Below are 59,212 nucleotides of genomic sequence, written 5' to 3'. Positions count from 1 at the left end.
AAGATAGAGACCGTAGAAGCAAAGCAAGATTTGTGATCCAAAGCCTAGATTCCATGTTTATGGCCACTGAAGACTCAGATCTAGGATATCTCGATCCTTAGGGTAGAATTAAGGGATGTCTAAGCAGGCATCACTTATGTGAGACCAGTGTTGAGGTTTGACTTTTTGGTGGTTGAAGGCATTAGCTACTATTATCAGGTAGATATAGGGCTAGACGGCATTGGCAAGGGCTCATCCACTTTTACATGACATCTAAAGGATCTCGAGAGATTTTGTCTCCTTGGACACTAGGCACATCTATTAGTTAAGAGGCGAACATTGCATGCATTAGGTGGCCTCTTATGTGGCAAAGTGTTCATAATAGTTTTTATGGGCTAACTTTGGTTGTGCTCCAAGGGCCTCGTGGGATATTTTGTTTTCTGATTTTATTGGATGCATCCGTATGTACCTGACAGATATGATCCCTCCACTGTATCACAGATAAACAAAAAAAAAAAAAGGCTCAATCTTGCATCACTATTTGTGTCTTCCGCCTGTGTGCAAAATAAAGTTCCTGGATGATACCCCAGCTTGGTTTTTTTGGAAGTTGCGGTGGAAATTATATGAACTTGAGCAAATACTTTATGCTGAAGTTTGTTAAAGCAAAAGAAAATGCTGAAGCATAGCCAGAGAAAGATAGACATTGTTACCAGAAATCGGGTGTGTTTCACCTACAAATTTCCCTTCTCGACCAGTATCAGTAATCTTGTCCATAATTCAAATTGGCTGAGTTTGATTGGATTAGTTGAAGACCTGTCCATAATTTAGCATGTGATCTTATTCTATAGCGATCAGTCCACTCCAATTCCAAATTAGACTAATTTTCGATAAATTTACAAATAATATGTGAGATCTATTCTTTTAATTTATAATTAGCAAACCTACTTTGGAAACAGAAACTAATAGTTGTAAGGATATTGTTTTCATTGTAGTCATGTTCTGTTGTACCCTCTTAAGAAATTATTTGCTTTTTGTTTAGCTTCTATTGGGATTTTGTTTTTGGATTGTTTATATGACCTTCATATCATGAAACTCACATGAAGATCTTCTAAGACTATATTATCTTCGAAGAGTGTATTCTATAGTTCAGGTTAGACTAAAATGAAGTTATTGAGAATTTTGAAGACTTGAAAGAAGCATAAGTGGATCCTCTGGAAGTAAATCATTGTAAAATGGTTGCTATTTATATATTCAACTACATGCACTTCATTTCGCTGGCCAGTTTTGATACCAACTTGGGATTATCCGTCCAAAAGTGTATTTTTCTTGCTTACAAGCTCAATAGTGTTGTTTTGAGGTTTTGATATGCTAAAGATATTATGCTGTTCTACATTCAAGAAAAGAGTGGAAAATGTTTATAGATGCTCAGAATTTATACATGAAAAGTTTATCGAACTTACGACCACTGATCTGGCAACTTCATGACAAACCAATGCATCATGTTTGGCAACAAATTTATAAGTTGCACTAATTTTTTTTTTTTTTTTTTTTGCCACCTAGCAAGAGGTGTGTAATTCACAAAAGCCACATAGCACTGGTTGCTAAAGAATGGTAAGAATCACATATTGCACCTATCAAGAACTGAAAATCATCCACAATGCAGAGCAAATTATTACGAACGGTATTTTTGATTTAACTAGATAATAGAAATAGTATATTACTTATTTGTTGCATGACGACAATAATAATTATAAAACCTCCTCTTTACTTGCATGACTGAGTTGACAAAATTTAATCCAAAGTTTCTAAGACTTGCATCGGTTAACTATTTTATGGTATTTTCCCTCGATCTCGAGTGAAAAACAAAAGTAAGTCTGCCAACTATTTTAGTACCTAATAATTGTGACACCAATAGCTCTTATCTATATATGTCTTTGCATATAAATTCTAGTGCGGTCAGTGTAATTTTTAATGCTTGGTACTCTCTTTGACTAACGTTTGACAATTAACACATTCACAGAAATGGATGTCTATTCCAACTCGTGCTCAAGTATTAGTCCGACCTTAATTAGGACTTTATTAATTAGCCCATGTGGATGCTACAAATGTATTGGACCAAGATCAGGCTCAGCCAGAAAAGTAAGATTAACTTATCGCTAGAAAAGGATCCAATCATAATTCTGTAATTTTATGATGAAAACATGTAAGATTATGATATGAGTTCAGTCGAAGAAGACTTCTTAACTAACTCCAGAACAGTTATAACAGCTTTACTAACTACCATTGAAGATTGATTGGCTGACGAGCTAACTGAGCTGAAGCTGTAGTTAATTAGTTATTCTTCTGTTATGGGAGTATAAATAATCTGTAATTGAAAGATTCATCGAGGAATAATACTGAAACTTCTGAGTTGATTCTCCGTAATTCTTTGGTTTTCTGAATTGCTTGTATCATTAGCATCAGAGCTTCGATCTTGGCAACCATGGCGGAAGGAACATGGGGCCAAGAGTGGAGAAGGGAGATGATGTCCATGATGAAGGATTTTGAAGATCGATGGGAGCAGAGGCAAGGAAGGAGATGGAATTGAGCACCAGTCAGACAATCCAAGAACTCAAGAGTTTGCTGACAAGTATCAGTCTTGAACACAATGAAAATGCATCTAATAGGAATCAAGTAGGGACCTCACAGGTAAGAGATTGATGGGGAAAAGATTCTGGCCAATCTTGGATGCAATATCCCAAAATTGGATTTCCCAATTTTCAAAAGGGAAGAATTGGAAGCTTGGATGGTTAAAGTGGATTACTACTTTGAAGTCACTTGCACACCTGTTGCAAATAGGGTAAAATTAGCGGCAATGCATTTGGAAGGAAAAGCCCTTCAGAGGCATCAGGGTTACATTAGAATCAAGGGGGAAGAAGCTTATAATAGTTGGGAGGTTTATGTACAGGCTCTAAGATCCAAATTTGGGATTCAAGCTTTTGATTATCCTTTAGCAGATCTAAAGAACCTGAAACAAGTAGGTTCTCTGCAAGAATACTTAGACACCTTTGATCTGTTGTATCCCAAGGCTGAAATAAGAGAAGATTAGGCTCTGAGTTTCTTCTTGACAGGTTTAGTGGATAAATTACAAATGCATGTTCGGTTGTTCAAACCCCCAAGCCCTTTCTGAGGATTATTCATTGGCTAGGCTTCAGGAAATCACAGTAGCAGCCCTGTAGAACAAACCTAAACCCTTAGCCAAACCAGTATCATATTCTACCTTTACTTCCCCTTACAAATCTACACCTACAACTACAAATTCTCAGTTTCAACCCTCTACTTCGCTCAAACCAAACAACCAAACTACTAGCCTTGCATTTGTATCCAACACTTCCAAACAACCAACCACAAATGCTACCAAAACCAGCAAAGAACTTAATGAAAAAAAAGAAAAGGGCCTTTGTTTTTGGTGTGATGGAAAATTCGTACCAGGGCATAAATGCAAGAAAAGACAAGTACTCATGATGCAGTTACAAATTGATGAAGGGGAGGATGATAGCGATGGTGCTATAGAAGAGATGCCTGTATAGGAGCTGCAGTTATCTCTTAATGCTTTAAGAGGGACTCAAGGGGTTCAAACCATGTGTATTAAAGATATTTGTGGAAAGCTGCAAATCCATGTTCTTGTTGATACTGGCAGTACTCATAATTTTTTGAGTCTGCAGGTTGCAAAGAAACTTAATTGTGAATTGGAGGGAGTTAAAGGAGTCTTAGTGGAAGTGGCTAATGGTGAGAATTTGCAATGTCACTCTAGATGCAAAAATTTCTCTTGGCAAATGCAAAATAACACTTTTATGGCTGAAATCTGTGTCTTGCCCTTGGACAATTATGATCTTATCCTGGGAACTCAATGGCTAGCAACATTGGGTGAAATTTTGTGGAATTTCCAAACTTTACAGATGAGGTTTAAATGGAATTTCAAGGAATATGTATTACAAGATCTGCAATCTAATATAGTAGAGATGGTGAATGGCAAATAATTAAATAAAATATTTCAGAAATCCCATCAGTTAGCAGCTATGCAGTTGTTGCTGCAAAAAGGAGGTCGTCAGATACTTTTCCTTTGTTCTGTCAATATGACTTCTACTGAAGGATGGCCAGAACTTCAGGACCTTCTACAACAGTATGGAGATATTTTTTCAGAACCAAAAGGCCTACCTCCTAAAAGGATCTATGATCATAAGATTCCTTTGCAAGAGGGAGCTCAACCTCTGAATGCAAGGCCATATAAATATGCTGCTGCTCAAAAAGATGCCATTGAGAAGATGGTTCAGGAGATGTTGGAAGCAGGAGTAATTCAACATAGTACCAATCCATATTCAAGTCTTGTGGTTCTAGTCAAAAAGAAAAATGGGACTTGGCGTATGTGTATAGACTATAGGTTTTTTAATGCATTGACTGTGAAGGACAAATTTTCTATTCCTGTTATTGAGGAACTTCTGGATGAATTGGGAAATGCAGTAGTGTTTTCTAAGATAGATTTGAGAAGTTGATTTTGGCAGATAAGAATGGATGTTGAAGATATCCATAAGACTGCTTTCAAGACCCATGAGGGCCACTATGAGTTTTTAGTTATGCCATTTGGCTTAGCCAATGCTCCATCAACATTTCAGACCTTGATGAATGCTGTTTTTAGGCCATTTCTAAGGAAATTTATCTTAGTTTTTTTTCGATGACATATTGATATACAGCAGAAGTCCTTGTGAGCACATTCAGCATTTACAGTTGGTTTTGGAAGAGATGAGGAAGCACCAACTTCTGGCTAAGCAAAGTAAGTGTTCCTTTGGATGCTCTAAAATTGAGTATCTAGGATACTTAATTTCTTCAAAAGGTGTGCAAACTGATCCTACAAAGATTGAAGCTGTTAAACAGTAGCATATTTCAAAGAATGTTAAACAGTTGAGGGGATTTCTTGGGCTTACAAGTTACTATAGGAAGTTTGTTAGGAATTATGGTCAAATTGCTAGACCTCTAACTGACCTCCTTGAAAAAGAAGTCCTTTGTTTGGTCTGAGAAGGCTCAATTGGCTTTTGATGCATTGAAAGAGACTATGACTTCAGCACCTGTACTCTCTCTACCTGATTGCAGTAAGCAATTTATCATTGAGACTGATGCATCTGATGGTGGAATTGGAGCAGTCTTAATTTAGGAAGGGCATCCTTTGGCATTTATTAGAAAAGCTCTTTCCCTCAAGCATCAGCACATGTCAGTCTATGATAGAGAAATGTTGGCCATCTTATTTGCAATTAAGAAGTGGGAATATTATTTGTTACCCAAGAAATTTATTATCAAGACTGACCATCAACCCTTAAAGTATTTGGTAGAGCAGAGATTAACCACACCAACATAGTAGATTTGGTTAGCCAAATTGCTGCAATTTAATTTTGAGATCAAGTATAAGAAGGGCAAAGAAAATGTGGTTGCCGATGCATTGTCCAGGTGTGCCTCTAGTTCAGTTTATGCACTCAATACCTTCTTTCTGTCTTCAGATTTGCTGAGCGAAATTCAGCAGAGTTGGAATGATAGATTGACAAAGTATGCTCATTTCTTTGCATTATCCCATCCCTATATAGCTCATACGGTGGCTCAGACATTTATGCAAGGGGTTTGTTTATAAATTGCATGGTATGCCTCGGACAATTACTTCTGTCTGTGTTTCTGTCGACGCGGCCGCCCCCACCGCCCCGCATCTCGTCCACCACATCCAGCACCTGCTCCCGCGCCTCGTGAAGCTCCTCCGGAGCAACGCCTTCAAGGCCAAGCCCGCCCCGATCTCCCTCCTCGACAGTGTCGCTGGCGCTGGTGGGGCCTGCGTCCTAATCTCCCTCCTCGGCAATGTCGCCGGCGGTTTGGAAAGTGGGATTTAGTCGTCTTTGTCTTCTACTTCTTCTTTTTTTCATGAGGATAATTTTATCTAAATATTTTATTATCAAATTATTAAATATTTTTAATAATCTAAATAACCATCTTTCTATAAAGTAATCTGCATTATCTTGAAAGATAATCTGGATTGCCAAGGCAATCCATATTGCCATCCAAAAGGCATACTAAATGCAATAATCTGATGGGATTTCTTTAAATTGTCAGCAATCTGAATAGATTGTTAGCTGCCAAACACAATCTAAAAAGATAGAAAGCATCTTGCGTCTGTTAAAAAAATGATAGATATGCATGCCATGTACCTGTAAACATCTTATATATTATCAAATATTATTATATGGGCACATGTAAATAAATAAGTGGAAAAAAGATTTTGGGACTTATCTGCAATAAAATTGATATAGTGTGATAAGTTGTAAATGAGATAAGATTAATTAAATGTAGTCTAAGATAGGTAGTTAAGCAAGTAGGTGATTTTTTAAATATTTATGAATAAAAAATTAGGATAGTATGCATGCTAGAATAATAAAATTTTTATACAGACAGCGGAAGCATATTTATCTAACATGTATCTTCTAGATCTCATCTTATGAGATCATCTCTATCATGTTCTTAAGATCTATATGCAGCAAATAAAATTTTATTAAAGCAAAATTATGAAGATCTCATCTTCATCTTTGTGCAGTAGTTATTCACTGTAATTGATGATCATGAATATCTCTTCAATTTTTTGTTGAGCCATACAAACATCCGGCCTTTACAGATGTCCACGGGACAAATCTAGGAAGGCCTCTCTTTGTTTCTTCACCCAGAAACCAGTAAGCAAGATGAAGGAAGATGGAAGAAGATGAAGAGAGAACACTTTCTCTCTAGACTAGGCACCAACCCTTGGCGCGTGGAGAAGAGGAGACGCCCAACCCTTGGACGTGGAGACCAATGACGCCCTACCTGTGGGCGTGGAGGTGTGAGAAAGAGAGGAGAGGGACAGGGCATAGAAACTAAAGAGAGAAAGGAGGCGTGGAGGCTCTTCGCTTAAGTTTTAGAGATTACATCTCAAGGCCTTTTTATAGGCCAAAAAGAGAGCTACCTGGTTTAAGAGTTTGATCAAATCAGATCCTTATCTCATAAGGAATCCAAAATTAACTATTATTAGGACTTTTGGGTGCCTCCCACTTGCTCTGTTTGACACCAAAACTAGATGGAGCATGCGCCCCATCATTCTCTCCTTTTCCTTGTCGCGATAGGTCAAGGGGGCACCAACAGTTGGCGCCCCATGGATCCAATCCATTTGGGCTCAAGCCCAATTTCTTTCAACTTCATTTATAAGGTAAAAACAACCCTTGGCCATCCATAATACTTACAATTGACTTAGTCTAATCCCCATCTCATAAGAATTCAAGTCTAAAGAGAATTTGGGTTTAACCATGTGCTAGCATAGTATTTCTAAACCCGATAGGATTTCTCAAATCCTTAACCCAATTGGACCATGTGAGTCCAATTGATCAATCCTAGATCAAATCTCTTATTGTATGATCTCATAGATTCAATTATCTCTGGTAGTAGGATATATTATGATCTCCATCAATAATATCATTGAAACTTCTTTCAATGGATTAGAATCCTTTCCAATTCAGTCAATTTGAGAATTATTAATCATCAGAATAATTCTTAATTAATTGGTTCTACGATCTATCAGTCACACTTAGTAGTATGTAGTGGCAACCCAGCAGAACTGAATAGATAAACCTCTAGATACAGTTGTCGTATGATCTGATTTTTCTATCGTTAGTCCTGACAAGAGTAAGGTTATGGATAACTCGTCAACCTGATCTCGTCATATGTAAGATTCAATCAATCTGAGTTCTTAGTGAATCATCATAAAAAAAAATTTCATCATTCACATTTGTCATGGCTATAAACTTCCAAACTCTGTTTCATGATCATCATATAACTTCTCCCTTACTACCAGAATCGATAGATCTCATATAGGTGTACACCCTATTCCTATAATGAACCTACTACAACCAAATACACCTTAAGGCTCCATATGACTAAGAGACCGAGTTATGGTATAGTCAAACTACAGCAATCTCATTGTGAATAGCCAAGACACTGCAGATCGAAGAACTATTCACACTACTGCAGCATCGAGTATGTCACGACGAGAAAGTAGATATCCAAGTGACTACTCGTGTTAGTCATACTCAGCACTTTTGTTCTCTAACAAGTATCTGCACTCTCGCTCAGTGTTCCCACACTATAGATTCGAGACTCATCTATCTATAAAGAAGCGATCCGTGCACCAACCTATCTGGATCGACCACTGTCTCCGTGATGATCTTATGGTCAGAAGCAGTTTATGAATTAACCATCAACGACATATGTCTCAAATTTTCAACTCTTGAGAATATGTGTCATTATCTTGTTAATTCATTGGACAATTCATAGACACATTTCATAACATGAAGAGATAAATAATTCAAATTTTATTTTATTAATAAGTCAATATTACAAACTGTCCTTTAAATAATTAAATGTGTCGGTCTAATTGACTTTTAAGATATATATTTAATAATTTATACTATCAAATTATTGAAGATTTTATTTTTAAATTAATAAAATTTTTTGAAGGAAGTCAGAAATTAACATTCTCATATAGAAAAATAGATATATCCATGCATCCGATTCACTCTTTTAGTTTTGTACATATACTTCTAAATGTATGTGTGAGAGAGAGGGAGAGAGGGACACCAACCAACATTGTAATTACGATATCCAGATTTTTGAGAAGCACGTCATCCAAGAATCAAACTTGTTGGTAAGCAAAAAGATGTGACCATTAGGATAAGATTCGGTTCGCTACGTCTGTAATAATTTTTAGCTTGCTGATGTAGAGTTGCTTTTGTGGTTATGCCAAGCCAGGACTGAGACCCTTCAATAAAATATTAAAAAAAAATATTTGACCCGATCTACAATTAATGGATTGGATTAATTGAGTTGTAGCTAACAAAATATAAATATAAAATAGAAATGTAGCGCATGTAAATTCAAAAATTAGAGTATAAAAGAGATAATATATGTGGATTAGATGCAATATATTTGCTTTTTTTAAAAAAGAGTCCACTTGGTTGAAGATGTGGATACTAGATAAATAGTATCTTTTATAAAAATAGAGTCCAATTAATTTAGGATTTTCAAGAGAAATCAGGTAGATGAGAATAAAAAAGAATGGATAAATAGAGATGCATGTAGATATTTTATCTAAATTTTTGATCATATTTTTATGTAGATATCTACAAAGAGAAGAAGTAAGGATATTCTAGTCATAAAATTTACCTGATGCAATCTAAAACAGTATTCTTCTCTTATTTGTTAATATAGTATAGATTATTTCTTTTTTAGAGAAAGGGGACTCCAAGTGCCACCATCGTTGTAGGAGCAAGAAATTCTGACCTATAAGCTGAGATGAAAATAATATAGAACTTTGCAAGACTTTAGCTCCAATATTTTTATATTAAATTTTCAGAAACAGGATGAGAATTTAGTGTATCATTTTTCTAGGAGAACATAATTAATGCTAAATGCTAAATTTTAATGTAAATAATGGACCCTCTTCAAAATGTTTAGCTTAGATTTTTTTAATATCATGATTACTCATTTCGCTGCGTTAGTTTTTACGTCATGGTAACAAGGTTACTCATTTCACTAGCTTTATCTCATGCGTTCCTTTTGACTAGTTATATCTATTTCTTTGAAAACATTGTCAAATACTTTAACGTTATCTCGATTTTTTTTTTTCAGCAATAGATTCCATATCCAATTTCCCATGGTTCCCCATCCGCTTAGATCTTAATCTAAAGATATTCTCGATGGTGATGTCAATTTATGGGTGATTGAGACATCTATGGGGTCCATACAGAAATCATGTCACAACCGTCAGTCTATGAAAAAGGCATGTGATGTAACACACAATGGGTGTTTGATGCAATATTATCCATAAAACTGGAAAAATTTTTTGCCTCTATTACGCTTGAAAATTATAGACATATTTTTTTTTAATGAAAAAATTATAGCAATATTCTTCATTTCTTGTCAGTTATAAGCCACTTTTTACAAATTTAATGCCAAGTAATTCATTTATATTATATTAAACAATTATTTGCACACTTCTACATAATTAATAATATAGTAGTTTTATAATATTAGGTAATATTATAAAATTTAATATTATTTACAAAATCTGTGAAAATTTATTTCAAAAAAAAGGATTTGCAGATGCAAGTCACAGCCTCAATAATAATGATAATTATTTCACATGGGGAGAGGAGCAAATCTATTAACGCTAAAGTTTAAAAAATATAAATACTATAAATTAAAAAAAATAAATTAATTAAAATATTTATTTAAATAAGATATTTCATACTTTCAATGACATATTTATTATTTATACTTACAAGTTTTTACATGTGCTTTTTTTAAAAAAAAAAAGCCTGAAAAGATCAGGCAACCAAAGAGAGTGGAAGGGAAGTCTTTATCATTTCATTGCCCAGGAAGATTAGACAACCAAAAAATATTGTGGGGCAGATATCTTTGTGCCTTGGGCTTTAACACTATAGGAAAGAAATATGGTGTTGACCCTCACGTTTGAGTTGCCCCTTACTTTCCTCTTCTTTAACATAAAGCTAAAGAAATGTACCAATCAATATACAACAGTACCAAGTGATTGTCAGTGTTTGTTATATAATATAAACCATTACTGAAGCAAGCAGCATCATTAGCTGGAGATTTATCCTTAAACTAGTACCATTTGCTTTGGGGCCCAACCATAATTTAATGCCACTTGGTTGCTTGACAGATAATGCAGAGAGCTTGCTGCCCAATTTTTTTTCATTTCCTTTTTCCTGGTTCACTTGGCCTGGTTGATGCATGGTGATGCAATTTGTCTGATGGAATCAAGGGTTTCAACTCTAAGAAACAAATGTGGGAAATGATGCATGGATTGCATGTTTTGGCTCTATCTCTGTGGCAACTGATGCAAGTGAATAGAATAGATGACATATAGTATATTATTTTAAGGGCACAAGTGGGTTTTAATAAACTTGGATCCTACACATACAGTAGTGTTACTTTAAAACCAAACCTCGTATAAATTTTAATTTATGAATTATTTATGGGTTAAAAAATTGAGAGTCCAGTAAAGGATTAAACCCAGTATGATGAAATCTGAATGAACTTGATCAGATCTAACACAAATAGTTTCATTAAAATATATAGCAAATCACAAAATATGAGTGAATGCGTTAGATTTGGTTCTAAATCTTGGACCCCATAAATCACTCAAAGTGAATCTATCATCAAGTTGGATATGATCCATTAGATGCCTAATATTGACACAGACAATATAAGCAACATTAATGTGCAGGATAACAAAAGGCAAGTCATTTTCTAAGAGAGGAGTTGATAGCAATGGTGCAATTTGATGATTGAGATGGGTGCAATTTGAGTCATAGATAGCTACATCCCTAGCCTATAGCAGTACATGCCAGTTGTGCATGGATGAGACATACAACTATGAAAGATGTTGCTCTCATGCCATATGGCATCCATCCTAGATAGCATGGCCACTTGCAACCTACCTCATCCAATCACGATAAATGTGCAGCAACAACATTGGATCCAGTCTACCATTTTAATTAATTAAGACATTGGCCCTCATAATATATATAGAACTAGGAACCATTCAAGAAAAGATATAATCGAGAGCTCTGATCATCATGGCCGTCCGATAGACATTTTATGGTTGATGATGGAGCTACTTTCGAACCTAATGTTCTGACCAAAATGCCCCTACCTTCAGCCCCAGGCAATCGACTTCGAGAAGATTCTGTCCCCCACCTCACCTGGGACACGTAGCGGTGGCGCCCTCAGATTCCGGTCACCTGACCGGCACGTGGACACCCGGAGGCCGGGGAGGTGGTCCGGCCGTGGGGTGTGCACGACGGGAACGTCGCTTTCCGTTCGCCCACGTCAGCGGCTGTCCGAAGAAGATCTCGTGGCGACAAACGCGGGTGACGTCACGGCCCGTCCTTCCGGCTCGAGAGCGCGACACGTACGCTTATGGCGGGCAAGTTGGCCAAAGCTTGTGGGACGCGAGGGTACCGGAAATACACGTGTCGCGCGGCGGACCGTCTATATACGTGGCAGCAGATGCGGCGCCCTCCCGTCCCTCAAAAGGCCCCATGCGGGCCCCGCTTGGTGTCAGAAAAGTTAAAGTAGTACGTGTCCACCCCACGACGGACGTTGGACCGCTCCTTCTAAATCCTTTCCGATCTCCCCCGTCCACATGGCATAGCGGTCAAAACTCGGCGACTAAAACGAGTAAATCTTTTCCTAGTGAGTCCATCACACCTGATACCCATGTACAATCTCCAACTCGGCACCAGATGGTTCGGAATGAAGGCCGTTAAGGAAACCAGTCCTTTCATTAAGTAATTTATTCAAAATATAATAATTTTTTCTTTTAGATAGTTCGTAATGACTTAATAATAGTTTCTATTTTTAATATTGAACGTCGAATGTTGACGGCGTTATTGATACGTTAACATAACCGGGTTTTGGTGGAGGGCACTAGCTTCCGTCCGTAAGAGAGATGCTTTACCACACGTGTCGGATGAATAGAGGCGCCAGCATAGAGATTTTTGTACGGTAGTACCCGTACCGTCCGCGTTACTCGATGGATTAATTGGAAAAAATCCGACGGTGGATCATTCCACCCGCATAGGATATATTGTGGGTTGCATAAAGGCAAAATGTGGGGATTATTAGTTCGGGGTGGGAATGGAAGACAGCTAGAGGGAGAGCAACGCATCGGCCGATCGGATAAAAGAGCGACACGTGTGAGAGGGTGCGGGACCTCTGCCTTTATGCCACGTGTCCCAGGACAAGCGCGAGGACCACGATTGCCGCTCGCGAGCCGAAGCGTTGCGCCGCTCGTTCGGCGACGACTCCGGCTACGGGCTACACCACGTGTCCCCTCTACCGCCCTCCAACGGAGACACGTGGCGCAAGGAAAGCTATTGCGGGACACGGGGAGGGGCATTTCCGGAATCCCACAAAAACTTCCAGGGGCACTAAGGGAGGCGCTCCCTCGCTCCCTCTTCTATTTTTTCTCTAATTCTGATCTCCCAAAAATCTCTCTTCGTTTGTTCCTCCCGCTTTCCTTTTCTGGTTTTCTTCGTTCTATAGGAGAACGCTTAGATCTCTTCTCTGTTTCACTCTTTGTTTTCTTTTTTTTTTTCTTTTTTGTTTGTTGATCTCGTATCATGGCTTGTGTGCTTTATTTCGCGGTATTTTCTGCTTATTTCTGCAAGTTTCTCGTAAAAACCTGAATCAGAGCCGAATCTGCAGTCATAGGTTCTTGTATCTCGATAAAAAGATCAAACCTGTGAAAAAAGATGAAATTTTGGTAGAAATACTGTAGCTTTTCGCTTTTTCTCTCCGTTTTTTCTTCCTGTTCGTTAGTTTTTTAGTTCTTCGTATGCTTGTTCTGGTTCGATGGAAGAAGAGACGAGTTCGCGGAATGCGAGCTATTCGAGGGATTTGCTGAAGCGATTTGCGGGCAATAGCTTCGCCTACAAGCACCCGGAGGCAACCGGCGGGGACTCCGACGAGATCGAGCTCAGCCTCGGGCTCTCCCTTGGCGGGTGCTTCGGCGCCGACCCCAAGGGGAAGAAGCTGTTCCGCTCGTCCTCGATCGCCTCATTCTCGTCGTTGCCGACGGAGCCCGAGTTCCCGGTGGCCACCGTCCTCAGCAGGACGAGCTCTCTTCCGACCGAGACCGAGGAGGAGCGAAGGAAGAGAAAGGAACTCCAGAGCTTAAAGAGGTTAGAAGCTAAGAGGAAGAGGTCGGAGAAGAGGAATTCTTTGAAACGGGGGACGAGAGTGGATGAGGATGGGGAGGGAGGGCAGAGCTCGGCGGCGTCGCCGTTGACGAAGGTGGGGAGCTTTGAGGTTGGGCTCGATGGGGGCCATGGATTACCTGGCGGTGGTCAGTTCGGAGGGGTGTTGAACGGGGCCAGTCCTCCGGGGATGCCCGGGTGGGCGGCGAGCTCCGGCCAGGTGGCTTCTTGGCCGATGTCGCAGGGATCGATTGGATCGCAAGGAAGCAGCTCCTCCTGCATATCCGAGCACGATAGCCGGCCAAAGCAAGGTATAAGATCTTGTCTTGCTTTGAATTTATGTCCACCATTATCGCCCAATTGCTTCACAAAAATTGGTTCTTTTTATCTTGAAATTTTGTTTGATGGTGAATGTTTTATTTTTGTAGTAGTACTGTTGATTAATGGTTGGAATTGGAGGTTGGTGTCTCTCCTGTTCAATTAAGCAGTGAGGTTGGGGAGAAAATTATGTTATCATTGCTTTACTTCCCACAACATGGGGAGTTATTTAGAGGGTGGTTGGGTCCTGTCATAATGGTTACTGTGGGTGGGTGGGTGGGTATTTTTTTTGTGCTTTTTGTTAAATTGATTCTGTTCTTTAGTTGAAAAATGAGTAATTGATGATCTTTAGGATGTTTTTACCACTTCCCTCTTCCACTGTGCTTTTCAAGATTTCTTTTTTATTTTTTATTTTTTTTTATAGATTGTAGTTTCTTCAGTGTACGATGTGCTAGTTGCTGAACTTTTTTAGGAAAGTAATTGTTGATGGAGGTGGGGATGGGTCTCCTTTCACTGATTCAGGAGGTGGATCCTTTTATCTTGCTTTCTGATTGCTAATATGCCTTTGGTTTCTTGGTAAATTTTTACTGGCTGATTTGTTTTGATTCTTATTGAGTCCAGTGTCATTTTGTGAATCTCTTGACTTCACAAAAGATTGGAAGGAAATGTTGAAGGTTATTTAACTGATCTGATACCCCAGTGGGAATCATTAGGAGCTTCAAGTAATAACCTGTTGTCTTGCTGAGAACTATGCTCAATTTGATTAAAAAATTAAGGATTTATATGTTTTTTCTGATGGCTGATTCCTTCCCGTAACCACAAGGCCTTGCTTTTTTTATCCATTTAATGGAAATTATAATGTCGTGTTCGTAAACGACAGATATCCGACTCTGCGAAACCATTGGGTGAGGATCCAAACCAGATTGAGAGGGGTGGACTGGAGAATTAAGCAAGCCTGGGTGTGCAATTTCAATGCCTCATGTCGAATTATACCTGTAATCTAATTTTAGATTCTATTATTCGAATGTGTTTGATAATTAGCAGAGTTTCTCTCCATTTCAAGTCCATATTGGTACTGAAGTAGTAGCCACAAATTGCAATGCATCTGTTATCCATTTCTAACTTACTATTTATCTGATAATAGAAACTACTTGGGATGGGGAACATACTTTATGATATGCTAAGAAGTATCTCCATGACAACGAGGATGTTGAAGTGGGCTTGTAAGTACGTATGGTATGAGCATAGCTATTACTATATTTGGCAATTTGATCCCCTTTCGGATATGAATTGTTAAAATTTGTGCTAGAGTTGGCAATTACGCTTGTCTTGTATAAAACATGCAACGTCAAATCCTTATCGGCATGGAGCAGTCACCTACCTGACTTGAGAACAAATGTTGGCTGAAGTTTTATCAGGATGTGTTGCCATCGCCATACCATTCAGTAGCTGGTTGGTTTTGTTTTTCTAATGTTTCACCAAGTTTACGTATGGGAAAATAAGGGAAACAAGAATCAAAATGAGAACATAAAGGGGTTTGTTCATATTGATGTCGTTTATATTTCAACTGCCAACTTACTCTTCCATTTTTGTGTGTTTCCTAGGGTTCGACGCATCCGGGTTCACCAGTTGTGCCGATGTGAGGAGCCCTTCAACCTTCCAGTCATTGCCGGAACATGCCATCCATCAAATGGCGGCCAACGCTCCAACGTCCGTCGTCGGAAAGCTATTGGGACCGTCGGAGGAGGGGAAGAGGATCCTGCAAAGAAGAATGCAGGGAGAGCCAATGGATGAAAGAGATGGAGAGAAACATGATAGAAGAGATGCCTTGTGTGTCTACCAAGGGAGATGGTCCTAATGGGAGAAGAATTGAAGGCTTCCTCTACAAATATAGGAAGGGAGAAGAGGTGAGAATAGTTTGTGTGTGCCATGGCAGCTTCCTCACCCCCGCCGAGTTCGTGAGGCATGCAGGAGGTGGTGATGTCGCTCACCCTCTCAGGCATATTGTTGTCAACACCTCCCCCTTTGCCTTCTTCTGATCATGGTCCCTTAATATTTCAACCTCCCAAAAAGGAAGGTTTTTGTTTTTCCTCCTCTTTTTTTTTCTTTTTTTTTTTTTTTTTTTCTTCCTTTGACATTGAAGAGTTTGAGGTTTCTCCTTATGGTTGAAGGGTGCTTTTATTCAAGGTGAGAAAGAAAGGTAGAAATGAAGAAATTCTGACATCAACTTCTCACTTCTGAATTATGGTTCTATGTCTATCTCCTTCTTACTGGATATTTTAATGGGTTATAGGATGAGTTAATCAAGGATATGTCCATGAATAGTGTTCTTGGTATGGGGTAGTTTGTTCCTTTTGGGAGCTGGTCACCTGGCCTGTTATACCCACTGAAAGGGTATAATTGCTCCACCAAGAGTTCCTAGACGAGGGCCAGGTGGTCTGCCACCTATAAGGTTGGTGGGGGGTCGTTTGGCTGGCTGTTGTTGTCTTCATAATTTAATGGTTTGCAAGATAGACGTCCGACCTGGAGGCTATTGAAATGGTTGCAAGCACGGCAGGTTGTACAAGACTTTCTGATGAGACGAATTATTTCTCCAGCTACCTTAATGAATTGGATGAGGACTGGGGAGCACCACTCGGTGGATGGTGTGGTTTTGACTTTGGTTTCCAAGTATAGTTGAGGAAAACTATGTCCAAAATAGTAGTGAAAGGTATCTAATTACAAATTATAATTATCTATCTAATTTTTGACTGAATTATATATATATATATATATATATATATATATATATATATATATATATATATATATATATATATATATATATATATATGCATGCGTGTGTGTGATTATTATTTGAGAAGTAAATTATATATATATATACACACACATACATACATACACATGCGTGTGTGTGATTATTATTTAAGAAGTAATATATATATATACACACACACATACATATATACATACACGTGCATGTGATTATTATTTAAAAGTAAATTGAATTTATTTTTTTTATACTAATTGAATCGAATTATATGTATGTATCCAAAATATTTATGGATAAAAATTTAGTAAAATATAAATTTATTTTATTTTTGGATATTTTTAATTTTATTATTAAAAAGCAAAATATAATGTAGATTCATGTGATTTAAAGAACAATGATTAAAATAAAAATTTATTTAGAGATATTTATATTCTTTCTCTTTCATAAAATAAAAAGTAAATATGATTCATTTTATTTTGTAGATACTTACAAAATTTTAGTACATGAAAAGGGAGACGATATTGGTTTTATTAAAAAAATTTAAATTTTTTTAATAATCAATTTTGAAATATTCAAAAGAAAAATGAAATATATTTATTTTTAAATCACATGGATTTATATACACTATTTTTTTTGTAGGAAGATGAATGTAAAATAATCATAAGTTGTGTAATTTTTAAATTAAAAAAATTAATATATGAATAAAAAGTATAATATTTTTTGGTAGAAATAACAAATACAAAAAATATAATATTAATGGAACTTAATTAGTGTCTTTTAATTGTTTTAAATAGTAATGTTTTTGGAATATCCAAGAAAAATAAGGTATGCAATAGAAATATTTCAATTCAATCAATATAAAAAAACAATAATCATCTTGAGACATTATTATCTTAGTGGTTAAAAAGTTATTTTATTTGATGGTTGAAGGCCATCCTAATTTAATTTTAATTTTTAGATCTGGTTTTGTAAGGTAGATTTTTTTTTTTGAAAATTTAATTCTTTAATGACTTTTTAAAGAGTGATCGGAGAGGTATACATGTCAAAAACCTCAATGGAGAGATAAATATGTAAATTATCATTTTGCAAATATAAATATCTGATTGGGTATTTTTATAAGAGAATATATGTAAAAATTTTATAAGATATTTTTTTCATTGACCATTCCGACGGACAGAGAAAATAGAAATAAATATGTAAAAGAACTTTTGAATTTAGAGAAAGATATATAAATTATAAGTTTGTAGAGGTAAATATGTAGCCAAATAATTTAATGAGAGATTGCGTCCAAAAAATTTAAAGAATTATATAAAAAGTTTAAAGAATTATATCTCTTTTCATTGACCAATCCAAATTAATAAATTATGATTATAAATATATAATTAATTGCATAGACTAACATCCATGGAATGGCATGCTATACATAGTAGATCGATCGTGTCGGTTCAAAATTTAAAAAAAATATCAAATAAAAAAAATAATTTATTTAAAAAATACGTATCGAAACTTTACAAGGATGCTTCACAAAGAAGTCTTCATATACACAAATAAATTTTTTTTTTCACACAGTTTTTTATGATTTTTCATACAGTTTCACATCCAAAAGGAAAATCACCGTATGTTTGATTAGGACTAAGGATATGCATTCGATTTTTTCGTTTAAATCGAATCAAAATTTTAAAAAATCGAACTTTCGAACTTGCATTTTGTAGAACCAAAATTAAATCGAAATACTTAAAACCAATCCGAAATAATTTCGGTTCGGCAATTCAGTTTTGGGCTTCTTTATGTTGGCCTTTTGGTTTTGATTTAGACTTATTAAATTCTTTAATAGCTTCATTATTTGAATTGTAGAATGCACTTGGGCTTAGTTTAGATGAACCATGATTTAAAAGAACATGATAAGTAAGTCTGTTTTAAAATTAGACTAAATAAATCATGAAAGATGATCTTTTTTTTTAAAAAAAAATCTATTTGAGATTTTGTCACACGTTCTTCTAAACATGAATATCATCCAAAGAAATAACATCAATCTGATTCACCTAAACGAGTCTCAAAAAATTAAAAGAAACATAAAATTTATACAAATATATTCTCAAAATATTAATATTTAAAAATAAACTATTCTAAACTTAAAGTTGGAACCTCCTCTCACGGAGTAAATGCACGATGGATGGCATGCAATCGAAAATTGGTCAAATACAAAGATAACATAGCATGTTATCTACTGAGGGATTTGGCATGGTCTAACTAGATTTTCTGGTTCAAATAATATTTAGTCCAAACATAAATATTAAATCAAAAGAATCAGATAATTTTAATTTTTAATTAATCAAAATTATCAAATTAAATACCAAAGATCGAATCAATTAAAAAATTTCAGTTCGATTTTAAACCAAAATCAAAATTTTCAGCAAAAAACGAATCAAACACCGAAATAACTAATAGTTTGATTCGATTTTTTTTAATCGAACCATTTGCACACCCCTAATTAGGACTATTTTCTGTGTGTTCTATTTAAAATAGGACTTTATCTTTAGTATTACTCTATTTAATTATTTTCTTCTAAAAGCTATTAGTATTTATGTCCTAGTAGGTCTTTGATTTGTGAGTCAAGATAGAAGTCAAACTCCTATCATATAGTGGTCTATTTAAAGAGACCTTTAGTACCTCCTTTGGATGTAGAACCATATGAAAATCGTAGAGAACGATGTGTGAAAGAAAAAGAGAAGAGATGATTCCTGTTGTGTCTTGATATCAGTTGATTTGAAATTACTCCAAAGTTTGAGTTGTCGGAAGACTTTATGATTTTGAAGTTACTCCAAAGTTTGAGTTGTTAGAAGATTTTATGCATGAGGAGTTAACTCCATATTCAGAAGAAGTCAATTGTATACAAATACTTGAAGCAACCCAAGTAGGGGCATGTAAATAAAAGAGATTGTAATTGAAGAATGTTTTGATTCTAAACTTGCTCAGGAAGAATCAAAGGATACTACAGTGATCCATCCACTTATGAAGATCTGTATTGAGAATAAAATCAAATGAAAGAGTTCTATATTAAAGTTATCCAAAATCTGGATGTTTTTTATTAAGTTTTGGTCAGCTATAAAGATGAAAAGCTAGTTGATCTTAAAATAGCTTCAGAGAGATCAAGAAATAAAAAGATATATTTAGTGGAGATACTAAATGCTTTCACCCACCACCATTCCATCTTTCTCTCTCTATTTCTCGTTCATGACGGCGATCAAGTCCATCAAGGCTCATTAGATCCCGACAATCGTGGGAATCCCAAATTGGAGGTGGATTGTTTTCTTAGTGATGGAACTTTCTGCAGGGCTATAGTTCCCAATGGAGCATCGACGAATATATATGAAGCTTTGGAGTTGAGGGATAGAGGATCGGATTACCTTGGGAAAAGTGTCCTCAACGCAGTTGAGAATATGAACAGTATCAATGGACCAGCGTTGGTTGGGAAGGATCCTAGTGAGCAAGCTCAGATGGATACTTTTATGGTTCAGCAATTTGATGGGACCTCTAATGAATGGGGTTGGTGCAAACAAAAGGTTGATGCAGATGCAATATTGGCAGCATCATCTGTTGTATGCAAAGTAAGAGCTAGGTTGAAGAAGATTCCTCTTTATCAGCATATCGCCAATTTTGCTGGAAACAAGAACTTAGTTTTGTCTGTGCCTGCATTCAATGTCATTAATGGAGGATCTCATATAGAACATCATCGTCTTCCGTATATGTTTTGAAGAGGATGAGCCAATAAAAGATTATTATTCGAACTAATAAAAAAATTTTATTATTTAATTATTAATTCGATAAATTATTATATATTATTATTATTATGCGATGATAACATGGCTATAATAGTACTTTATAACAACGGCAACTTTAGCATTGTCAGTATGGACTTCGTAATGAGAAGTATTAAAAATAAAACTTTAAATATATTCTTATGATGGCTTACAGTATTGACTATGATGGCTTACAGTATTGAAAATAATATTTTTATGTCCTGTTTAAAATAAATTTTATCTTTCATATTATTCTATTTAATTATTTTCTTCTAAATATTGTTAGTATTTATATTCTAGTAGATCTTTGGTTTGTGAGTCAAGATAGATGTTAAACTCTTATTTATATAGTGATTTTTTTTTTTTTGTAATACATATGGTGGTCTATTTAAAGGATCTTTAGTATCTCCTTTAGATATGAAACCATGTGGAAAACCGTAAAGAACCGTGTGTGAAAAAAAGAGGAGAGATTATTTGTGTGTACGAAGACTCCTTGAGGCACCCCGTGAGATTTTAGTATTTATTTTTTTGAATAAATTATTTTTTTCACTCGATTTTTTTGTTCTTTCATAATTATTTTTTCTCACGATTCTCCATAATATTTTTTTATTTATATTTATTGTGGATCTTGTGGCCAGTACGATCGATCTACTGTATGTAGCATGCCGTTCTACAATAAAACTTTCACAATTGAGATAACCAAGTTTGTTGGCAGCACTTAACAAGATTTTGGAGAATATTGTTATCAGAGTAATAAATAGCAAAATGAGGAAGCACGTGGTACTCCATCTTTCATGCAAAATGATTTGTATATCTGAGGTGTTTAAGCATGATTTAAGGCCAATTTGACAACATAATATATAATGCTATGTGACAACATATACTATTGAATGAGATGAAATTTATGAGCAGTTTGATAGCCATGGATTCAAGTTCCTTGATGTCATTGGAGACTTCAAATACACATTTGAATTATGTGATTTGTTGAACAGAAAGGAGCATTTTATGGACTGTCGTGATTATTTGTAGTAGCTTCAATACGTGTAGAATATTATTTCAGGAGGTGCAATAGGTTTGCTTGTTCCAAGTGCATGTAGCACCCAATGGATGTTTGACACATTTTTTTTTCCAAGCCAATAGGTGTATGATCCGCTTTCAGGCCGTCAATTTTAAATGAATGGTTCATGAAGGCCGGTAACAAGCAGGTGTGTACACGCTGTGTGCCACCTTTGTACCGTTAAAAATGGAACCAAATCCTAACAGAGATGGGATAGAAGAGATGATAAAGAAAAGAAACGAGTTTGATTTGATCTAGAAGCCTAAAACTACGATGCTACTTTGGCATCATGGAATATTCCACCGTTAGAATTCATATGAAAGGCCACAAACGAGTGAGGCAATAATCCATAGCTTCAAGAGGAGAGAGATCAAAGCAATAGAGAATGGCTTCTCTTTGTAAGCCAAAACTCTCCCAAACTCTTCTTTAAATCCTTCTCTTTCCAATGTTCCTTCTTTGGTGTGTTGGTTTATGGTTGTGCCATGACTAACAAGACGTACTTAGGCTTGTGTTCTTGCAATTCCATTTGCTAGGTCACATATCGCTAATGGTTGTTGCTTGATATATTGCAGGCTTTGTCACTGTCTTCATAGTATCGATTGTTAGTGGTGGTGTTGGAAGGTCTTTGCATGACTACCCGAGTCAAAAGCCGAAGCAACCTCTACAAACATTTCGCCCTTTTAACATTGCACATCGTGGATCCAATGGCGAACTCCCTGAAGAAACTGCTGCTGCTTATATGGTGAGATCAATGCAAATTATACTTCGCTTGCTTTCGATCGCTATATCCAATTTTGAGCAGTTTTACTTGCATATGATAACACATTTGCTGCCCCTATAGTCATAAGTTTGATAATGTATGTATCGATGACAATTCGATGATTGTGGAATCCTAAAATCTTGTATGTTAGTATGGATCAAGGAGATCAACCTCTAAAGAACTTTTTTGGTTCTTATAGAGAGCAATTGAAGAAAGTGCAGACTTCATAGAATCTGATATACTAGCCACTGAGGATGGTGAACTCATTTGCATGCATGATGTTACCCTTGATGCCACAACTGATGTAGCCAAGCGTGAAGAGTTTGCAGATTGTAAAAGGACCTATGAGGTCCAGTGAATGAATGTCACCGGATGGTTTACAGGTATGTGAACATTGATTTGGATAATTGTAGAGTGCTAGCTCTTGTTGATGCTCTTGTATGCATCTCAATCTTTTCATCACTAGCACTTTCTGCTGTCATCAGTGCATTTTCTGTATCTCAATCTATTTAACATGAATCATGATAAGTGTATGGATCTCATAGCCTGTGGGTCTATGCTAAATGTTGGATGGCAATTTGATGGGTTTTGAGATAAATGACAAATTTTTTATTTGTTATTTACAGTCGACTTCACATTGGAAGAGATAAAAACACTCCGTACAAAGCAGAGATTCCCTTTCCGTGATCAACGATCAATGGTTAGGTTTTTCTTGTTCTCATAGCAGAACAATGAGAGTATGCACATTGAAAAGATTTTGTACTTCTATCAATGTCACCTATATGTAATTCTGGTAGCTCTATTCTTACAAACTTTATAGGTCGGCCGTCAAGAGGCTAATTCTCCTTTCTAATGTATTCAAATCAGGGAAGTTTCAGATCATTACCTTTGATGAATTCATCTCGATCGCATTAAATCACCAAGAGTTGTAGAAATATATCCAGAGATTAAAAATCCAGTTTTCATCACAAACATGTGAGTAAATGTTCTGCTGAACCTTGGAAGTAATGTTGATTGCTAAGATCTTCAAATCGTTGACTTCAAGTTGGATTTCAGTTCTAATTTTAAACTAAACTCTAATCTAATGATCATTCTTGGATGTTTTAATCAAAAAACAGGTTAAGTGGGCAGATGGAAAGAAATTGGAGGACAAATTTGTTCAGACACTTAAAAAATATGGATACAAGGGTGAGTACATGTCCAAAGATTGGCTGGAGAAGCCGATATTCATTCAGTCATTCACTCCGACCTCGCTTGTGTACATCTCAAAGCTAATCGATTCACCTAAAGTCTTCTTGATTGATGACTTTAGCATACTAACTGAAGATACAAAGCAGGTATTCTTCTTTTCTCCAGTGGCGATAATTTCTTTAAGCTTAGTTTCATCTTTTGAATGAAATGCTACTTAATATTATTGCCTGTCTTCAACTCACTTGTAATTTTCTGGTCGATATGTAGACCTATGATGAGATCACTTCAGACAAATACTTGGACTATATTAAAGAGTATGTGGTTGGTATTGGGCCATGGAAGGATACCATAGTGCCCCCTGTCCACAGACGCTTAACAACTCCAACCGATCTCATTGCAAAAGCTCATGCTCGGAAATTGCAGGTTTTTTTCTCACATAAAGTGAAAACAATAAATTTTATCCAGATCCAATTAGCACATTATGTTGATGGTTGATATGGCACTTGTCTGTATTTCATTTTAAAGCAAAATACTTCACATACTACAGATTCAGAATTTGATATACATTTTATCTTTTGTAAAAAGAGTATCTTTTGGTGCTATCAGAACCATGGCTAGAAGATATTAGTTCAAGTTCTCAGTGCATGTATCTATCCTCATGAGATCAATAATTCTGTTCATTTTCATCAACAAATTTGACCAGTTTGTAGAAAATTATATCAAGAAGATGAGTATTGATACTGCTACAATTATCATGATCTATCATCACATTGCTACAAACAGCAAACACACAATAATGCTTGAGTATCAATTGTTCTTCGATACTCTGATTAGTATCATTATATCAACTTTCTTTGCATTCATGACTTGTCTATATCTGAAGATAGGTCCTTCATACTTTGGTTCTTTCACAGGTTCACCCTTACACATATAGGAATGAGAATTCGTTCTTAAATTTCGATTTCCATAAAGATCCGTACGATGAGTATGACTCTTGGATAAACAAGATGGGTGTCGATGCATTGTTTTCAGATTTTCCAGGAAGCCTCCATCGCTTCCAACAGTTGCCTGCAGCCAGTTCTCATTTCCTTGGACATGATTGAGAAGGTGATCAATACCTTCAGATACCACTGAAGAGAGCTTATATTTATTAGAAGTTAATTTTTATGTGGTAGCCCGGTCCAGTAGGTTTTGAGGAATTTTAGTTCTATAGGGAACTTGGTGTCCATTTCAAATTATTTTGGTTCCTTGTACTTTTAGCATCAGTTGTGACCTTGGCAGAATTTGGAGAGTTGCGGATAAGCCTAGAGACAAGAGAATCTCAAATGAAAATTCTCTTTGGATACTTCATGTTGGTCCAGTATCAGTTATAACTGGCACTTACCTTTCTTTTTTTGACAAGAGGCAATTACATTTCATATAGCAGTTTATTTGAAAAGTTTGAGCTTTTTCTTTAGTTTGTGGGAAAAAAAGCACTACTTACTAGTGGAGTTGCTAGCTGTAGCAACACATTTTAAGTCAGCGAAGAAACCATTATAACAATTGGTGGAAGCTAATATGATCGCATTGGACAATTTAACTATTGATATCCAAGTTTACGACATATAATAATTTTTATTTTCTTTCAATCCTTTAGCTGAAAATTGTGGATCTTGATTTGAAGTTGCACTGCTTTGTTGATACTTCATAACAATCTACATAGATAAGGTGTGGTCAGTTCAGGAGAAACAAGACCTTTTTTGTCAAATTATAAGACTTCTATTTTCATATGTTAAGTGTACTTGGCAAAGAATTGGTAAATTGAAGCCAGCATCATGCTCGATTTTTTTTTTCCATCACAAGAGACATGCTTTTCTCTAAAAGTAAATCCAGGTGGTTTTTAGTAACAAATTCACTGGTGGCATAGGATTTGCTGTTTATGTTATATCTATTACATATGACTACATGGTTTATTGTCATGCAAGACAAACCTATGCTAATAGGAATTTTATGAGAAGTACTCACAAGAGGCCACAAGGTACAGTGCAATCATCCTTCAACATATTTCTCTAGAAGAATTACTAAGATATTGCTTGTATTATAATGTAGAAAATTTGCTTCTATTTAAAAGTTCAACACATGTTGCTACATTCCCCATTCCCCAATTTCATTTAACACATAAAGCTAATGCAGCGGCATCCTCCAACTGAGAATAGATAATGTATTCTAAATTAACATATTATCTTCCTTGTTGGATGTAGTAATAAAATAACGGTCATCTCTGTTCATCAAGTATAAAAGAACCCTGGCACTAGCAAGTTGGTTGTTGGGAGTGGAAGATTCAAGCAGGAGAAAAATGAAAAACCACTAGAAAACCAAAACTGCTGCCGGTATATTGCCAACACTGTAAAATTGGTATATTGAGTTATCTGATATAGATTAATATTTTGTTTGATGCTGATATTAAATAATTCAAGGCTTGATTTGGATATAAATGCATGAGAAATACTAAGATGGAAATGATGTATCCACAGACATAAGCAGGGTATCATTGCAGCATGTGAGGTCATTTGTAGGCATTCTTGAGACAAATTGTAACCAATCTCCAAGCTAAGGATAAATTCTGGAGCTTAGCTTATTGGTTAAGAGTTAAGAGCATTCAGGAAGATTTGATGATGAGAGGGAGCTTCTGTTTAGACTTAATTTTCTAGACTGTGGACCACTAGGCCATAGGATTAAAAGAGGAACATAATTGTGATTTGTGTGGATCAAGAGAGGCTTATAGAAGTTTTGAAAGAAACCAATGTCATAGGTTGAAAGCTGTCTTTCAAATAATTATACGTACCAATGGGTTGTTGACCTTCAGTCCTCAAATCTATAATATTCCGTGCTCCCTGCAAGTGTAACGGACAATAGTATCACAATATCCCCTTATGTAATTTGGCAAACAAAGATGATAAATAGATTTGTTCTGTTTTATTGTTATACTGCAACACCAAGACCATTTATCACAAATGATAGATCTAAACTTACTCTGTTATAATGTAGAACGAGCCAGACTTCCTGCTTGTTCATTACAGATCCTAAATCCTGTTACATAATGCTCTCATTTATTTTTTAACCCATGATCCACTATAATAGTGCTTGATATCTCTCTATGGGTAGCTTAGACAATTCAGGGCAACAGCTAAAGCACATTAATTATAATAAGACCTCGATAATTTTGTTTTGTACACCAGTTAAACAAATGATATCAGAAACTTTAGCCAAAATAGGAACAACAATATTAAGTACATATATTGATCCAAGGCCTCGCCACTTCAGACAGAATGATTAAGAAAAACAGTGATCCCAAAACATCAGGAAGGATTAGCTTCTGAAAAAACATATGATACATGAATAGCAAAAACTAGTGAGTTTTCCATGTCTGAGCTTCACAACCAAAAATAAGATCTAGAAGTCAGCAGCTTCCATATATTAAAGAGATTGTTAATCAAAAAAAAACATGCCCGTAAAGCCTAGTTGGAAGAAGAGATTGACATCTTGGATATTTCTTCTAACAGATATCTCGACTCAGCAGAGAAATCTACTGTTGCTTGAGACCGGATGGTTATCCTCTGCCTCTTCTCATTCATGTACTCAGACTGTGTCACACTGACTCGGAGAAGATGTTGAACCCAAGTTGCTTCCTTCAGTTTGAGTTGATATTTCTCATCACCCTCCTGATGTATAATAGTCAAAAGTAGATATAAGACTAAACAATCCAGTGCTTATAAAGCATTAGACAACAATATACAAGATCAAACCATGTGTTTATAAAGCATAGATAACCATGTGCAGGAAAACATACACAGAAACAATCACTCATTTTAGCATTCCCATGAGCATGCTTTCTAATTAATTAATATAGAACTCATGATAGCACCCATGGCTTAAAAGAAGAGCGGAAATATAAAGCGGCTACTGAGTTACTTCCAGAAGCATGCAATTATGAAACAGTTTAATCATTAGGATACCTCTGTTTTAATCCTATCCAGCTCATCAGCAGTGCATCCAATTATTTTCTCTGCTTGTTCATTGAAAACCGAGAGCCAAGCTTCCCCGAATGATCTGAAACCTTCACTACCATTATGTACCTGCAAGGTAGCACAACCAAACTTTAGCAGTGTTCAACTTTTTTCCATGACAAAATTACTTGTTACTTCTCATTCACTCCATCTTTTACCTTAAAGAGCACTGATCATCATTTCTCTGGCACCCTTCACACCAATAGCCAGAACCAACAGCTTCAGTCACTTTCTTGTTGCAGGTTTTGCATGCCCGATACCACATTGTTTGATCAGGCTTGATGTAAGTTGCATACACTTTTATGCTGAAATACACAGGCTGGCCAATATAAACTGGTTTAGATAACTTGCAATAATATAAGAACATGAGTAACAAGTTCAAGGAACTACAATGACATTTTCATAATGAAAAATATGAATTAATTCTGTTGATCTGACTTCATACCTTATCCTGACCCATGGTTGGGTCATTCGTAATATGAGAGAGTAAAACTCTATCAGAGTACATAGACCTAAGTCCTGTCTTTGATGAAGAGTTCATGGTTGAGCCAACAGATGCCATTTGAGTACCTTTTCCTTCAGAATCGTACCTGTTATGCAAAATAAAAATGGGCAAAGAAAAATGAGAGAGGAGCAATAGCATGCTTCTCGGGAAAGGCAAGAATCAAAGTTTGGAATCTTACCAGGTTCTAAGCTTCTCTGATTCAGGTAAATCTGGATTTATTAGAACTGTGCTTCTGCTTAAAGTTGAAAGAGAGACACCTACAAACTCCACACAGTTAATCAAACACACTAACTTTGAATTGAAAGAAGAAGACTGTGATGACAATTTATAATTGAGTGTACCTTGAAATTCTCCTACTTTGAGGCATTTGATAGCTACAACAGGGGTAGTGTCAGCCATGTCCAGCAACTCCTGGCCTACATTTGTAGCAAGTTCATTCCATAGGGAGACGGTGACAGTTTTGCTCCTGCAATTGGAATCAGTGTAGAGCTTATCATATGCCAAATACCAACAATGATGATGATGATGACAATGACAACTACTACAATGGCAACAACAACCATGACTAAAAACTTACGAATCATCTGCCACAGTAATATCACGCTTTGGGATAGTTTCATTGTTGCTCTTCCTTCGAACACTTAAAGTTGGTGAAACATTCTGAACAATACCAATTATATCTGCATGTAAGAGAAGAAAAAGTTCAATAGAAGAAGAGATGTAAGAAAAGGCTTTAAGAATAAAAAGATGTCAGTCAAGGCAAAATATGGAATGGAAATCTTACCTACAATCTCCCTGCCATTAACATATGACCCCAGTTGATCGATTTTGACAAAGTTATATTTTGTCTCTGGTATGAAAGCTTCTCCATCTGCCTCTTCAACTATAGAGTTTTCGTTTAAGTTCATCTCATAGTCATTTTGCACAGTTCTAAACTGTCTGTTTGCAACCCTAAGAGATCCCTTTGAAATGTAGTAGACCTTTCCCAATTCAAATTTAGGATAAAACTTGCTTGCTGCTTCATTGAACATGGTGGCCTGTATCTGAGTACCCTGCAGAAGAATCCAAAATAAATTAACTTCAATGGCTAGACCAATAAACCACTCATATAAATAAAGTTTTTAAGGTAAATAGAGCACATACATCCTCATCTGTCAACTCTATATTGAAAACATAACCCTCTCCTCTAGCATTCTTATAAGACCTCAAACTTCCTTTGTTTGTGACTCGAACCTTTATGGTCCAGTTGCCTTGATAAGGATTCAAGGAAACAAGAGGCTGAACTCTTCTTGTCATTGCCAATCTTGCAGCAGGAGCAGAACTGATGGAGGGGATAACATTAAAGAGAATATTAGCTAAGACATCTTAAAAGCATGCCCGGAACGTGCAGAGCATTGCATAAATGCAAACATCTTAAACGCATGACAAATATATAATTATGTTCTTCTGAAAAGGTTTTTTTTCTTTCCTTTTTTTAGAGTTCCTAGCACTATAGGTACACAAACGAACACTCACGTCAATCAATCCAATAGGTCGGTTATGCTAGGGATAAAATCACATACTTCCTGCATTGCTCGTGCATAATCTGAGCTGCTGACTTGGACACCGCTTCCTGCTTAGGCTTCAACAAAATCCTAGATTCATCCTTCTTAGGTTTCAACAAAATCCCAGATTCAACTTTTTCCACATCACTTTTGATCTCCATTTCAAGAGAAGGTGAAACCACCTCACATTTTGTCACGATTAAAGCCCTGATACAGTGTACAGTTTAAGATCATCATCATGAATACAGTTCTAGGTAAAAGGACAAATCAAGAATCTGAATGAGTCCTTACTTCTCGGTTTGGTTGGGAATGGCATTGCATGTGTAATCAAGAATCTGAATGAGTCCAAGGTTCTGAAGATTTCCTGAATGGATTTCTGAAGAAAAATGACTCGGAAGCATCGCCTTGAGCTTTGCCTTCCCATCACTAGCCATAAATCTGTAACAAAGGATTGTTATGAATAAACCCTTTTTTTTTAGGGAAGTTATGAATAAACCATTGACCCCAGTTATATGTTAATAGAGGAATAATGATTACACTTTTTGAGGGAAGTAAAAACATAACACTAGAGAAAAACTCCAGTACTATGTCAAGAAATCGCATGTTATTGCACAAGATCACCAAAGCAAAACATCACTAGATGGTATCCAGGAATACCGGTATCATAAACTCTCATTCACCTCGATTTCTCTGATCAGGTCAAGATTGTTGGTGTGGCATCATGGATTTTATTGAGAAATTAGACAAACAGGTGACATGCTTCTTTCCTATTCTATGTATCCTTCTAACTAATAGAATATGTAGCGAATTTTCTGACACTATAACCAGAATTACAGACGCGTCATAAAATTTTCATTTTTTTTTAAAGATAAGAGCAACCAATAAAAACTGTATGATCGTTGTTTTCTGGGAAAGGAGAAGCCCGATCTCTGAAAAGAGTCTCTTTCTCGGAAAAAGTCCCACGAAAACCAAAAAAACCAAGCTTATCAAGAAAGAATCAGTGGAAAAAAAAAAAAAAAATAGAAGAAGCTGAGAGACGAGAAAACTAACGTGAATCGGGTAGAACTGCTGCCGATGGGCTTGAGATCCACGACTTGCACGATGATCTCTGGAATCTCGGAAGAAGAATCGGGAGAAGGGTTGGAAAGGAGAACGGAGATAGCTCCAGTCGTCACAGATTTCCCCATTCTTCTCAATCTGAAGCCTTCTAAAATCCCTGCTGTAGAGAAACGAAATCGCAGCGATCGCTCAGAAGAAGCACGGAGAAGGGAGGAGAGGAACAAGGAATATGAGAGCTATGGGAGAGCTTGGGATTTGAGGGAACGAAGAGCTCCTTTTAATCTCCTCTTCTATGTGATTCGGCGGGAAGAAGGTTTCGACGTCTTTGCCGCGGTTTTTTCCGCCGAAGAGTCCCGTTGTTTTCGAATTTTTTTAGCCTCAACTCGGAGTAATTTCGCGGGAGATTTTACGTTGCGGGCGCTTTTGAATGCGGTTTCGCGGGTTTTGGCACCCGACGTTTTATTGACTACGGGTTTATACGGTGAGTGGGGTTTGGGCCAGCCGTCTCGTAGCCGTTACTATATAGGAAAATTATTTATGCACCTTATGCGGTGTAAAAAATCCGACATCAAGTATACTATTTTATATGATTAATTTAGATAATTATTATTTTTAATATATATTTAATATTTATAATTTTATTTTTTTATTTAAAAATTTTATATAATAAAAATATTTTTATTTTTTTAAAAAAATTATAAAATTCTGTGACATAACATCCTGTGACATATTATGACTTCCTACATTTAGAATGTCATCATATGACCTAGGAAATTATAACATCCTATGGCATATTATGATATCCTACAAGAAATTATGACTTCCTACATGTAGGATGTCATAATATAGAAGGAGTATTTTTGTTCAATCACTTTTCAACGTAAATTTAATATCTGCAGTTCCATTTTTTCGTTTGAAAATTTTGAATACCGAAAATATCCTTACTTTTTGAAAAAAAATTATAATATTTTATGCAATATTATGATATCCTGCGTCAAAATCATAACTTTCTGCACATAAGATGTCATAATATAAATATAAAATATCATAATTTTTTTCAAAGAGTAAGGATATTTTTGTCATTCAAAATTTTAAAACGAAAAAATAGAATGCAGGTATTAAATATGCATTAAAAAGCGATGGCTATGTGAATCAATTATATAAAGTGATGGGCTCTATGTCGAATTTTCTACACCACCTATGATGCACAAAAAAATTTCTCTTACTGTATATATAATGAGAAAGTCTTTGTGCACCGCGTGCGATGCAATAAAAGTGACATGGAGCACACCATCCAACCGCCTTGGAGTGCGTAACCATCACTTTTTAATGCGTATTTAATACCTATGGTTCTACTTTTTTATTTAAAATTTTGAATAACAAAAAATCTCTCCTATTTTGAAAAAATTATAACATCTTGTGGTCATATTATGACATCCTGCTGTCAACTTATGACTTTCTGTACATAAAAAATAATAATTTTTTTTAAAAATCATAAAAAAAGAAAGATATTTTCATCATTGAAAATTTATAAAATTTTTAAATGATAAAAATATTCTTCTCTTCCTTATGACATCCTCTGACAAATTATGAATAGAAAATCATAATTTGATCATAAGATGTCATAATATGGCCACAGGATATTATAATTTTTTTAAAAAAAGATGAATATTTTCGTCATTCAAAATTTTAAACAAAAAAATAAAACTGTGGGTATTAAATGCATATTAAAAAGTAACGGTTACGTAGCCCAATAAGGTGAGACGGTGTATTTTTTCTATACCGCATGCGATGTATAAAGAATTGCTCATATATAATAGGGTTTATGGTTTAAAATACTTAGTGCAAATCTAGGCCAACTAATTTCATATGGACCATCAATCCATTTATAGCTTTGCTAAGGAAATAAAATGAAAATAGAACAAGAGATGTATAACTCGTTTGATTCACGGGAAATAGACAGGAAAAGACAATTCTAAGAAAGTAGAAAGAAGTCCTCTTATTTGGTTGAAGTTTTAAAAGAAAGAAGATAGAAAAAGCTCTTTTCATCAAAAAATACTTCCTATATTTCATAAAAAATAGAAATCCATAGAGAACGTTTGGTAACCCTACTAAGATTACCACGATAATCTAAGACTGGTGATCCAAATCTTGAGGCGATATGATCTCTAGTAATCTAAGATCACTATTTTGGTTGGCCACATATGGTTATTAAAGATCACCGAGTATGTACAAGTATTTTATTTGATATGTTACAAAATCTAAGATCACTGATCATATAATATCAAAAATACACTTGACATATCTCAGATGGAAAGAAGAAAAATGACAAAGAAGAGACGGAAAAGAGAAAAGTCTTAGATTACCATAATTGTGTTGAGAAAATGAAATCACCACTTTGAGTCAGCCTTTCAACAAAGCTTTGAGAGTTGAAATTGAGGATTGATGCAGAAAAAATTTTAAAAAAATATCTAATAGATTTTTTTTAATTATCATGATGAGAAAAGAAAGAATTTATTTCTCTTCCGTAGAGATCTACCCCAACTACCCACCTAGCGCTCGTAGAATATTGCGTACGCATGCAAAAAAATATTACGGCAAAAAAAAGATGGTTTTCTCTTTTAGGAAGTCTCTCGATTATCAAGATATATTGATTAATATATTATTTTAATATAAAATCATCTTGATGGAGTAATGTTGGATATCCATCCTCAAGAGCAGTTTTCTATCATCATATTAGACGGTGATTTGAGGAGTTTGGATGATTTGAAATCACTGTCACATAGGATCATCATGATACAATCAAACACGGTGATCTCATTACCTCTACCTACATCATCCTTGACTTGGATGGATCACCTTATACCAAATGCCCTATGGGGGAGGTAGATTTTGAAACTTTTAATGAAATAAAAATTGATAGTCTTTTTTTCTTTTCAAAAATATTTTTTTTAGGATTTATAATTAAAATTATACAAGATATCGACGGATGGTTAAGATGAAATTTTAAATAATGATATATTCCTGATACTTATATTAATATAATAAAATATTTATAATATTTTAATATTGTTTTAATATTTATACAATATTTTTTATCACTATTAATATAATTTTTATATTAAAATGCTAATATTTGTATTAATATAGTATTGTGTTGAATATTATATTATATCTATATTAATAAATTTATTATTTTAAAATATTAATATATATTAATATAAATATAATATTATTATTTATATAAAGTTTGTGAGCAAAAAAAAAATCTTATATCTATTAAGGATATAATAGATATTTTATATAGTTTTCTCAAAAAAATAAATGCTCGATCAAATATAAATTATTATATAATAAGATATTTTTTTATGATCAATCAAATATACCAAAATTATACTTCTAAAAAATAACTTTTATAAGTTACTTTCTGAATTACTTTTTGAGAAGAAAACTTTTTCAAACGAACTAAACGGACCGTATGATTGGATTAAATTGAAGATAAAAAGGTAAGAAAGAGAAATTAAAATGGTAAATGTCGGACACTATTTTTCTTTTTTTGGTAAGTAAATGATGGACACATGTACCAATGTTGGGGAAAAATTCCATCCGAACAATAATGTAAAGAGGCCCAAGGCCCAAAAAATCTAGGCTTAGCAAATTAAGGCCCCTTCTCGTCGGCGATCCTTCATCAGCTACTCTTGTGATCGATTGACTCTCAACTCCCGAACAATCGATCGATCCCCACTGCCCGAGCGACCGAGACTCCACTGACTAGCTTCTAGCGAGCTCTCCCCTTGGCAACCGATCGCCACAGGCTGACTAGGTGGCAGCACTGAACAGATTCATTCAGTTGACTTATGGATTCTCTCCCTCTGACCTACGTTGAGCCCGATCTCGACTCCAGGTTTTCATCCTTCTGCCGACCACGGTTCCCGCTTGTGGGCCAAAATCCTAAGGCATGGGCATCGATCGAGCGGCTAAACGTCAAGCATGGCCACCACGCAATCCCGTTGGGTCACGTCAAGTTACGTCACCTCGGAGCCATATCCTGAGTGGCCAGCTATGCGTCATGATAAGAAGCCACACTAAATCAAGCCATCCCGGAGTCATTAATTACACCACATATGTGGTAAGGCCCGCCGCCATGGCTCCTGACAAGATGCGATTGATTGAGGTGGCCGGAAGGGCCAGGAATGGCCCCCCTCTACCTCCCATTTATGGCTCTTTCCTCGGAGGTCAACCAAAAGACGACCGATCCATGGTCAGCTGGCCCTCCTTCGGACATTCTCTCAGTCCCATCGAAGCCTCTGTGGGTCTACTGACAGCTGTCCAGCGACAGTTGGCCATGACACATGAGGCGATGATGGCACACTGTCCTTCGGAAGTTTCCACCTCCACCTATAAGAGGAGGCCTAAAAGGAATCCTAAAAAGATACGCAAAAACTCTGTCTCTCATGCTCCTCTTTCCGTTGGATTAAATTTTTAACTTGAGCATCGGAGGGTCTTCATCGGAGCAACTTCTGACCAAAATTTTTTTTACAAATCTCACCCCCGATGGCTCGGCTCACTACCAACTCTAGCCACTTCGGCGTCAGGCATAAATCAGCACCAACACCAGCTTAATTTAGATGCTTTGCTTATATTGTTGTCATCCAATAAAATGCCACCAATATTTAATTCAGAGGTGGGTTATCTTTTGTGATCATGAAAACCTCGAGATTGGTGATCACTTTGCTTTCTATCCCGATCTAACTGATCCGTTCCACATCATTGCTGTTTGGCACAAGCTTTTGCACGTGTAGGTATGATGATGGATGGTTGTGATCTAATTTTCTTTTTTTTTTTGGGGGGGGGGGGGAGAAGATTTGCAGCAAAACACTGTATAACGAGAACCTCGAGGCCTCCTTTGATCTGTGAAAAGAATTTTTTTCTTTATAATATTATTTTTAAAAAACTAATTCTTAAAATATGATATCTTAAAAAGTGATTTCGATATGTTTAATTGTCTATAAAAAAATAACTTATGTTTGGTTGAACATCTACATTCATAATAAAATTATATAAAATATTAATTATATTTATAATATAAAAAAAATATTTTATTTCATATATTATTATTATTTATAAATAAAAAATTATGATGATTAAAGATATTGTTAGCTATAGATTATAGTAGAGGGAGGTTTGAGACATTGTGATATGAAAAATATTCATTTTAGATATAGATATTTTGATGATTTTAAAAAATATTTATAAAAAAAATTAATTTTTATTTTATAAAAAAGTTAAAAAATAGATATCTTATATGAATTTTTTTTTCATGAAATATAAAATTTGTATTCCTATAAAGACATCTTTTTCTAACCTCTCCCTCTCATTTGAAAATTCCCATCAAATAAGATGAGTTTTTCTACTACGCTTTTCCCTCTCCACTTCCCAGAAAAAAACAAAAGGGAAAGTACGGCCAGTGAAAAAATGAATAAACCTTCCATCAAAAAAAAAAAAACCCTTACTGCTTTGGTAGTGTTTTAGGAGATATCGGGAAATATAATTCATATATAAATAAAATTTTCATATTTTATGGAAGATAAAAATTCATATAGGATATAGATTTTTTACTTTTTCACAAGCTGAAAATGATTTTTTTTCTAAAAATATCCATAAAGCCATCGAGGAATGAACAAAATAAGATAAGATTATTTTTTTATTAAAAATATAATAGATATTGTATATAATTTTTTATAAAATAATCACTTAATTAAACATAAATTATTTTAAAATATGCTACTCTCCTATGATCAATAAAATATATATAAAAATTAATTTTTTAAATATTATATTTTTAATATTTAATTTTTAAAAAATATTTAATAAAAATAATTCTTTCTATAAATCAAACGAGCCCTTAAGGCTGAGGTACTAGCCATAATTGCTTATAATTTTTGGTACAACCTATTCTTTATTGTAGTTTGGTTCTTTTATATTTCCCACGCGTTTTTCGCGGTCCACGGAACTATTCCGTGGATCGGAGCGCGATCCGACGGTTCAGATGGCTTCCGGTCTTGATCCGACGGTCTAGAACGTGATTTGGGTTGATTAAAGAGTCCTAATCATCATCTAAGTCGTGATTAAGGTGTATAAAAGCCCTGATCGTGAAACACAGAGGTGAAGGTTCGGTTTTTCGCATCGTACGGAGCCGTACGAACCCGATTGGAGAGAGAGAGGCGAGAGTGCTGTGAGAGAAGGAGCAGGAGGCTCCTGGACAGCGGTCGCCAGGCTCTTCAGGGGTTCAGGGGGGTCTCCAAGAGAGAGAGAGCTTTTGTGAGGAAAACTTCTAGTGAGAGAGAATTGGGTGTACAAGGATTGAGGGTGAGGTCTCCTCTTGTAAAATTTTCTTTTCATAGTGAAGTTTGCATGCCCCGTGGAGGCGAGCCCTTTTGTGGCTGATCCACGTATTTTGATTGTTTTTCTTTTATTTTGTTTCTTCTTTCTTCCTGCTGCATCGCGTGGTACTGAAGGATCTTGGGAGGTGGTGTCCTGGCCAGACATCCACCCAACATATAACTATCAAAATTAGAGTACCTCGATCTCATTCTTTTTGACGATGAGATCGTGATCATCTTTCTGCACATATGGTGTGATGCAATCAATATAAATTTTTGCCTAAAAAGAGAAGAAATCGAAGTATTTTTTTAAAAAAAATTACCAAAACATGGTTGATAATCTTCTTGTAGGAGTCAACTCCGAACAAAGCTCATACCAAATTTCTTTTTCAAGCATTGAAAAAATAAGCTCCTAAGAAATTTGGATGGAACATGAAGATCTAGATGCAGAATTTTCTTATACATTATCTTATAAATTCAAAAATATTTCAAGCACGGACCATGTAATAACTTTTTTTACGAAAACAAAAAGAAATACGAAAAGCATAAATAACGTATGGACTTCAATATAGCATAAACAAGTTGAACCAGAATCAATGATAAAAAATCTAAGAGAAATTTTCTAATCTGAACTTTAAATCAAATAATAAATAATACAATCTACAAAAATGTCGAGAACCAAAGGAACATAGCAATATTTCAATAAATACCTTATGGGGCAATTAGACCAAAAAAATAGAGCTCTGAATACAAAATAGCCTACAAAGAATAATGGAACTCAATTTAATAGTATTCCACCTGAAAGAAATTGCTCCCATCAATTTATGCTAATTTTCTAAATAAATGAGAGCATTTGTTTATTGATTTAATATTTGAGATGCTAATTCACTGATTTAATATTTTTTTTCTGCAAATAAATTTAACAAAAAGTGGCATAGCTATATATATCAATTATAATTTCCTCATAATGCGAATATGAGGATGCCCGTGCAAAACAAATATAAAGGTCAAAATCGTGCAGCAAAATACATAATTTTTTATGCTGCTAACCACATGATACCTTTATGGTCCCTGAGGCTTGACAAAAAAAACTTTTGGATTTTTTTATGCGCCGCACATGCATAATTATTCCATGAGAATACATCCTAAAAAATCCTAACTCATCTCTCAATCCATCCACCCCGCTGCCTTCCCCAAACATGCTCCCCCCCTCCACCGCCGAAGCCCCTTACCCTTCATGACCACCTGTCAGATCCACAACCCACGCTCCTCTCTCATCAGATGCCAGTCTCCTCTCTCAACCCTTCCACTCCTTCACCTCTCAACCCCTCCACTCCGCCGCCTCCTATACCCCCTTCCTCATCGGATGTCGGTCTCCTTCCTTGGTTCTCCGCCTCTAGTACCTTCTATCATCCCGTCGCTCTTCCCCCCTTCCACGAGTCCTGGATCCAACACCATATTTTCATTTATTTTTTTTCCCTTTTTCTTCTGCTACTCCTAGCTTCCTCTACTGATGGTCGAACCTCTGTCTCTAAAACTCTAACACCGACCGTAACCTCAAACCCTAACCCATTGTCATCGCCACTCTTGTGGACGAAAACTAAACCCTTACTAACGTCGACCCTCAACCTCCCCGTCTCCACCCCGATCCTCCTAATATAAATGCTCACCATCTAGGGTCCTCACCATCCTCTGCCGACCCCCTCTCCACCGGCCAAACCCTATCCCTAACCCAAACTAATGATGCCGACACCGACCAGAGACCCAACCTAGATCTCAAGTTTAACTCAACCCTATCGAAAAACTCAGGTCTAACCCAACCATTCAGACTAACCCAAACTAAAATTTGGACCCACAGATTCTAACCCAAAACTATTCGGTCCAATACCCAATAACCTATCACCCGATAGCCCGAACCCGTAGGATAATTAATAAAATCCTGACCGTTCAACTTGAACCCATTGCATCGATTAATAAGACTCAAATCGAATCCAAAATCCTAAATCCACTCCATCAGATTCAAACCCAACCTAGACATCCAAAATAACATAAGGGACTTGGGGGCTGCTGTGTTGGATTTTCTACAGGTGCTAGTGCATATGGATTTCAAAATTTTTCTAAATTCAAAATGTAAAAAAAAATAGATTAAAATATTTTTAATCTAAGCATGTATTAATCATATGAAAGTACCTATGAATCTAGTTCATATGCTGAAATTAATATAAACTGATTTTAGAATGAATGAAGAAAGTCTGTAATTAATTCACATACCTGAAGCACTTTTTATTTTGGCTTAAACCTGCAACTGGGATTGAATCCAATTCAATCTCTGGATCTGGGGTTGATCGAGCTCTGAATTAGCAGCACAAACGTCATACCTCTATTGATATCCACAGGACCGATCTCAATTATTTTCTCTTAGATGCTGCTGGCCTAAATCGAAAGCCTGAATAGACTTAAACCAAGTCTGGATAGGGATCAACTTGTAAACTCTTTTGATCTTTTTTTCTTGATTCTTGAAGAAACCAAGAACATTTCTTGATCCCTCAGCTAATCAAAAAGAATAACAAATAAGAAGTAGTTATAACTAACTCCTAACAAACTTGAGAGGAAGAGGATGAAACCACTAATAACTTGGTGCCAATGCTTGACACCAAAAAAAGCAAGCCACCCACTTCTCTCTAAGATCCAAAAAAAGGAGATGCCTAGAGAGAGAGAGGGCATGGGCTAAAGAGAGAGAGAAGAGGGGACGTGGGCATAGTAATAGGTGGCAGCAAGGATGGGAGATCATGAGATTGTGTGAGAAGTAGGGCTATGATCCTTTAAATAGACATCTAATGGGTATCCTAATCAAATTAGGATCCCTCCTCCTAATCATATTAGAAGTCCTAATCATAATATATTTGGATCAAATAAATGGGGTGCCACCCATTATTCACCCATGCTCACACCTGGTGCTAGGCATCCCATCATATGGGACCTAATTAAATGCTCATAAATAAGCCCACATGGTTTCATAAATTTACTTGAAGAATTTTTTATCAAATCAAGATGAATAAAAATCAAAAAACTCTTTCTTGATTTAATCCAAGTCATAAATTAAGCATCTAACTATTGGAGGCCATTCAATTAGGTTCATATTAAGCATAAGAATTGGTTAAAAACTTATCATATAAGCAAACCAACTATATGAGAAATTGAGTTCACCTAGGTGCTAGCAAGGTTAACATAAATCCAATAGAATTTCTCTAAATTTATATTAATTGGTACTTCATAAGTTCAATTATAACTAATCAAAATCTTTTTCCTTTATATATGACTACATAGGTTCAATTCTATCTGATAGTAAGACATACCAGGATCTCTATCATAGGTATCACTGAAATCTCTTTCAGTGGGTCGGAACAGTTTTACTCTAACTCGATAAGGATCTTGATCTAAAACGATCCTATTGAGCTCTCATAATCCACCAGTAACATCTAGCAATATATAGTAGTAACCTAGAAGAACCGAAATAGAACCTCTAGATATAGTTAATGTATAATACAGTCCCTCTATCGTGAGTCCTGACTAGATGGTAGGTCATGGATAAATCATCAAACCTCTTCATCAGTCATATAATAGATTCGATCAGCTCAAATCTATTAGTGATTTCAAATAAAAACTCTTTTTCATCAATCACACTGCTATAGCCATAGATTTGTGGACTCAGCTTCTCAAATCTCATAGGACTACTTCTCTTTATCAAGATCGATAGATTCCATCTAGTTGCACACGTTACTCCTACAGCTCAATCAACTGAAGCCAACATTCACTACAAAGACTTATAATCGAATCGATACTTATGTGTAGTCAAATTAACTACAACAGTCTTACTGTAAGCAACTGTGACACTGTAGGTCAAAGGATCAGTCATACAACTATAGCATTGAGATGATCACTGACGATTGGATAGAAATCTATATGATCTCTCGTATGGTCATGCTCAGTACTAGTTATTCTCTAACAACTATCCGCACTTACCACTCAATGTCTCTACATCATAGACTAGAGACTCATTTATCTCGAATGAAGCAAACCATGCGTCGGTCTATCTGGATCAATCACCATTCATATGACTATCCTATGATCGAAAGTAATTTAAGAATCGATTATATATGCTTCTAATTCTCAATACTTGAGAATATATATCGTAACATTAATTCTAAAGATAATTCAAGGACATATAACACTTGAATAGAAAAAGAAAACATATCCTTTATTGATTAAATCAATAGTTTAAAGTATAAATTTATGTCATAGAATGAATAATGTGTCAGCCAATAATTGACTTTCAGGACATATATCTAACATGCTGAACTTCAGCAGCAACTGTCTCCATCTCAATCCCTGTTCTCCTACCTCATTTCCTCCACACCACCATGGACAGTTGCTAGAAGCACCGTCCATGGCGATCTCCAGGAATGGCAAGCTGCTGCATGCAGCGACCACCCCAAATGATGATCAACTATGGCTGCATATCTACGTTAATCACCGTAACCCTATCTCCTACATGATGCAGGACGGGAGGAGGAAGGCTGCGAAAGGATGCAGCAACCCTTCATAGCTCTGATGGAAAAAAATATGGACGAACCATATCTCGACTTGGACCAGACTTTTTCCGACCTCAGATGATGCAGTAAGAGGAACAGATGGTGGCAGCACACCTGCAGCAACCACCCCATCCAGTCTGATGAGTTCAAAACAAAGGAAATAATAATGTATGTAAACCAAATTTTACCTAAAGTGAAAGAGCTCACCAGAAATCTTATCTTTAACCTACGACTGCCGCCCAATATCGAGAGAGGGATATTTATAATCCCATATCTCATACTTCTCTGATTGAGTAGTCCCCTCCATCAATTGGAACAGAGGTGCCAGCAGCCTGAGCCATTGTCCAAATTTTATCCTGCAATTAATGTCCAGATCCTGTCTCCCGCCCTCTTAAATTGAGCACTCGGTCACCAAGCAAGTTGTTCCACATGTTTTTCTTTCTTTTTTAATACTAAATAACTACATATTTTTTAATTACTTTTAAAATGTAATGAGTTCAGCTGCAAAGAGGACCATCCGATGTGCAATATAATCGGGGCAAGTTGGCCATTTTTTTCTTTTTTTTTTTCAATTGAAGCAGGCTGGCCTTGTGTGAATCCAATCCTCAACAGATCTGCCGTAAATTTTTTTAATATATTTTTTTATATGAGGGCGACTCAATCACAAAGAGGATCAACTGCGTTATTGGATGCAGGACATATGGAACTCCGTATTACAGACACGTGGCGCCTTGGATCTGCGACGTTTGTTGCTTCGGGAGAGCTTCGGCTTCTCTTTTAATGTAATTGTATAGACTAGGATCATATTCCTACATTATTCTAGTTGTCCATTCCAATTTTAGTTTAAATAATTTGCCATTCAGTGATTACCAGAAAAAAAAGATAAGATCGATGTCAATGTTTAGGTCAAAAGGGGAGAATTTTAGCGTGTTTTGAGTATGATAGTTTGAAAGGTACAGTAAAAATAGTGGACTTGAAAGAGCGTGCATTGCTGAGAGTTGCGAGAATCTTCGAGTCTTTTACCAAAATAATTTTTAAAAAAAATTATTTATAAAAATAATATAGTTTTAAACTTATCTACGAATCTAATGCAAATCCTATAAAATACCATTTGGAATGGCATTTTATAGTGCCACATCAACACCCCTTTTCTACATAGACGACGAACAAAAAAAAAAACTCACCATTTGAGATGGTGAGTTTAATTATTTATTTTTTAAAAAAATAAAAAAAATTAATTTTAATTTTTTAAAAAAAAAATAAAAATAAAATTTTGATTCAAATAAAAATTATTATTTCAAATTAGTATCCCTATTTCAAATTATTTTTTTAAAAAATATCTAAAAAAAGAAAAAAATAGGTGTAAAAAAATAAAAAAACCATAAAAAAGAATTAAAAAAATAAAAATTATAATTTTAAATTTTAAGAAAATAAAAATTTAATTTTAATTTAAATAAAAATCATCATTTCAAATTACAATCCTCTTTTAAAATTAATTTTGTTAAAAAATATCTCAAAAGAATATCTTAAAAAATTAAAATAAAATAAAAAAAATGAGAAAAAAATAAAAATTATAATTTTAAATTTAAAAAAAATAATTTTAATTCAAATAAAAATCATCATTTCAAATTACAATCTCTTTTTAAAATTAATTTTTTTAAAAAAATATCTCAAAAAAATATATCTTAAAAAAATAAAAAAATAAAAAAATACCATAAAAAAAGAAAAAAATTATAATTTTAAATTTTAAAAAATTAAAATTTTAATTCAAATAAAAAATATCATTTCAAATTATTTTCTCCATTTCAAATTAATTTTTTTTAAAAAAATTCCAAACAAAGAAAAAAATATCTAAAAATAAAAATATCATAAAAATAAAAAAAAATGGTAAGTTTCGACGGCGAGCTCCGACGGTGGTGAGCTCCCTCTTCTCTTTTTTCTCTTCCTCTCTCTCTCTCTTCTCTCCCTCTTCCTCTCTCTCTTTTTCCTTGGCACATGAGACAGATGAGATAGATGAGACACATAAGACTCTGTGTATCCATGTCCATAAAGCATAATATCCGATCACTTGAAATGGTATTTTCAAAAATGGGCTTAAATATCAAGAAAAATAAAAAAATATAAATTTTAAATTTTAAAAATAAAAATAATAAAATAAAATAAAATAAAATAAAAATTATAATTCTAAATTTTTAAAAAATAAAAATTTTAAATTTAATTAAAATAAATTTTAATTAAAAAAGAGAAAATAAAATAAAAAATTTAATTTTAATTCAAATAAATTTTAAAAAAAGAGAAAAAATAGAAAATCAATCCGTATCATCTCCGTACCAACTTATAGTAGCTCAATTCTAAATTTCTTTATTTTTTTGCATTCTTGCATCTCATTTCTACACTTTGCTTAAATCACTTACTACATATAACTTGCTTATTATTACTTAATCCTTGTGGTTCTAAATTAACTTTAAATTTTTAAAAACTCAATTCACCTTCCCTCTTGGGTTGCATAGCTGGGCAACATACCGAAACCTTATCATCCTATACCGACCCATACCGCACTGTACGTGGCTGTTCGTGCCCGTACCAGATCGAGATATACCAGTGCAGTCCGATTCATCTTATATATCGAAAAATCGGTTTGAACTTTGATGGTTCTCCATCGACTTATCTGATTTAACTTATTTTTAGATATTTTAAGAAATATAATTAAATTATCTGACATATTATTATTATTTACGTTATAATTTCTATAGTCCTTTTAGCATAACTTTTTCTCTCCTAATGTTTTGAGACACATGGGAGTATGTGTATCTATATCCACAAAGCATAATATCCGATCACTTAAAATTAAATAATATAAAATAAAATTAATAATATAAAATAGAATAAAAATATCAAGTGTATAAAAAATAGTACAATAAAAGTTTTAAAAATATTAAGTATAAATCTAAAAAATACTAAATCCCACAAGGACGTCATGGTGCCTGTGGTCGCTTGGACCTTCTCAGGAAGGCCTTCAACGGCTTTTCCTGCTCTTGTTGTGATAGTTCCTCCCCTATATCAGTGGAGGTCTACTGGTCATGCTGCTCAGAAATAACTGATGCTGTCGGATCATCTACGGACTGAGCGACCCCCTCAACCCTCTCATTTGGATATACGGATTGGCCTGAAAAGAAAGTGTCATACTCATGTGGCCAACTGATATCCGGTGATGTCATCTGAGGGATGTAGGAAGAAGAAGGCACTGCCATCTGTGGATCAAAAGGTGGTGGCATTTGTGCAGCATTTAGTGATGACATCTACGGAATATGCGATGATAGTATATGTGGAACATATGGTGACGGTATATATCTTATATCTGGTACATCGATTACTCCATACCAAAGCGCACAGCTATATGGGTCAACACTAATCGCCACTAATATTTCAAAACTTGTTCTCTCTATCTCACGCAGTATCTGAATCCATTCGTTCTCATCAGTCGTAGAAAAGCACGACGAGCATCCAACACAAGACCCGATATAGAATCAGTCTACATAATAAAAATAAAATTAGTAATATACTATAAAATATAAAATAAAAATATAACACAAACAACATAAATTAATTTTCGTAGTCTTACTAAAAGACGCACAGCAGAACTCTCATCCTCGTATCCGGGAACTGCATACCGAGACTGTCCAATGACTCGCACTATAATGCTAAAAAACCAAGCCATGTAGTTCTCGGTATATGAACGGCCTCTCAAAATGGGATCACTATGAATAATGTGATCTCGACGTGCATCCCAAATATCGATGTACTCTGCATGTCTGATACGTCAGTCAATACGAGCTCTCCCTCGTCGATCAATATGATGAAATCTCTGGCTGGTATCAAACTGCTCTGGGATGCCCTGAATCTGACCAAACTGTTGCAGGACACGATCAGAAAGATGCCACTCTACCACATCAAAATAAATAAGTGGCACCTTAGCAATCCATATGTCATATCCAACCGCACATATCTGCGGCAATATAGCCAATATCTCATGTATATATGGCTCCCACAAAAACTAATAGAGTTAAAATAAAAAAAATTAGCAAGCTAAAATTTCAATAGATTATGAATACTATAAAATAATATTTATAAATAAATAAAATTTATCCATTTATGTGTATCAACTAATGTATCCAGTTGGCATCTATAAATTTGTGCCACTCTCGTCGATACATGATGAACGTTGAATGCAACGTTCCATCTGCTTGACAGTCTACTCATGTTAAATAATTTTTTTTAGATTTAAAATAGTACTAAATTTTAAGTAAACGAAATAATATTTTTATACCTATATCCCAATGGTCCGTCTAGTCTGAATGGAATATCAGGGTCATGCTGCTCTGGTGGCATCTCGAGCAACTATTACCGTAATGGACTAATAGTCAGCATCCTCTCCCATACCAAATCTGAAAATTTTAAAAAAAATCATACATGATATATCAAATCAAAATTATAATATTAAATTTTTAAAAATATTAAAAATATAAATTTTTAATTCACATATCTATAGTAATATAAGATAACCACCAATTTTGCTTTGATCAGCATAAGAATCCCGACACATAGCCCTATACAGATAAGCTAGTACTGCACTATCCCAACTGAGCCTATGAATAAACTCTAAATCCTTCAATAATGATAAAAATATCAACTTCATCTTGTTCGATGAAGTATCAGGTAATAGAACACCACCAAGCAACCGCAGCACCTGACCCCTAACATACTGCTGCACCATCTCCTCTGGTGCATCATCCTCAATGTGAAAATGTTGATAACGATCATCCAAACACTCTATCCTGAGTCGTGAATGATCAAAAAATTGGACGTCGGGCTCAAACCCTAACAATCGTAAGCATAAAGCCTGCCACTCCGGAATGGTAAGCGTGGGATCAACTCCGGTAACTGGATCGCCATCAACCAGTAGTCCGGTAAGAATGCTGACATCCTGTAACATGATGGTCGCATCACCGAATGAAAGATGAAACGTGTGTGTCTCTAGACGCCATCTCTCAAGTAAGGCAGTAATAAGACCAACATGCATCTGTATGCAACCAATCCGATACACTCCATAGAATCCAAGATATCACAAATAATCCACCACTCTAAGTGGGATATGCTCTGTCCTCCAGAAGTCAGCATCGGATCATCATAGTCTAAGGTGTCTAGGCTCCTACAATAAGATATAATAATTAGATGATGTATATGATTTTAAAAAAATATTAATAATAAGAGTAGGATTGAAATGCTTACACCATCATCTAAAATAGTCAGTGATCGATGGTGCTCTTGCAATGTAAGAATATTCGTATCTCGAAAGTCTGGATACCGTGGATCGTAAGCCATAGCACGCTAATGAATCTAAAATAATGATATTATCCCAAGTGTGTTAGAGCATGAAAAATATGATAGCCATTCATTTTATGAAAAATATATTTTAAACACAATATTGTTATATAATATAACTTAAATACATAATACAGTTCATCGGATAGAAAGCAACATTAAAATTATAATCCCACATAAATACATAAAATATTTCACATAAATACATAAAATAATATTGAAAATACATCTTCGGAGTCTTTAATTTCTTTCACTACTTGAAGTTGAAGTGTGTTGAAGTATCCTAAGACAGCGGCGACGATCATGATCCTGTTCTTTATAAATGTCATAGTGATTCTTACTTCTTGTTTGCCTATCATCCATTTCATTTCATAGTCTTGTTGATTTTGATCTATCTTTCTGCTTGGGTCTCAAACGATGATGATCAGGAATACATTTGAATATATGTGTATGCATCCAATAATCTTCATGTGGTAATGGCTTAAATTCGTCACTCCAAGCATTCATATATGCTATAATTGTATATGCATCATCCACAAACCTACTAAAATATACAACAATTTTTTGGCACACAGCTAAAATATGTAAACATGGATATTTGTACATGCTCTACTTTTCACAAAAATATTTTCTTTTAGTTAATGTAACAGTATGAGAATTTTCGCCACCTTGTAATCCTGCGCTTGCTCTTCTTATAAGCACTTCATATATGCCTCTTTGAAGGTTGAATGCTGTTACTCAGTGCTGGTTAGCTTTAACTTGATCTTCAGCAATCTTAATTGCAATATGAGAAGTAAAAAGATTATTTGGATTCTCCTGTACATATCTCAAGGCTTGGGCATGCTTCGTATTAAAGTATTTCACAAGACGGTAAAATGTCATTTGAACACAAGCTGTAATTGGTACATTTCTAGCTTCTCGTAAAATACTATTAAAAATTTTTGACAAATTTATAGTTAAGACACCATAGCGCAGGCCGTCATCATGTGCCAACGTCCATTTCTCTTTTTCTAACTCAGACAACCAGCTCCAAGCCTCATCATTTACTGTTCTGGTCCTACCCATGATAAAGTTGAACTTGCAAACTTGATGAGTGCTTCCTGCTTGCCATACTGCTCTTTTCAGCTGCATATTTTTAAAATGAGCGTTGAAATTACTGTAGATATATCTTAAGCAGTATCGATGATAGCCACATGGCAGACTCCATCCAATAGACTCATCTGCAATGGCATTTAATATACCTGGATGTCTGTCAGAAATTAAGCATATTCGATTTTTATCTTTGACGATATGTGTTCTGAGCTGAAAAAGAAACCAACTCTAACTTGCAGTCATTTTCTCATCCACAATTGCATATGCTAATGAAAATATCCCATTCTCTACATCAATTTCTATTGTAATTAACATCTTACCTTTAAACTTTCCATACAAGTGCGTGCCATCAATACTGATTACAGGACAGCAGTGACTAAAACCTTGGATAGATGGTTTGAAAGTTTAAAAAATATAATTTAAAATTCAGACATTGAAATTCGCAGTTTAAAAAAATTTCATGAAACAATTATACCGAAATTTGCATGTTGAAGTGCAACCATATAATAGGATAATTTAGCATAAGACAGCTCTCATTCTCCATAAATATCAACCAATGCCTTCTGCTTTCTACACCATGCTTTTCTGTATGACACTGTATATTGAAATTGATCATTAACGGTTGTCACAATAGCTTCAACTCTAACATCGGGATCTTTCTTAACAATATGTCGGACTAGTGTGCCAATCATCCTTCCACTGACATGTTTGTAGTCTCGACTCAACCTCGTAAACAAATAAGTGTGAGGACCCTCATATCTTGTGATTAAAAAATATCTATGTTTTTTCAATAATGCAGCACGAAGCCTCCATTTACAATTTTGAACATTATCTGATGATGCGCATCGTATGGACCATAACTTTGAATGCGACTGAACTATATTGTATGTCCGATGCTTCATAATGTGATAAAGATTAACAGCTCTCCTTACATAATCTTTACTCTCAAACATTAGATCTTTAAAAAATTCAGTCATCGAGGAGTCCCAAAACTAATAGTCAGAGTTCAATCTTCGATCAGTACTAATACAACCACCATCATCTAAATTTATATCATTAAAAAATTATGAAGGTTCGTGCAAACGAGGATGAGGTTCTCCCACATTAATATTAGGCTGAACATCTTCATCATCATCCTCATCTTCACCATCATCATCTTGACTGCTACTGTCCTCATCCATCCAATCATCTTCATCTTTGCTTTCATCTGACTCAAAGCCTAGTTTATCAGAATTTATTCCATCACCTACCCAGTCATCGTTCCCTATATGAGTATCGTCTTCTGCACTTACCACTACTTCTACTAAAAGAGAAGTCACCATAGCAGAAGACACAAGAGAAGTCACCATAGGACTTTGAATAATTGGACAACTAAGACCGATAGTAGTAGAATGTTGTTCTGCAAATATGGCTTCAACACTGTGGGTTTGCACCATAGGAGTTACGAAAGGCAAGGAAGGCCCAACAATATTATCCGCTTGGGTTAAAAGCCGACTATAGTATCCAAAGCTCGGTACATCTTCCTTTTCAATATATAATTCTAAAAATCGACATTCTGAATATTTCAAAGGAAAACTCAGTATTTCTTCGATATCTTCATCGTCATCAATTGGAACTAAGATATACTTGCTCTGTATTAACTGTCCCGACAGATTAGGAGATCTCTATTTCAATTTTATTTCATATTTCTCTGTCTACAGGAATACTGCTGTATAAATGGTCCAATAATTTTTGACGTGATAATGATGAAGATACTCTAATCATTCGATTTGTAGGTGACTGTACTGCACACCAGTTTCGTCATTCTGTATCATGCCATCATAATACAATAGTACACGAATCCGAGTACTAGCCATTTTCTCAAAGAAATCTATGACAAAATCAAAATCAAAAAATTTAGTATTAATAATTATTTTATCATTTCAAAAGATTTACATAATAAATGCATCATATCATCAACAAATAGGTACAGATAGGTTCTATCCCATTCAAGAATTGTATTAATTCTATAGGTTAATTACATTAATCAAACGATACGCAATAGAGACTAAAAGAAATTTCGACAGTATTTTTTCTTAGTTCTCCCCACACGGCTGAAAATGTATGAGGAGAACTAAAGGAAAATACTGTCCAAAATTTCTCTCGAACCCTCTACATATCGTTCGAATAATGTAATTACCTACAGAATTAAATACAATTCTCAAACTGTCCAAACTAGATAATCAATTGACCAATATATATATTTTACGGTGCCCATACAAAAATATATAATCAAATATATATTTTATAAGGATACCATAGAATATCCTACATTGCTCAACTGATGGGTCTACGATTCCATTAAATATAATATATTTTAAAATTATTAATTTAGGATCGAATCGAATTTTAAAACAAATATGAATCTAATAAGATAAAAATAAAAAATAATGAGATAAAAATAAAAAATAATGAGATAAAAATAAAAAATAAAAAAGATCGAAATAGGAGGACGCTACAGGTTCGTCGTCGGTCGACCGCCTTGTGGGGCCACTGCTGGGGGCCGCCATCGGTCGGTCGTAGCAGGGTCGCTGCCATCGAGGACCCATCATCGGGGGCCCACCGCAGGGCTGTCGTCGGTCGGCCGCCACAGGGCCGCCGCTGGGGAGGGGCCGCCGCGGGTGGGGATGGGGCGGGGCGGCCAGCCAAGGGAAAGGGAGGCGGGGAGGAGGGGCCGCCGTAGGTGGAGATGGGGCGGGGCGGCCGGCCAAGGGAAGGGGAGGGGCGGGGCGGCCACCGCCGGCCCACCAGGGGGCCAACGACATGGGGGGCCACGGGTCTGCCGCCGGTCGGTTGTCGCCTGCGGGCCAAGAAAAAAGAGAGAGAGAGAGAGAGGAAGAGGAAGAGAAAAAAGAGAAGAGGGAGCTTACCGCCGTCGGAGCTCGCTGCCGTACCGCCGGAGAGAAGAAGGAAGATGCGGAGATGGAAGGAAGACGCCGAAGAAGAGAGATTTTTTTTGGTCTTAAGCAAGAAAAATGCCATTCCTTTTGACATTTTTCATTTCAATTTTTTTTATTTTTTTAATGGTATTTTTAATTTTTTTTTTATTTTTTTGAGTTATTTTTATGAAATTTTTTAATAAAAAAATTAATTTAAAATGAGGTTAGTAATTTGAAATGATATTTTTTATTTGAATTAAAGTTAAAATTTTTATTTTTTTAAATATAATTTTTTATTTTTTTTCTTATTTTTTTATTTTTTATGGTATTTTTTATGGTATTTTTTATTTTTTTGAATTCAAATTAAAATTTTTATTTTTTTATAATTTAAAAATATAATTTTAATTTTTTTTCTATTTTTATCTTTTTTTTTTGTTTTTTTTGATATTTTTTTAGGTATTTTTTCTTTTATTTGGAATATTTTTTAAAAAAATTAATTTGAAATGGGGAAAGTAATTTGAAATGATATTTTTTATTTGAATTAAAATTAAAAAATTTATTTTTAAAAATTTTATTTATTTTTTTATTTTTTTAATTTTTTAAGATATTTTTTTGAGATATTTTTTTAAAAAAATTAATTTGAAATGGAGAAAGTAATTTAAAATGATATTTTTTATTTGAATTAAAATTAAAATTTTTATTTTTTTAATTTAAAATTATAATTTTATTTTTTTTCTCATTTTTTTCTAATTTTTTTCTTTTTTTATGGTATTTTTTATTTTTTTAATTTTTTAAAGTATTTTTTGGGATATTCTTTTAAAAAAGGGGATTATTTTTGAAATGATGATTTTTATTTGAATTAAAATTAAAATTTTTATTTTCTTAAAATTTAGAATTATAATTTTTATTTTTTTCAGTTCTTTTCTCTTTTATTTTTTTATGATATTTTTTATTTTTTTATACCAAATTTTTCAGATATTTTTTAAAAAAATAATTTGAAATGGAGATACTAATTTGAAATGATGATTTTTATTTGAATTAAAATTAAAATTTTATTTTTTTAAATTTAAAATTAAAATTTTTATTTTTTTATATTTTTTATATATTTTTTATTTTTTTTGAAAGATAAATAATTAAACTCGCCATCTCAAAAAATATGACATTTGAAATGGTGAATTTATTTTTTTTTTATTCATCGTCCACGTGAAAAAAATTGCTGATGTGGCACTATAAAATATTATTTTAAATGATATTTTATAAAATTTATATTAAATTTATAAATAAATTTAAAATTATATTATTTTTATAAATAATTTTTTTAAAATTATTTTGATAAAGGACTCGAGAATCTTCTACGGAGAACATCAGTTGTTCCCTTTTGGTATTGTGAGGCATCCTTATTAGGTAAAGTGAGGTACCTTTGACCTGGAGAGAGGTTATGGATTTGGGAGAAGCGTTTCACAACTCACGCTTTTGAATGAGTGAGACAGAGAGAGAGAGAGAGAGGTGAGGGAGATTATAGTGCGCTCTCTCTCTCTCTCTCTCTTTGTGATACTTTTATATATCAATAAAAGTTTGTTTCTCTCTCGGAATCTCAATTTATTGCTCTTTATATATATTTTTCTTCTCGCATTATCCTTTCCTTATAACTGTCAATGATTGGTCATTGTGATTCTGGATTAGTTCATTGATCAACACTGAAAATCATATGTCATTCTATATGATATCAAATCAAGATTGGACCATGGCTAGGTGACGTGTAGCTCCGATTAGATTTTTTATAACACAGTTTTTGAAGCAACAATTTGATTGTTGATGGTTTCAAAAATAAATTTTCAAGGTACTTTTAAAACGTCCAATAATTTATTGTATATATAGATAAATATGTAGACTCTATTATAATTTAATATTTAAAACGTGGTAGCCAATTCAGTCGTATCAATATGCTACCATTTATCTTAATAATTTAAATGATACATGTTATCCAATTTGAAAGCCTACGATCAAACCATATAATATTTATGAGATAGCTTGGAATAGGTAGGGACAATGCTAATAGATGCTTTTAGTATTAAGTATGCAAAAAAATAATAAAATCTAAAATCTAAAAGATGTGGATTATCTTAGCTACGATGGATAAAGAGAGTTATCTCCATGTTGAGGATATAAAGGGGCCAATGAAAGATAAAACACCAAAGTATTCTCAAACAAGCACCATATGAAGAGTGTGTATTGGCTCCAGACTTTTCTAAAAATCCAAAGTAAGAGCATAATGGATAAAGACGATGATTTGAAGTAAATAGAGCTGGATTGGCTAAAGATTGGATCAAGTTTAAAAGATATTTCAAAATATGATAAGGTTGATAGCTTAAGGATCAACCAAATCCAAAAGAAAAATTGGAGTAGGAGGAGACTAATCTAATCGATACTTTTCTAAGTTTAGAAAAATCTAATCGATACTTTTCTAAGTTTAGAAAAATTTGTGATTGAAAAATCGATAGATTTTGAAATTATTTAAGAAGAATTAAAAGATACTATAATTAATAGATCATAGAGATCATGCCGAGAAGTCAAGATATATAGATGAGTTATGTTGAAATTGTCCAAGATATGGCTTTTTTTTTTAAAAAAAAAAGACATTATCAGCACACAATCATTCCAACCCAACATTCTATTTTGGCTTGCAGTCTTATTTGGCTCTTTCCTATGTTTAGCAAGTCAACACATATTCATATTTGGCTGGCACTCCTATTTGGTCTTTCTCTCTTATTTGGTCTTTCTCTTTGTTTAGCTATTCTACATTTGGTTTCTCTTTACTTAGTATGTAATCGAGATATTCCTTCTTCTTGTAATTGCTACAATAGCTAGACCTTGTAATCTATATATACTCCTATTGGAGAACAATGAAATGTAAGAATTAAAAATTATCCTCAATAAAGATATTACCTTCTTTATTGTATCAGAGCCATTGAAGCTCCAACGAGCATCTCTTCTTCTTCCTCCTTCTGTGCTCTCTCATGGCCACCAATTCATCTATCTCCACCTCCTCCAATCCCTCTTCTCCTCCTCCACCCAACACAACGACCCCTCTCACCTTTCCATCGGCACAGCATTTTCTATCTATCAAATTAAATGCATCCAATTTTTTGATCTGGAGAAAGCAAATTACTCCCTTCTTAAAGGGTCAAGGCCTGTTTGGGTTCCTTGATGGCTCTCACCCACAGCCCACCGATCCGATTGCCGCTACTGCTTGGCAACAACAAGATGCCCAACTCGTAAGCCTTCTTGTTGCTTCATTATCTGAAGATTTGTTTCTCTTCTTCTTGACAAAGAGACTAGTTTTGAGTGCTGGACCACTCTTCATGAAGCCTTTGGTTCAGCATCTCCTACCAGGCTCATGTCTCTGCATCTAGAGTTGCAGAATCTACGTCAAAAATCAGATGAGACCGTCACCTCTCTGCTCCGACGTGCCAAAGCTGTGGCTGATGAACTTGCTGCCTCTGGTAATGCCCTCAAGCCAACCGAATTTAATCTTCATGTATTGCGTGCTCTATGTGATGATCTACAGGATGCGGTCCTGGCATTCTCAACCGATAATATCAGCACAATCATTCCAACCCAACATTCTATTTTGGCTTGCAGTCTTATTTGGCTCTTTCCTATGTTTAGCAAGTCAATACATATTCATATTTGGCTGTCTCTCCTATTTGGTCTTTCTCTCTTATTTGGTCTTTCTCCTTGTTTAGCTATTCTACATTTGGTTTCTCTTTACTTAGTATGTAATCGAGATATTCCTTCTTCTTGTAATTGCTACAATAGCTAGACCTTGTAATCTATATATACTCCTATTGGAGAACAATGAAATGTAAGAATTAGAAATTATCCTCAATAAAAATATTACCTTCTTTATGGTATCAGAGCCATTGAAGCTCCAACGAGCATCTCTTCTTCTTCCTCCTTCTGTGCTCTCTCATGGCCACCAGTTCATCTATCTCCACCTCCTCCAATCCCTCTTCTCCTCCTCCACCCAACACAACGACCCCTCTCACCTTTCCATCGGCACAGCATTTTCTATCTATCAAATTAAATGCATCCAATTTTTTGATCTGGAGAAAGTAAATTACTCCCTTCTTAAAGTGTCAAGGCCTGTTTGGGTTCCTTGATGGCTCTCACTCACAGCCCACCGATCCGATTGCCGCTACTGCTTGGCAACAACAAGATGCCCAACTCGTAAGCCTTCTTGTTGCTTCATTATCTGAAGATTTGGTTCCTCTTCTTCTTGACAAAGAGACTAGTTTTGAGTGCTGGACCACTCTTCATGAAGCCTTTGGTTCAGCATCTCCTACCAGGCTCATGTCTCTGCATCTAGAGTTGCAGAATCTACGTCAAAAATCAGATGAGACCGTCACCTCTCTGCTCCGACGTGCCAAAGCTGTGGCTGATGAACTTGCTGCCTCTGGTAATGCCCTCAAGCCAACCAAATTTAATCTTCATGTATCGCGACCATCCAGATTATGTCTGTCATCTCCACAAATCTTTATATGGGTTAAAACAAGCACCCCGTGCCTGGTTTCACCGTCTCTCCCAATTTCTTCTCCGACTAGGGTTCGTTGCCAGCAAAACTGATCCCTCATTATTTATTTTAAGGATGAGGTCTCATGTCCTCTATGTGCTCATCTATGTTGATGATATTTTGGTAACCAGCAATGACTCCAGTCAGATTTCTCTTCTTCTTCAAAAGCTTGCTAAGGAATTTTCTATTAAGGATCTTGGTGATCTCCATTTTTTCTTAGGAATTGAGGTTGTTCGGAACTCTGCTGGATTATTATTATCTCAAAACCACTACATTAAAGATCTTCTTTTAAAGGCAGGCATGGTTGATTGTAAACCTGTTCAGACCCCAATGGCCATGACAAAGGATTCTGATTCAGGGGGTGCTCCCCATCCGGACCCCACACAGTATCGCTCCATTGTTGGGGCTCTTCAGTATGTTACATTGACACGTCCGGATATTTTCTTTGCAGTGAATAAAGTATGTCAGTTTATGCAGTCTCTTAATACTGATCACTGGATTATGGTCAAACGCATCTTACGGTACCTTCAAGCTACAGCTGATCATGGGTTACACATTCGCCGATCCACCTCTCGCTCTCTCCAAGCTTTCTCGGATGCAGATTGGGCGGGTAGTGGGATTGATAGGCGTTCCACTGGAGGCTATGCAATCTTTCTCGGTCCCAACCTCATTTCTTGGGCATCTCGTAAACAGAAAACAGTTGCCCGCTCGTCCACAGAGTCTGAATATAAAGCCTTAGCAGATGCATCAGCTGAACTTATCTGGCTTGAGTCATTGTTTCAGGAACTTGGCCATCTCTTACATGGTCCTTCGATTCTATGGTGTGACAATATTGGGGCCACTTATCTGTCGGCCAATCCTGTTTTTCATGCTCGCACGAAATATGTCGAAATTGATTTTCATTTTGTTCGTGAACGTGTTGCAAGACATCAACTATCTGTTCAGTTCATCTCCACCCAAGATCAGCTTGCCGATATTCTCACCAAGCCCTTGGGTACCTCCCGTTTTAGGTTCCTAAAGGACAAGCTGAAGATTCGTGCTCCCGATTCTTCATCTTGAGGGGGTGTATCAGCACACAATCATTCCAACCCAACATTCTATTTTGGCTTGCAGTCTTATTTGGCTCTTTCCTATGTTTAGCAAGTCAACACATATTCATATTTGGCTGGCACTCCTATTTGGTCTTTCTCTCTTATTTGGTCTTTCTCTTTGTTTAGCTATTCTACATTTGGTTTCTCTTTACTTAGTATGTAATCGAGATATTCCTTCTTCTTGTAATTGCTACAATAGCTAGACCTTGTAATCTATATATACTCCTATTGGAGAACAATGAAATGTAAGAATTAGAAATTATCCTCAATAAAGATATTATCTTCTTTAGACATAGTCAATCATGCAAATAAAAAGTTGACTAATTTTAAAATAGTTTCAAAGATTTCTCTGCAAATTTTTTTTTCTCCTTGCAATATTTTTTTTTGTCCAATGTTTGGTAATTGTTCATTATGATGGTAACGCACTTGATCTATATCAAAAATCAGTTCTTCGGTGCAATTTTTTTTTTTTTGGGTAACGTTCTTCAATGCACTTTGACCAACATAAGCCATAAGAGTAATGCATATACATCCATACTTGCAAAACTAGATTTCTCTATGTTCAATCTCAAACTGGTGAAAACCCTGACATTTCTACCTGATCAAGAGCACAAAGAGAGAAACTATAGTTGATCCATGTAAACAAATGCATTGCCTTTTTGCTCAGCTTCGTTATATGCATATCAAACATACATCTAAAAATTATAATTTCATTCATTCTTTTTTTTTTCCCCCTCGCTATCAACACTTCCATTCACTCTCAAAAGCACTAGAAAGCATTGTGGATCCATCACACATTCTCACAGGGTTTTCCTCCCTCCCTCTACAATTACATGGCTAGGAGAAAAGTAGATGCCATCTATTTCCAGTTGCCCCCGCGAGGCAGGAAACAAATGAATTCTTCTGTCCACGCAGGCTAAGAGTAGTTAAGTTCTAAAGAGACTCGCTTCCTGAAAGCACTGAAACTATGCTTGCAATAAATTGCTAAAAAATCAAAGGAGCAATTTAATAAGGGAACATCATTTAATTAACAAGAGAAAGGCACATCAATAAGAATGGCAATGCATATAAACATTAGGGTTAAAGAATTAATACCACTGATGGGTCTTTTCATAGCATTTAAAGAGTATTGGGTTTTTATTTCCTAGTAAGCAATCTTGGAAATGGGAGATATTATTAGTAGGGGTGAGCACAGTCCGATTTAGACTGGCTTCATGCTCAAATCTAAACTGAACCAGTCCTAAACGGTTTGCTATTTCTAGCAACCAAATAGGACTAATAGAAGATTATAACCAAATCAAACCAACATAGTTTAAATGGTTTGGTTTAGTTTGGTTTATCGATTTTTTTTTCGTGATTCATGAAGACTTATTTTCTTTTCATATAAGAGTACCACCAAGAGAATTTATCAAGTAAAATGATTTAACTTGACATAAGATATTGTCACTTAACAAAATAAAATTTTTAAACAAAAATCATCATTAAGGATTAAGATAAAGATCTCCAATACATTACAACAAAAATAAATAATTCAGTAAGTAAGTCACTTAGAGTTTAAAGCTAATCAACACAAAACCAAATTGATAAATAACACCATAAATCTAGAATAGTTTTCTAAATGACGTCATTTTATTAAAGTTGGTCTGCTTCGATGTGAGAATGATTTTATTTACTAATAAATCTGAATCAATTCAAATTTATTTTTAATATATCAAAAACCAAACAAATCAAATGGAACAAAATTTTAAACTAAACCAAATCTACGGTTCGGTGAGGTTTCACTGGTTTGATTGATTCAGGTACAATTTTTGCTCACTTCTAATATTTATTAGATCTTTTGGGCTCATGTATCCGCCACTGTAGAAGATAATAAAAGTGAGAAATTTAGGGTGGCGATAAGCTAATAAATTTTATCGGTCTAAATATTCACCCATCAAGAAATTTGGAAAGCTATCCGAGTAAGCACATTTAGTCCTATTTTGCTCTTTTATGACCTACGAACCAAAGATAACCCAAGTATTTTGCACTATAGAAAAAGTTCTTATTGATCCACATGAAATCATAATGTAGGGAGTTAGAATATAATGATAATAAAAAAGAACATTAGACCCATTTGATTCACTTGTCATAGTGCTTTTATATACCGATTATTGTTAGGGTGCCATTAAGCTTCATCAAGTCTAGGTTTCATTAGAGCTAGGTCCATACCTATTGAGATTTTATCAAACTAATTCTCTACTGTTTCCGGGTCTTTGCCCCTAATTGCAGTTTTAGCTGATCCTAAGTGTGATGAAAGGAACGTAGCAACAAATATCCAACTTTGGCCATCTTT

The 59,212-nt window shown here is 35.1% G+C and overlaps 2 protein-coding genes and 1 pseudogene across 2 annotated transcripts; 2 read left to right on the top strand and 1 right to left on the bottom strand.

Moving 5' to 3' along the window:
• The first annotated feature begins 13,054 nt into the window (after positions 1-13,054).
• LOC105056090 (ninja-family protein AFP3) lies at positions 13,055-16,341 on the top strand. Its single transcript, XM_010938166.3, is given in 4 exon segments — positions 13,055-14,107; positions 15,719-15,838; positions 15,841-15,903; positions 15,906-16,341. Coding segments are annotated over 4 exon segments (1,086 nt in total). The 5' UTR covers positions 13,055-13,452; the 3' UTR covers positions 16,154-16,341.
• A 311-nt stretch (positions 16,342-16,652) lies between these two features.
• LOC105056117 (glycerophosphodiester phosphodiesterase GDPD6-like) lies at positions 16,653-24,994 on the top strand (annotated as a pseudogene).
• A 1,864-nt stretch (positions 24,995-26,858) lies between these two features.
• LOC105056091 (replication protein A 70 kDa DNA-binding subunit B) lies at positions 26,859-31,278 on the bottom strand. Its single transcript, XM_010938168.4, is given in 13 exon segments — positions 26,859-27,396; positions 27,691-27,779; positions 27,782-27,810; positions 27,900-28,060; positions 28,187-28,331; positions 28,425-28,503; positions 28,588-28,712; positions 28,824-28,926; positions 29,031-29,298; positions 29,390-29,567; positions 29,809-29,997; positions 30,082-30,228; positions 30,841-31,278. Coding segments are annotated over 13 exon segments (1,854 nt in total). The 5' UTR covers positions 30,978-31,278; the 3' UTR covers positions 26,859-27,192.
• Positions 31,279-59,212: the final 27,934 nt, after the last annotated feature.

The sequence above is a fragment of the Elaeis guineensis genome, chromosome 13 (assembly GCF_000442705.2).
Source record: "Elaeis guineensis isolate ETL-2024a chromosome 13, EG11, whole genome shotgun sequence".
In the NCBI taxonomy this organism is placed as follows: domain Eukaryota; kingdom Viridiplantae; phylum Streptophyta; class Magnoliopsida; order Arecales; family Arecaceae; genus Elaeis; species Elaeis guineensis.
The sequence above is the reverse complement of the archived record's forward strand: the minus strand, read 5'-3'. Positions and strand labels throughout refer to the sequence as shown.